A 72,089-nucleotide genomic window follows, 5' to 3' on the forward strand; every position below is an offset into this window, starting at 1 on the left:
CCGAACGGCGTGGCTACAAGTAGAGTATGCTACGTCGCCAATGATAATCTAGACATTTTAGAGTTACATTAGTTCTATAACTTTAAACTTGGGGACAGTCCATTGGATGCTACATTCAATTTCATTACAGTCAGAAACACGGGTATTACACACAAACTGTTGCTCATGGTAATGTCCATAATTATGAACCTGGTATCGCCTAAAGGAGTTGTCGTTGACTAATATGGGCAAGAAATCTTCGAAATTGGAGTGAATGGAGAGAAATAGGTCTACTACAAAAATCGACTTCGCAGAAGATTCTTCGAAGACGATTCATAAGAATCACACTGATCCTCCACCGACATCCTCCTGGATATCATGAAATTCGTACCATTTCTTCTATTTGAACTGCTCATTTACAAAAGAGTATACAAAAATTCAAGAAAATAGTTGATTTATCAATACTATTCTATTTATTTATGGAAATCTTTTATGAGTGAAGCAGTAATGGATATGGCAGGTTGCTGGGAGAAAAAGTGAAATTATTAAGAATGAAACTGAACAAAAAGTATAAAAATAACTATAAATTGATGCTTTCTTCCAGTTGAATATACTTCTTTCGGTTTATAGTTACTAAAGAGAAAATGAAATAGAAAAATAAGCTAGATAGAATATAAACTCATCAATCTAAATATGGTCTCCAAACATTTTGTTCTTCCTTAGTTTGATGAACCTCTTCATGATAATGATTAGTCTGTTTCTGTTTTTTAAAAGATAAATCAATTATTTGTTCATAAGCTTCAGTTTCCACTGGTTGATTTGTATCACAATAGTTTCGTTTAGATATTCGTTGTGACATTTGTAATAACTGTTTTGATTGTGTACAATTTATTGATTGTATATCTTCAACATCTTCAATACCACTGTCTAGAGACTGTGAATATGATGTAGTAACTACTGATTTAATATTTTTATTATTATCTGTTGAAGTTTTCAGTGTTTTCATTGAAATTAAAGGAGTTGAATGAAGTTTTGCATTGAAATACTGAAATGAATTATGGTTAGTCAATTGCGATGAAATATCATTAGGAATGGAAGTATTTAATGAATTACATTGTTTGTTCATATCATAATCATTAGAATTATCATTCGAATATATTTTCAAAGGATGATTATATGGAATATAATTGCTTAAATGAAATTTCTCGTTACTGTTATTATTCTCATCATTACTGATATTGTGTTTATTTTTTGATCCACTAGAATGATTTGTGATTAATTTATCGTAAAACTTATCACGAAGTTGATGTACACGTTCAAGTATATCTGAAGAAAACGAAAGGAAAACTATATGGAATATTACTCAAATAAACTTTTTTATTACATAACTGATTCATAGTAAAGTTAATTCATTCTTAAAATGCATTACATTTTGTGTCTAAATATGTCGATTGTGTTGGCACTTGTCATAAGTCATCTCCAGTAATTTAAAGTGTTATGGCCTTTGAAAAGCTACATCAATCTTTCTTTTCTATATAAAATCCTTCTTTTTAATATAGGGCACTCACATAACAACTCTTTAATTGGTCTTTTTGATAGGTCAGGTAAAAATGAACCTACAATCGGAAAACTTCATTTGCGTTTTTTTGCCAGTTAGTAGCTATTCGATACGTAACTCATAGTAATACCATATTGGTTGAACGTCTTTCAAATGATTAGCTATCGGCTTACTATTATTTGTGATATTTTAGCGTAGGTCAATGAGTACATTTTTGTACTCAACGTTTTTCTTCAACCGATCATTGGTCAATAGGCAAATAACTATTTTACAGAACAATTGATCTATCATAAGAAAGATATTTATAAAGATTGCTACCATTTTATTTCAGATATTTAAATCTCCAAAACATAAACACGTTTTTTACCACACACTTGTAGCCAAATCAAGTCTGAATATTGAGATTTTGATCATTATGTAGTGTATACTTTATACAGTCTACATAAAATTATTTCAGAATGCCTTAATCTAAGTTAATTCGAGAATCTTAATTTGAGCCTATTTTTATTTTCCATTCAACAACGACCTTTATTTTTCATTTTGATCAAAATGAAAGGTGAATATAGAACATAATTGGCGCCATTTCAAGTAAGGTCAATATCTCTGTATACCATACACATTATTTGATTAGTTATCAATACTTAACATATAAGAAAGTACTTAGATAAAGTTAAGCCATTGTCACACTTATTACACCGTTCTCCAACATAGAAAAAACTTCTTCCAATTTTCGTATCTTTTAATTGATGTGTAAAACAAGTTTACGCGGATTATAACTATCATGAATTACAAAGGAATATAGCCAGACGGAATGAAAAAAAGATCCAATGTTGTTTGTGGTTTGAAAAATATTCAGATTTTTATTAGTATTTCTTTATTTCTGTCTCGCCATCATACACATATGCACACATATATTAAGGTCTCTCTGTTTGACAAACCAACTGTTTTCAACTGCCTGATGAAAACAGACGTCTGGGAAATTGATATCTAATCAGTGAAACTGGACTTTATGAAGTACCCCCCCCTCTGCGTATACATACATTCATAAACCCAAGGTTAAGAATTAGATGGATCCATGCTCTTATATATAATTTTATCATTGTTCAATGAACTCTTCAAATGCCCTAGAGTAATGTTCATTTCAAACAAATGTCTAATACAACATGTTTCAACAATCATTTATAATATTAATAGTTGATCAATAATACACACGCATAAATAGTGTTATTGACATGATAACAGTAAAATCATCGGAAGTATATAAATCTTAATAAACTTATCAGTGTAATTAAAACTGCTATAAAATTGGATAAATTCCGTCGTTTTTTTCTAATGAAAAATAAAACTCATATTGTATATACAAAATTAAGCACAAATGTTTGCTCAATCAAACAATATAAAGGGATGGAATGATATTTATACTCTTTCCTTGGGTAGTTTCATTTCATTTCACTCATTTTAGTAATACTATTAAAGTTTGTACTTTATCTAAAATTAGTAGACAGTTGGGATAAAACACTAGTTGATTTGTTTTATATATTGAAATAATGTTGATAGAATATAACGATAATAAGTGAGAATTAATTGATTGAAATCTATTCACTTAGGGAAACAAATAATTAATCCCGATCGAAGCTGCTACCTTGACGCGGTGGTCGGGCTTGCCTATCGTGATGACCCAACCGAGCTATATTGGCTGGAACATATGTTCCTGCAGGTTCTACCATGCCAGGCAGGTCGATTGGTGAACGGTAAGACTAAAAGCAGCAACTCAAGGTCTGAGGGCGAAGTCGTACTGCTGACTGTAGAGGGGTGTGACAGCAGTAAGGTGTTTCCTTCAGACAACTAGCATCTGCAGCGATGCTGCCTTCCCACAAGGAGGGGTGGGGTTAGAAAAGGTCGACCCTAAAAATGCCACACCTCACCTTACCTCATGGATTTCCGTCTCCGGCGGTAAGGCCCTTTGAAGAACGGAGCTAACACGTCAAAAACCTTCCACAAAAAGGCCGTGCGCGACCGGCCTCAAGCAGTTGTCCCTTGGGCTCTGCGGTCACGCTCCCAGGTCGTCAAGACCAACACTAATCCAATTTCCTTTTCAGGTTCCTCAAGAAATACCCTTCCACGGTGTGGGCAGCCGGGAAGTGATATCAGCCCTCATACCCGTGACAGCACAAGAGACCAAGGTGGTCACATTCAAATCTTTCCTACACCTTCTAATACCTCTCTTATCTCCCCGACTAACCCTCCCCACGTCTCTTTATCACCTCGCACCGCTAGGGCAAACGATTCGAGTACGTGGAACGCCATTCCTGGTCTCCTGAAACCACGCTCTAAACTACACGTAGGAGCTTTTAACGTGCGAACACTTTGCCAAATAGGACAGCAGGCTTCCTTAGCTAAAACTTTAGAATCTCGCGCCATCGATGTGTGCTGCGTCTCCGAAACGCGCACACAGGATCCAAGTAGCGTCATTCATTTGACCTCACCATACCAAAATAAAGAACCGACTCGATTTACGCTTCGTGTATCTGGAAGCCCTGATTCTGCTTCCCGTGGCCTCGCCGGCGTAGGTATAGCATTGAGTCCTAGGGCAGAACTAGCTCTCTTAGAGTGGATCCCAGTAGACAGTCGTTTGCGCGCTGTCCGACTGAACGGAACAGTAAGAATCCGGAAAGATAGGGACACTCGTCGTTGCCTCTTCGTCGTCTCTGCCTATTCTCCCACTGACTGCAGCTCAGATGATGTAAAAGATGAATTTTACAGAAAGCTTTCCGACCTTCTCCGAAAAGCTAAGCGCTCGGGTGTAGTAATAGTGGCCGGTGACTTTAATGCTCAAGTAGGTAAACTAAGCGATAGGGAAAGACACCTAGGTGGATCTTATGGTGTCGTGGCTCAAAGAACAGATAATGGCGACCGTCTGTTGCAGCTATGCTCAGATAACCGCCTGTTCCTTGCAAATACTAACTTTAAGCATAAGGAAAAACATCTTTTAACATGGAGACCCCTAATTCGTCCCAACGTTGGACCCAAATAGATCACATCGCTATCAGCCACCGATGGAGGGGCTCGATAGAAGACTGTCGCTCATTCTGGAGCACATGCCTAGATTCAGATCATGCTCTAGTGCGAGCGCGTATTTGCTTGCGTCTTACTGGACGTAGGAAAGACGCTGCAAGGAAACCTCTTAGGGGCCTACTTAATGATAGTCAAGCTAAGAGTATATTTCAGGAACAACTAGGAAAACAGTTAGGCAGCCATGTATGTGATGCCCACCCCGAGGCAGCATGGAATGATATCCGAAAAGCTGTGGAAACAGCAGTGATATCTGCTAGTAAGGTAAACCAGAAGGTTAGGGAGCAACACTGGATCTCAGCAGCATCTATCTCACTGATAGATGCTCGGAAACTCATTCCACCTGGCTCTGAACATAATGAAGAGCGGAGTCAGCTTAAGCGCAAGCTGACAAGAAGCCTACGCAATGATCGCGAACAGTGGTGGGTGGCGAAAGCAAGAGAGATGGAAAAGGCAGCGGCAATAGGTAATAGCAGACAATTGTTCAGACTTGTTAAGGAAACCGGAATTAGGAACCCGACCGTTAGCGAAACAATCTCAGAGAAAGATGGACATATTATTCATTCTCAATCCAGGAGATTGGATCGATGGGCAGAACACTTTAGGGATCAGTTCAACTGGCCTTCAGCCACACTTCGGTTTCCCACGATCTCTAGTCAACCTGAATGGCAAGTTAATGTAGGTCCTCCGTCCCTTTACGAAGTTGAAAAAGCCATAGGAAATCTGAAGCGAGGGAGAGCAGCAGGCCCTGACAGGTTTACTCCTGAGATTTTTAAGGATGGTGGTCCAGTATTAGCAATGAGATTAACCGAGGTCTTAGGTAGGATTTGGGAACTGGACGTAATCCCATCTGACTGGTCTCAATCACTGATTGTGCCAGTCTATAAGAAAGGACAAAAGTCCTCTTGTGACAATCACAGAGGAATCAGTTTGACTAATATAGTGTCTAAAATATTAGCTTCAATAATACTTCGACGCCTAACTAAAGCTCGTGAAGAGCAGACTAGAGAAAATCAGGCTGGTTTTCGACCTGGACGTGGTTGTATAGACCAGATATTCACACTACGTCAGGTTCTAGAACACAGACACACATTCAGACGCCCCACAATGGTAGTATTTCTCGACCTTAAGGCGGCATTCGACTCTGTTGATCGTGAGGTTCTATGGCAGTGTTTGTCACTGAAAGGAGTACCAAAGAAGTACATTAACCTTATAAAGGCTCTCTACTCGAACACAACTGGTAGAGTGAGAGCTTATGGCGAACTGTCATCAGAATTGATTACCTCAAGTGGTGTTCGTCAGGGCTGTCCACTCTCCCCATTCTTGTTCAACTTTGTGGTCGACGTACTTTTAGAGATAACACTCTCCTCATCTAAATTTCCAGGGGTTGAACTTCTACCAGGAGATTCACTTGTTGACTTGGAATATGCAGATGACATAGTTTTATTTGGTGAAGACGCTGGCAAAATGCAGAGTCTTCTGACCACTCTAAGCAACAGTGCAAGCATGTTCGGGATGCGATTCTCTCCCTCGAAATGCAAAATGTTGCTTCAGGATTGGGTTATATCGACACCCGAACTAACGATAGGGAGTGAAGTAGTTGAGTGTGTCGACCGCTTCACTTATCGTGGAAGTCTCATCAGCCCTTGTGGTCTGGTGTGTGACGAAATCTCAGCACGGATACAGAAGGCTCGACTAGCTTTTGCCAGCTTGCGTCATCTGTGGCGTAGGCGAGATATCCGTCTATCAGCCAAAGGACGTGTTTACTGCGCAGCAGTTCGTCCCGTCCTACTTTATGGCAGTGAAACATGGCCGGTAAGAGTAGAGGATATTCGTAGGTTACTAGTATTCGATCATAGGTGTCTTCGAAACATTGCTCGTATATCATGGGACCATCGAGTAAGTAACACAGTTGTTAGGAAACGGGTACTAGGTAAGGATGGCAAATCAATTGATGAAATAGTGAAACTTGATCAGTTGAGATGGCTGGGACACGTGTTACGTATGCCCAACCACCGACTGCCTCGACGTGCGATGTTCAGTGGTATAGGAGTAGGTTGGAAGAAAGCTAGGGGCGGCCAAACCAAAACATGGCACAAGTCCATGAAGTCACTGACAAGTGGACTGAGTCATGTTGGTAGGTGTAGACTACCTGGTTGGGGACCGCGAGATGATAGCAACCGATGGTTAGAGACCCTGATTGACATGGCTCAAAATCGTTTGCAATGGCGCAGGTGCATCCACTCTCTGTGTTCTCCCAAATTCTAATCTTCTGAATTCTTCATGTCCCTTTTTTTCCTCTTTCCAAATTTATTTCACTGGATTATACTCTTTAAATTACATCTCCAAACCCTAATCTTCCCGATTACTGCTTATACTCTTATTACGTCTACCACTATGGGATTTGAATCGACAACTGTATCTCTGTGCTAATGTGGCGTGGCATCTCGAACTGATGTACGTACGTACGAAGTTCTACGTTGTTACTGACTGACTGACTGACAAATAATTAATTAGTATCAGTTTAGGGGTTTTGAAGATTGTTAAGTTTTTGATTGAAATCATGAGTCATTTGAAGGTAGACTACCATGGAAAACCTGGAATCACTGGACGGCCGTGACCAGTGTCTACCTCAGTACAATGGAAGATGGTCGCGCAATTTCGTGGATTGGTTGAGGTTAGACATTAACACCGTTGGATGCCGGCTCAGTGGCCTAGTTGGTTAAGCGCCTGGCGCGAGGATGACAGGTCCTGGGTTCAAGTCTCGCGGAGTGCGGGATCGTGGATGCGCACTGCTGGGGAGTCCCGTACAAGGACGAAAAAGCCGTCCAGTGCTTCAAGGTTTTCCATGGTGGTCTAGCTTCAATTTACTCATGATTTCAATCAAAAAATTAATTAGTACTTGTTAAATGATAAAAGATTTCACTAAAGAAATGAATAAACACTAATTGATCGAACAATTTAAATGATTAACCTTTATCTTTTGATGAAAAGAGCAATGCATTATGAGAACAAAGACAATTATTCATCAAAATAGTTAGTTTCACAAATTGATGTCATATACTTTTGAAATGATCTATTGAAAGGAATCTTTTAATAAATTTTAAAGTAATGTCATTTTTTTACTTTTAATACAATAATAATCTGAAATCTCAATGTTGACATAGTGATCAGTTATTGTGTATTAGAATATACAGATTTTGGTTAAGATAATGAATTTGTTACTTAACAACTAATTGTGAATTATGAGTTGTAGATAATATCATTTATGTCAATAAAGAATTGTGAAGTTTTTATTATGATGACCATTAAAACATAAAGAATTTTAATTAGATCTAACCAATAAATATCTTTAGAATAATTCATAAAACTAACAGAATCACTTAAAGCTACATGATCAATCTATTCAAATTTGTTGATAAAGTTCCATTAACTTTAAATAAACAAAAAACACAACACATTTCTATCAATTTAATCTTGGTCTCTTCTCAGACTGTTGTTCAGTATTATTGTGAATGATCAAGAAACAGAGTGAATTGATTAAGACTGATAGTTTTCAAGTTGTTAGACAGTTGATTTACATATAGTTTAGTCTAATTTTGAATGGCTCATTGTTAATGATTTAAATCGTCTGCGTTTTAACTGAAACAGTTTATTTTATAGTCAATGAATTGAGCAAAGATAATTCCTTTTTCTATTTCAACAACAAAACGAATAATTGAATTCAATCAAAGACAAGTTAATCAGCTACTTTAACAAAATAAAAATTTAAACAACTTTTATAGATCAGTATATATATTGCTAAAGAAACATTGCAATTCATACCTGGTTGTTCGTTGACGATAGCCACAACATTTTTAAAGACACTGTGACAAACATTCAGAATATCGGTTTTTTCAATTTTATGATATTCTGTTGGCTAATAGTTTGAAGAAATAGAAACAATAATACAATAATGATTTAATATGAATTAACCTGGTAAATAATCAATCATATCCATTTAAATCAAGTTCCAATATAACGATAACAATAATAAATATATGTAACTACTATTTTCATCGAGAAAATAGTGTGTTTAGAATTCGATAACAAAGATGTTGACTATAAGCAAAGATGGATAGTGGCTAGCGGTTGAATCCAGGATGCGCGTTCCATCCTATTTTGGACTTGTCAGTTGGATGTACCTGCATCTCAGAGTTGATGTTCGCTCTAGGACTCGAACCTAGCACAGTTCGCGTTATCCACTTAGCAGTCCTAAACATCAATAGGAAGTTTCAAGTAAATAATACCGATTGGATTTAAACGTATTGACTACTATTTAGTAAATGTTTAAATCTCTTGCTGAGAAATCTTAACCTGACATTAAGCAACTGTCTAACTTCCTCATAGTTACTTAAATGTTTTCCAACTATTGTCAATTTTTTTAATGAAAAATATATTCAAACCAAATAAATCTTTGAAAAAAAATATTCAAGTAGATATTGAAAATATTTCCATAAGTATATATGTTAATAATTGACTTGGATTGAAACAAGTTAATGATTGTAATCTTGACCGGCCATATGGATTCAACAAAGTGGGGCTCAATATTCAAAGAATATATAATTAAGTCCAATTTACTAATGAGAATATGTATGAGATAATAATTTCATGATATTCCGAAAGGGGTTTAGCGGATATTATAGTAATTTAACAGTTGAAATCATGAGTCAATTCAAACTAGACCACCATCGAAAACCTGAAAGCACTGGACAACCGTTTCACCCCATTATGGAAATCCTCAAAAGTGAGCATACACGATTCCGACTCGCGAGATTCAAACCCAGAACCTATCGGTCTCGCATATGAACAATTGACCTCTAGACCACGGAGTTGACCGGCATCCAACGGGGTTAATATCTAACTTCAACCAGCCCATGAAATTGATCGACATATCCATCATTGTCTTCAGTGAGTTACTATCTCATAACAGACTTGGTTGAACTCCACTGGTCACTGCTTCTCACTAGAACTCCAAGAAATAACATCTTCCAAAATAATTGTTTAGTATTAAACTTTAGAAATATACCAGATAAAATACTCAATGAACATTTTAAAATGAAAGCTTTTCTGTTTGTTAAAAAGAAAAAAATTAAGAAACGAATTTAATGTACAATGGTTCTAAGTACATACACTTTAAAAAAAAATAAAAAGTTTGACTGTAACAGCTACACTTTTCTACTTTGAAAAATGATGTTGATGTGTAAACATCAGGATACACTTGACTTTCACAATGAATCATTCATGTAACATCAAATACTTACAATTTCTTTCAGATTATAATCTGTATTGGTTGTTGATGGATTTGTGGTTGTTAAATGCTGAATTGTTACAAAAATAATAGATGCTACTTAAAAAGATCTCACTTGTAATGAATTCTAATATATAGATAAGTAGTATATTCGTTAAAATGTACAAATTGATAGTTAGGTTTTTGTGGATATTGAGAATTGGATACTAGATATTACTAGTTACCATTTAAATTAATGATCTAGATACTACGATTATTGTTATTATTTATTAAAATTCATGAATGACATATGAGACACTAACTTAGTGTCTCAATATAACTTGGATAATTATTATAGATAAACATCAGTAAAAAAAATGATGTATTTCCATATTATTGATCAGGTTATATATTCAACTTATGGTAACAACAATATTTTCACTAAAACTGATGCGTTAATCAATCTGTACATGTTTATTTATTTAATCAAGTTTTATAGTCAAACCTAGGTCATTTATACTGTATGTAAAATGTTTATTAGATATGATCAAACAAGTGCTCAATTTATACAGGATTATCATAAGGAGTGATTATAATAATAGGTCATCTAGACCATTCAGTATACTTTATATGGTTTTTAATTTATCTGCTATATATATATAGACAGATTAACCTCAAATTTAACTCATAAATCAATTAAAAATAAAAGGCATGAGGTCAGTTACATCGTCTTGTTATATTTGTTATAATGAAAATTAATACCTCCAATTACGCTCCTATAAAGTCTGAATTAAACATGTTCGTGAATGTAAAAATATCCCTCCCGGTATTAAATATATGACATTTATGTTTCGTTAAAAATATATCGATTCCTTAATAAATAGACTCGACTTTGATGATATATCTTAAATTATTTACAGTATATGAAGTAAAGTATATTACTGTTCATATTTGTAGTCAATAAAAACGAGCAGTTAAAAATTACCCGATGAATACTTAAGCCATTTACTATCAAACGATTATTTACTTTCCTTGTTTTAAAGAAAAAAAATTTTTTTTCTAATACCTTTGTTTATTTAACCTCACTGTCACCATGTATAACAGAAGTTTATTATCAGTATTATTACCACCCTGTAAAAATAAGTATACATATTTGCGATTGTACAGCTTTGAAAATGAATTCGCCAAAAAGAGAACTCTTCGCTGAACTAATCTTTCTTTCTTACTTAATGTCATAATGGGTGTATTCCGTTTATTAAAAAATTAGATTAACTAAAGATTCATGTTTTCTACATTAAACATACAGAATACTTTTCTTCACGAAGCTGTGCCAAAATCAGATTACATAATTTTAAATAAAATAGTCAATAGATCAGCTCTATGTGATTTTAATTATGGATTTGTATTTAAATATCACGATTTAAGGATATACATTTCTTGTTTGGTTGGTAAATATAACAGTCGATGAAAAGTCGTCTGATAAATGGCAAAAATTTATCAAAGTATTTGACTATTTGACTATAGATAGATAGATAGATAGATAGATAGATAGATAGATAGATAGATAGATAGATAGATAGATAGATAGATAGATAGATAGATAGATAGATAGATAGATAGATAGATAGATAGATAGATAGATAGATATAGATATGGATATAGATCTTGATATAGATCTTGATATAGATATAGATAGATATATAACCATAACACGTAAGTAATTTATTCTTTTTCAGCTCATACGAAACCAGTGATGTGAAACGCTTACACTTTTTCCAATATTTCGAACTCCATAACCACGGTAACACTAAAATGCTTATTCCTCATAGCAAATAATTTTATTAGATTACAGCAAAATTCAATGATGGAGAATTTCGTATAAAATAGTTGTAATTATAGATATATTAATATAATTTTTCTTAATACCATTGACTTTACTAGTAAGAATAGAATTCGAAATATATAACACTGGTTAGATATTCATACACATATTTCGATGATTAAATTGCATATTCACTTAAAGATATACATTGTTAGCACTAGTGATGTGTATTGAATATATATTATGGATACCCTTAGTGATAAGACTAATCACTTAAATATGGAATATATGGGATGTAGTTATCAGTGGAATTCTGGACATGTGTTTCATCCTATTTTGAAATCGTCAGCTTGATGTATTTGAGTTCCAGAGTTGATGTTCACTCCTGGACTGGAATCCAGTGTAGTTCACTTAAAACACCGTCTCATCATCCATGTACTTAAGTGCTGATAATACTTATGAATTCATGACAATATCAAGACAATTCGTATAGGATGCTCGTATCTCAAAGTAGATTGATCAGTTGCAGGTCTAAATATCAATAGGAAGGTTCAAACAACCAATACAAAATGAATATAAAATTGTGTTTTTCTTTAATTCAATTTCAAAGAATGACGTGATGTATTTTCTTCAACTCTCATTCAACAGGTCATTTAAATACAGATGAATATCAATCTTAGTAAGTTCATGATTGGAAGTAGTCAACAGTAAACCTCGACTACCTTCAACCACCATCTTATCTTAACATAGTGTACGCAATGTCGAGTCATCTAGACTAATGGCCACATTGCAATTTGATCGATAGGATATGATCTGTACTAAGAAGGACCTGACATACATGAAATTGATTACCATCCAGTGGTCAATCAATTATAAATCAATTTTAGTTCATAGCACAAATAAGAATTTTCATTACCCTATTTATTTTAGACTAATAAACCTAAAAAATCTAGACTATAAAATATTAAATGAACTGAGTAAAATACTCAAAATAAATTTAAAAAATTCTCATTATTTAAATAAAAAATTAGAATAAAAAAAACGACAACTAATAACTTACATCTTTACCAATTAAATTCATAGCTAAATTATGTAATGCATTCATTTTATCTGAGATACATGCACGTCTACGACGTTCCAGATTTTGTTTTTTCAACTAAAAAACAGATAAACAATATTAATGATAAAATTCTATTTTTGAAATTAATGTTTGATTTATAAAAGTCAGTCAGTTATGGATACAGTGATGATGAGTGCTGTTAGAGTTACGACGGCGGTTATCATTACCCGGTTGCCCAAACAGTGAAAGGGTTCTTCTGGAGGTACCTGTAAAGGAATTAGGGTTAGAAGTGGTCTTAGTGACCTGAAAGGGTGACCACAATGCCCAAGGTACAACTGTTTGAGGTCAATGGTAGTTATGATTTTATAAGTAAAAATTACTTAATTAGTTTATGTATCGTTTTGTAATGTACTAATTACATTATTGTATAAGATATTCATTTACAATTAATCTGTTTGTACTTAGTAGTCATCTTTTGATTCAATTCTCCTGTATTATTTTAGATTGAAACGATCTGTTAAGAAAGCATAAATTAATAGTAATAGTGATATAAGTTTAATAGTTGAGTTCATGTTTCAATTGAAGCTAGACCAGTATGAAAAGCCTGAAAGCACTGGACGGTCATTTCATCACACTATGAGACTCCTCAGTATTCAGCATCCACGATCCTGCACGCGGGATTCGAACACATTGCCTATCGACCTCGCGCGCGAGCACTCAACCTCTAGACCACTGAGACGACCAGCATCCGATGATACTAATATCTAACTCCAACGGCCGTCCACTGCTTCCAGGTTTTCCATGATGGTCCAGATTCAATTGACTCATGAATTCAGCTACTGAATTACTATAATATCCACAAAAACCTCTTCTGATAATAAATTTAACACTAAACCTAACCAAGTGGTTAGAAGAGGTTAATTATCATAATAATTTTACACAGTGATACATATTATATGTTTTCAACAAAAAAAACTAATATTCGTGGAAAAATAGAAATTAACTCAAATATCATGAATAGATTTTTTTTTGAAAATTCATCCAGTCATGAATTCACTCTTAAATCTGATCATTTAAAAAGATCCAGTCAATGATTTTGACAGATTCATCCTTAAATTTATTTCCCATCCCTAAAGCTCTAGCTTTAATCTAAAGAGTTATTAAGAAATAAATGAGTGTGCTGTTTATTCTGGGACAAATATCTGTCGATTTTCAAGTGTTATCCGATTCTCAATAGTTTTTTTAGACTGATGTTTAGTTTATAATAAAAATCAGTTTCGAATCATCGAGTTATCAAAAGTCAATTACTCAAGAGGGGAAGAATGTCTAAACTATCAATAATTACTACATCATAATCAATAGATAGGATAGTGTATTCTGATATTATATATTTAAACCTTATTAATTCAAGATTACTATATTCATGTCATTTTGATTACTTATATTACTACCTTTCGTAATTTAACTAATAATGTATTCTATAATCCTGCCACCTTACAGACCATCAGAGTTTTTTCATCCTAATCCATTCAATATAAATATTTCTTATATAAAAGAGACTGAAATTTAGTTAAGGTGTAAATACATTTCTATAAAATAAATGTCACTAATGTATACATAAATGTATCACCTACTCGTCTTGTTTGATCTCGATATTCCAGAGGTATTGTAGACTGTCGACCGTATTTTTTTGCTTTACATTTATCATTTACACTATGTGTTGATATTTGGCTAGGAGACAACATTGTTGTCTGACAATCATTCATATTCATTATGTGTTGAAAATAGTGAATAAGTAATATATATATAACTGCATTGTCCGTGTGAATCAACCCCGTGTCCAATTTAATATCCAATCAGAATAGACACGAGTGGATTCCTCTAAACGTGTAAATATGGTTTAATATGTTCACTTCTATTTTCATACCCTTTCATCAGTCTTAATTTTCTTTCCCAAAATCTCCAGCCAATAAGAAACCAATATCATAAATTTTATTTCAGGTGTACTCATTCCGTATACCTTTTTATTAATAAAAATAGTGAAGTATAATACCGAAGATAATAATCAGTGTCATTAGGTTAAAGTAAGTTCATATTTTGATGGTTTATATTTATTGATAAATATGCTTGTAAGCAAAAACATAAACAAAATAAAAGAGACTTTTTCAAAATTTGTTACATAACCAGCGAATATGACCAACTATGGATCACGAAAGAATTAAAATGACAAAAAAATACTCCATAATTAGACTCACTTTTGTTGATCCGAATTTGAATAGATACATTGAAGAATTTGTTACATTTACATTTTTTATTTTTTTATTTTGATGTGTTTTAGCTGACAAAATGCTGGAACGGTTATGTGGTATGACTGGGGAGAAACTGTTACTTGTTACAACTGAAGCTGTGGCTCGATTCCAGGGAGAAGATAAGAGTATAGATGAAGATTTATTTGTGCTCCGACCACTATTTACCAAGTACATGAAAATATAATCTGTTATATATGGTCAGTAGTTACATTTGAATATATTGAACAAAGCAAAAGCTGATATAAATTAATTAATAACTAAATCCATGTTTACAATTTACAACGTCAAAAGAATTTATTTCATTAATTAGCAATATAATAAATTACTGAGTTACACATTTGCTTCATCCTGACAATAAATAGAGTATTTCGTTGGGAATAAATTAAAGTTTAAAAATAGCTTAGTATATATAACATATGCTCACTAGAGCCTGGCATAAAGAGGTATTTCCTGGAGTTCTGGGGAGAATCAGTGACCAGTGGAGTCGAACCAAGTCTGTTATGAGATAGTAACTCACTGAAGACAATGATGGATATGTCGATCAATTTCATGGGCTGGTTGAAGTTAGATATTAACCCCGTTGGATGCCGGTCAACTCCGTGGTCTAGAGGTCAATTGTTCATATGCGAGACCGATAGGTTCTGGGTTTGAATCTCGCGAGTCGGAATCGTGTATGCTCACTTTTGAGGATTTCCATAATGGGGTGAAACGGTTGTCCAGTGCTTTCAGGTTTTCGATGGTGGTCTAGTTTGAATTGACTCATGATATCAACTATTAAAGTATAAATATTTTACAAATATGTCGAGAGAGTGTTCTTCACTGAAATTCAATGGTATTTTAAGAAACGAATTCCCAGTCTACTTTTATTACAAATATCGAATTAATAAATAAGCAAGTTAATTGAGAGACCATTTGGAACAAAATTGAGTAACAAGACTATATAACTAATCGAGACGATATCGTATTTCACACAAAGGCATTTAGAATAGATTCTTAGTAAACCAGAAGTTATTTGAATCGCGAAATCGATATAAATTCTTAAACGAATAAGCTTAAAAATTAGTGTTGGAATTTAGTTATTCATATAAATGAATTAATGTAATCATAATTAAACTTTTTATTCTTTTATGCCATCAGAAATACTCCAACGACTGTATGATTGTTATAACTTGTGACCTTGCGTCTCTATCAATATATGACATAATGATACCGCCAATTAGAGAATAGTGCTTTATAGACCAGACCAATGATTCATAAAATCCATATGAGCAGTCTAGAATCTTTATCGGTTCTTCTTCCTGCCTAACCCTGCCTGTTAAGTCTAGAGCACTAATCTCAGCCTCCACGATATGAATCATTTATTTCAAACATACTGGGTTTTTATATAAACCAAACAGACCATATCGTACTACAAAATAGAAAACAACATTTGTACAATATCTAACCATAAGTGGCTGTGAAGGTGGGAGACTCTAATTAATTGACTGGGCATAACTCTAGAACAGTGAAGCGTATAATAATAGTTTACGTGTCAAAATAAAGCTGATAATAAGCGGAAAATGAATAGGTATAGTTTAGCTATTTAACAATTATACAGTAGAAATATATGCATCGTATTGCTTCATAAATAGTTCTTAGGAGTTACCATTCATAATTCTCATCGGGATATAACACTGATTCATTCTTATAGGTTGTGGAATGATACAAAGAAATTCATCAATGTAAAATATTTTCAAATTACTTTTTTATTTTGTATTTTTCATTGTTATTTTTATGATTATCAGTTTCTAGCTTTTGTTTATTAAGTTAAATCTGATAAAAACAGAATAGTTCGTAACTAATTAAGTAATTAATTTAATGGTTGAATTTATGAGTCCATTGAAGCTAAATCACCATGGAAACCCTAGAGGCACTGAAAGGTCGTTTTGTAATAGTATGGAACTTCTCAGTAGTGCTCATCCACGATTCCGTTTACTACTTTTTCACACTTTGCAAATTAAATTATACTGTGCATAATAAAACAACACAATTTGTATGTTCATGTAATTAGCCAATAAATTTCAATGATTTTCAAATAGTGTAAAATATTGAATTGATATTTATTGGCTTTTGTATTTTCACCTGACAATTAAAAAATATTTTAACGGTGAAAATATTCATCTCAATAGCTTGTATCAATTACATTTTTATTTTTATAAATTGTAAATAGATGAATCTACAATACAGAATTGTTAACTGTTTGTCAAGAATAAAACTATAGAATAATATCACTGGTTGAAATCATGAGTCAATTGAAGTTAGACCACCATGGAAAACCTAGAATCACCTGCTCACTAGTGACTGACTTCAGGAGATACTCCTCGAGTTCTAGTGAGAAGTAGTGATCAGTGGAGTTCAACCAGGTCTGTTATGAGATATAAACTCACTGAAGACAATGGTGTACGGTGGCGCAACTTCGTGGGTTGGTTGAAGTTAGACATTAACACCGTTGGATGCCGGCTCAGTGGTCTAATGGTTAAGCGCTCGCACGCGAGAATGATAGGTCCTGGGTTCAAATCTCGCGGGGGGGGGCGTGGATGCGCACTGCTGAGGAGTCCCATACTAGGACGAAACGGCCATTCAGTGCTTCCAGGTTTTCCATGGTGGTCTAGCTTCAATTGATCCATGATTTCAACCAGTGAAATTTTTAAAAATCTCAACAAAACCCATTCTGATTATAGATTAATACTTTATTTTTAGTAATGTCACATAACAACGTCATATATATAAAAAACATTTGATAATAAAGCAAGTCATTCAATATTTGAATAGTGATTGGTTAACCACTTGCTTAATTTCAAGATAAATGATATTGTCTAACATCATTATAATTCTGAGTAGTATCGTGCTCACCATAAGAATTTTTCGTTTTGTCTTCGATTTAGGAGGAAATAATGGATTAAATGTGGTGGAATATTATAAATTAGTGTTCAGTATGGTGTTAATGAGATTTTTGAATTTCATCTAAGTCATGAACCGATCAATATTAGACCACCATTGAAAACATGGAAGCATTAGACTCCCGTTTCATCTTATTATGGGACTCTTCAGAAGTGCGCATGGATGATCTCATCCTCAGGACTCGACCCCACAGCCTTCGGTTTTACGCACGAACGCTTAACCTCGGGACTAATGAATCAGCAATGGTTATTTAGTAGGTTGATAGTGATAAACATGTTTATAGTGTTTATAAATTACATGCATCCCAATAAATCAAGTGACATAACTCCCATTCCTAAAAAAAAACAACTTATTTGGGGAAGTGAAGTAAAATTTCAGTCGTAAACTGAAAATCTGTTTGATAAAGGAGTTGCATAACCATAGGTTAGTTGTGTAATCTCTTTTTAAGTTGAACAAACGTTTGTATATAGCAAAAATATGTAACTTCTAATAGGTCAGGTGAAAGTTTTTATCGTACATTGTTTTGAATTATGTAAGTGATTTGTTTTTATGATAAGCTCTTTTCTAAATGATTACATAATATGGCAGTATATTTCTTGGACTAGTTTGATTTTAATATCGATGACGTAATAAGTCTATCTCCCTATCCATTTTCCTTTTTAATCGTATTCATCAAACTAAAAATATACCACCGAACTACTTTAATCATCGATCCTTTAAAGAAATTTGTAATCATTCACCAAGATAATGAAGTGATATAGTTCGGAAATAATTTAAAATTTTTGAAACAGATGGGTTGTTGGTGTTATGGCATATGAACAGGATGGTTTAATGCTTAAAATTTTATTGATCTTTAAGAAAAAACAATCAGATAACAGTTCATTTCTCTTTGATGATGATGTTATGAAGGGCAATGAAAGCCTCAAAGTCGAATCGACCAGCACAGAGACCAAAATAAATCCAATATCATCGTTCTGATGGATAAATATTTCTAATCATTTCAAAATATATGAACTTTAGCCAACAGTGGAATTCAGTAAACTTGTTTCGTTCTATTTGGTGCTCATCAGTTATATATACCTACATCACAGTGTTGATGTTAACATCCTGCAAGTATTCTTCACTTGAGTTTCTGACTCCTTTTGTTGACCAGTCTAACGACTCCCAAACAGAATGAAACGTGGGTCCTGGATTCGATTGTTTGCTACCATCAAACCTCATGTAGAATTTTATCGTTAAAATATTTTAAAATGATATTCTAGATAAAACTCAGTATATTTTTCAAACTTAATTACACTCATCACCTCATATCACACCAGTCTCAAATGAACATATTCTAAAATATGGATTTCGGTGTTTAACCGTGGGTTTAAACAACGCTCCGACCACGTTAAGGCACTTTAATCACTGCTTAATTTGCTGACCACTCTATTGTATTCTGACATTGAGACAGCCATTCACGATCTTCAAATGCAAGCTATAAACCCAGAGTCCCGTTACAGTTTGAATAAACGAATCGAACATGCGAAATGGCTGGGATATGTTGGCTGCCAATCCAGTACTTATTTCATAATTCGGAACTCTTCCTATGTTAAATGATAGCTTTTTGAGTTAACTTATATTTGTGGACCAGCGATTTCATGTATGAACTTCAGGAAGTTGACATTCAGATACAGACTAACAGGGATAATTATAGAATGAGTATCGGTTTAGGACATTACGAAAATTAAAATGATCTCTGATCATAAGGTGTTAATGATAAATGTGAACAACTGCACTTATCCAATTGATAAATTACTACTGTTATCAATGATAATTATATATGAAAGTGTTAGTTGTTTTAAAAAGTGCTACATTTAAGTATGTTGATTAAAGACATATCGATATTCTGTCTGTGCTGTTATCCTAACTTAGTATCGACGTTCAGGCTAAGATCTATTAAAAAGTTTTCATTTCTCTGATGATGGTTCATGAAGTGTACTGAGTTTAGTGATTTAATTATATTTTAGTTATCCTATATAAACTACTACTTAATCGTTTAAGTACTATGTTATTGACTGAAATATTTTAGCGACAATTTTATTAGGAATGTTTGAAAGACAAATTTTTCTATATGACAACAGTTTGGAGTGACAAAAATGTTTTAACTACACCGTGTTGTAATTAAAAATCAGATATGGTCCAAATTGTGGTGTTCTTATTGATTACATACTATAAATTACATTAATATGCAGAAACTCATCTTGATAATACCTGTCGTTACTTTATTTAATTAAACACATAAACATTGGTACAAGGAGGCACCAAACATATATGCGTCACATAAATCATTCGATGTACGTGAGGGATGGGATACTGCTCGGGTGCTCAAACCGAAGTAGGTGGTTTTCTTAGAGGGCCACACCCTGAGCCTTTGACCTAAGCGTCTGATCCACAAGGTAGTGGAGCAACGTCAGGAGATGTAGTCCCTTGGTAGCTGGTGGCCAACAATAGGTTCATACGCCATTTTTTTCCTTGGGACCCTGGAGCCCATGTGCACCATTGGTTTGGAATCAGGGTTTCCCAACTCTCCTAGGTGGACTCTCCGTATCCATCAACCCAGTTGAAGCGCCGGAAATTCTCTTTTCGTCCTCTCAATTTCGTAAACAACAGTAGTGCCTTGAGAAGTCAGTGAGTAGGACTTCCCTGACAGTGGTTGTATGCACGTGGCCATGTGAGAGCATTTGGAGAGGGAGAGCTGACTCTCTCCACTCTTGGCAGTACCAGGGCATTTGAGATAAATTCGGTGAAAAACTATCCATCAGTGTCAAAACAACTGAAATAATTTTAGAATATTTTTCTATCTTAAGTTAAGGAGTTTCTGTTTTTGATTTGTCTAAGACCAATCAAAATATAATAAGTTTATTACTTCTGTAGAACTGATAATTTTGTGTATATATTTTTTTGGTGCTTTTCTTTAAGGATTATACTGACACTAGTCAGAAGAGAATTAGTTATCTTTTGTTTAAAATTCATAGTCATTATTATTTAGATCGGTAAGGTATCTTTTTATCAAAATAATAATTTGTTAGAATATAATTTCATTATTTTCAGGCCTTACATTATAAGAATAATAAATATCTATAGCTATTACTCTGAATTCCCCAACGCAACTTATTCTAATCTTTAGTCATTAATGTAACCCATAGTCAATGCGATTTCCAACTAGTTTTATTTAGAAACGTATCAAGTAAATGATAAGACTTGTTAGAAAATTGTTCGTTGCAAAAGAATGTAGAGTGTGGTATACCGTAGTCTTCAAAGCTGTCATAGTTAGTTGAAGATCCATTTTAAGTTCAACACACAAAATAATGACAAGAAATTGAAGAAAACAAATCTCATTTACTAATTAATTTTTATAGAGCTGAAGTTGTCTTTGGAGGTTCATTAAAAATTATAAGCAGATAATGTTCCATAATAGATTAGTGAAAACATCTATCATTCGTTATACTGTATTTCAAAAAGGAACCAGTTAGAAAACTTGCTGAACTGTTAAAATATTTACTGACAGTTATATTCTTTACGATAAGACTAATATCGTTCTTTAAGACATAGTGTTTAATAATGTTAGCAAAAATCAACAACAAAGAGGAAATTTTGGTCACCTTATGTTACACATACTTGTCGGATCAGTTAGATTGAGAGGAAGGTGAGAAACACATCCCGAATCATTGATATTACCTTTAATAACGACAATGAAAGATGTGCTTTTAAATCCCTGTGGGGAGGATTAGCTCTTTTAATAATACCCATTAAGCTTATTAATGTGTACCGACTAACAAAAACTTAATTCTAGGGCTTCTTAAAATATAATTTTTAACAACTAAACATTAAAGAAAGTAGAAATAGACCTCTATATCATTTTATAAGAAAATTAGTATTATGTAGAACCAAACATAGAACCGAACATCTCAATCACCTAATATTATGTGAACACTAAACATTTTAAAGATTGTAGATAACACTGTAATTACGTTACATATTCCACTAACTAAAAGAACTTGTTAAAAAAAGATGTTAATCTTTAAGTTACATTACTCTTAAATTATGAAGTTCGTTATTATCTCAGAATTATCATTTAAATATAATTGAATGTCATTGTAGAACTTACAAGGATAATTTAACATTTCTGTCTTATTCTTATCTGTTTCGAAATGTTTAATTTTATATTTTTCTAATTTTTTTAAAGTCGTAACATTATCAGTATCAATTAAATAATAAATAAGTAGATTTCTAAGTGTGATTATGAAATCTGATCGCCAAGTTTGAAAATGATCAATCATAACAATTAGTGACTTATGTTTTATTTTCAAGGCTATCAGACGAAATTGTATGGACTAAAAAATACTCGTGTCTCTACCTTAATACATGTGTATAGGCAACTAAAACACTCAGTGTCATTCCTACTACTGATCATTTAAAGTCAACACTGTACAATTTAATTTTATAATATCAGAAGGGGTTTGGTGGATATTATAGTAATTTTAATAGTTGAAATAATAAGTCAATTCAAACTAGACCACCATGGAAAACCTGGAAGCACTAGATGGGCGTTTCATCCTACTGTGGGACTCCTCAGCAGTGAGCATCCACGATCCCGCCTCGCGAGATTAGACTGAGATGTCAGCTCATTGGTCTAGAGGTTAAGTGCTCGCACGCGAGGCTGGTAGGTCCTGGGTTCGAAGTTAATTATTTAAAATTTAATGAAAACTTTATGAGTTCTTATCGAACCAATAAACATTTGTGAATAGAACAATGGATGAAAAGATAGGGAATAAGTAATAACTTGTTTTTCCACCATATGTATTATTAGACTGAGCAAGGTGAAACATTCTACTTCTTAAAATTATACGCTGGTTACCCCTCATGGAGCATGGGCTCCCGACTAAAGGTCACCAGTCAACTCTGTCTTCGGCTGTCTCACCCAGTTGTTACTAAGTGCTGTTCGTTCGTTTGATGTCTGCCTTCGATTCACAGGTCAATGTGTCCTTTAGTCTGCCTCTTTTCATTTAACCCTGAGGATTCAAAGTTAGGGCTTGGCTTGTAGTACAATTTGATGATTTCCGCAATGTGTATCCTATCCATCTCCAAAATCTCTTCCTAACTTCATCTTCAACTGGTTTGTTCTCTGCCACAGTGGGTTAGTGCTGATGGTCTCTGGTTGGTAGATCTGGAATATCTTGAGTAGACAGCCATTTATCAATACTTGTACTTTTTATGACTGGTTGTAGAAGTGTAGTGAACAAGAACACAAGTGGGGATAATTGAATGTATTTGAATACAAAATTGCAGAACATCTTAGTAAAATCTGAGAACCATACAGTAAATTCGTCATTTGTATAATGTCAGTCAATTTTCCCAAACTTGACTGTCCCTTCGTTTACAGACCAATCATTCTCTGTTCTCATTCCCTTTACTTCGATCTTCTTAACCTTCCGCCGCCAGGTATTTCACTATGGATTGATGATACATAATACTTACATCTGTCAACAGCAGTAGCACACACCAAACTACCCCTTGATTCCTACCGCTACTTGGATGATCCTCCCAATCTCCCATATCGTTCGAACATTCCATTTCCCTATCTTAATTGTTGTTCTAGTTGTTAGAAAGAATATTGGTCTCGTGACTTCCGAGTAATCATGGCTTTCATCATTTGTCATAACTCGAAATCAAGACCCCTCAACTTGTGAGGTAGAGTTTAAATGACATTTTCTGGTTGTCTTTTTTGAGCAACATTCTTTTCTACGGGATTGGGCTGCTAGTCCCATATCCAAAGCTCTTCTTTTATGTGGGCTTGGGACCAACAGTAACCCTAGAAGAGTTCCAAGGAGAGTTTGAAAAAAGTAACGATCAGTAATTAATTTAAACTGAAAATTATTAAATTGTTCGAACTGTTACTGATCTCATTACTTGTGTTCGTTTTTGTTTTAACAGGAGGATTTATATATTTTTTGTTTGGTTATAACTAACAATGAAAATTTTCTTATATCTTCGAAGTCGGTATCTGATACCACATTTCTAATAGACGACTCTCTATCTGTACGAATTAAGTAAACATAACAGTTCAAAGTTTCACCTTTGTATCGCCACATAAATCTTTGGGATCTGAAGTTCAGTATTCTAATATTGCTTTAGGTCTTCATTATCTGAAGTTATAGTTTTGTGAATGCAAAGTAGGGCTGACAGCGTTACCAATTCGTGTTTTTTTCTTCATTGATATTTTCCCCATTATTAATTTCTGAAACTGTTTGCCGGACAATGCTAAAATATCTATTTATAGATTATTGACAGATGTGTCGACATCAGGAACCAAATTTTCTGATCATGAGATTAAGTCTTAGTTTTTCTTAACCCAATAATGTATGCAAAATAGCTCTGATTTACTTACTAGGAGAGTTTATAATAGAAAAATACTAATATACCGAAGAGAAGATTAACGGAAATTGTTGGTAGTGTTAAGTATTTCCAGTCGGAAGTTTAAAATAATAATAATAACAATAAGTGCTTTTAATGTAAGCTGGTAGGGACTTTGAACCAGACATAGAGGGTTGTAATAGTTTATATGTGTCATAGCCTCATCTTAGTTGGAATTTAGCACATATAAAGGTCGCTTTTGACATTCGGTGACCTAGATTTAATACCAATTGGGACTCGTAGGTAGGGTGTATCTGCAATCCTGAGGGAATTGATGCTCCCCGAGGAATCCGACCTAGCGCTATTTAGCTTTGGTTTGAGATGCTGCCACTGAGCTATTCGAGTCAAGATTGACCTCTTATAGGACTGAGATATTTATAGTTGCCTAACAGTTGAGTAGTGGCCAGCGTCATGTTTATCTAGTTCTTAAGGATGATCAGCTTCGATCGGTCAAGTTGTAATATTCCCATTAACTCAGTTTAAATGCATCAAACGACAAGATGATTAGCTGAAATCTTGAAGCAAAATACTGTTATTTTTCAGTATCGGCTACATTGGAGTGATATTAGGACATCATTTAACACAGGGTTGGGTAAAACATTTACAATTAAGTGACTTGGAATTCATAAAATGTAAAAGACATGCGAACAACTAATGAGTCAAAAGAAAGCTTACCATTTCAATGACATGAAAGCAATATAAAAGCAACTATTTGATGGATAACCACTAAAAAAATGCATTGCTGATTTGTAAAAGAAAAACTGCAAGAATGTTATACTTCCTTTTATGAATAAAATAATTAATTGTTCAAGTGAATTTATAAACTTTCTGTACGATTTAAAGGATGAAATTTCGCATCATCAAGTGACAGATATTAGTTAGTGAACTATTGTTTACTCATTATGTAATCACTTGTTTCTGGCCCTTCGAATTGTTTTCACAATCAATATTGTAGAATTTTCTTTCACATAAGGTATATATTTACAATATTCATTCTATTAAATTTATTTACAACCTTGCTATATTATACTAATGTGTCTTCAATATAGCTTCCAATCATACACTTTCATGTAAGTAATTTAAACCCATTATGTAATTATGATTTTGAATATCACAGGTTGTAAGCAGCTGACGAGAACCTACGAAATAAAATGAATTCATGCTATTCTGCTAAAACATTTGTTGTTGCTTTTTTCTCAAAACTATTGAACATTAAGATGTAATGAATAAATTAACTAAAGAAGTAAAAGAAAAATGTCCAGTTGATTTAATCACGTTTAGAAAAGTAACAAAATTTGAGTATTAGAATAAATTAAATTATCTTTTATCTGGGGGGTTTTAGTTCAAAAATCTCAGCAGAAAACATTATTTAGAACAAAAGATAATGCCTTATCTAGAATAACTGACTGAGGCAACAGATGATGTAAACGGTCACGTGGAATATGATAGACAATGTTGAGAAACTGTATTCAGTTAAATGGTGCTTTTTTCCTTAGCTACTTTTTAACTACTCAATATTCAAATCGGCAGCATTTGTTTTTTTGCACGTTGCAGATACACCATTGGTAATTAATTACTGGCAATTATTATGAGAAATATTATAATAATTGGAAGTATTCGAATTATTGCACTAACTAGGAATTCCCGAAATAGTGCAATTTACTGTAAGTAGTACTAGATGAGTATAAATGAACGTATTGTATTTGGGATTCGAAATCAGCGGGTCATAGAGTGCAGGAGAATCATTAGTTCGTATTAATATCATAAATATGTTCGGCTGTTGATATTAATTACTATATGTACAAATAAATAACAAAATCGAGAGTGTTTTATTTTGCTTAACTTGATCATATTTTATACTCGAAATTATTTGATTAATATTAGAAGTTCAAAAAATTAATTCCATTGATTGATAAGCTTTGGTAAAATCAGAACAATCAACAGTGGAATGAAGGAAATTTAAAGCATTTACTATACTGTAAATCTTTTATATAAGCGTTCATTTCATAAATAAGATATTTTATGAATGTAGTTATATGAGAAATGTGCATAAAATAATCCAGCTTACAAATAAAAATATTCATAAATACTTCCCATAGTCAATTTACGTGGGGTCAGTATATGTGAGGGTTTATAATAGAATCAGCCTCAAGTAATTTATAAAAATTGTTGTTAATAGAGTGCATGAAATGATATCACTTGCCTCAATTTCGAATCGTCAACTAAATCCTCCGGTCAAATGACCAGTGTAATTTTTGATCTCTTGTTAATTACGGAATTACATCATGTCGTTTAGCAAAACGAAATACATAGTAGTTTGATATGTCATTACCATGATAACGATTTATCTTAGTATTTCCTAGTGATTTTTCAAAGTAAATGATATATCGAGGACTTTCCAAGTAAGTTAATAACGGTAAATTATAGCACAACGCGATTCTAATTTTTGCCATATTGCAAACGACTGAAAAACTTTATGACAAAGGTGAGTAAAAGTCTATTGGAATAATTTGACCAAATAAAACGATAACTACCAAGCTCTTATATCTCTTGAGACAGATACAATATGATTACAGAAATATAGATTAACCGAAGCAGGGATTCTTCTACTTATAATCTGCCAATGTGGTTCAGATTTATAACATAAACTCCTGAAATCGGATCTAGTAACGTAGAGACTAATGCTTTTGCTACCAAATGCAATCCTTAAAAGGCTGATAAATACTGACTACTGAGAACTACTTAAAATAGCTACACAGTATTTCATTATTTCGTAGTTATTGACTTGTTTTAGAAACCATTTTCATTTCTTAATAAACATTTCCTCACATTTGACAATATTGTTTGGTTATTATTCCTCAGATATGCTTTCAGTCTAATATATATATATATATATATATATATATATATATATATAGTGCAGGAGAGTTAATTGATCATAGTGACTACTTTATATTTTATTGGTCAAATAATGAGAACACATTAATTGTCTTCCGTGATTTTACACCTCTCATTTAGTTAAAGTATCAGAGCTTAGAACCAAGTTGTTTTGTATGTAACTTTCACACGAAGTAGGCGTCGTCCAGAATGACAATGAAAACTTTGCAATAAAGCCATCTAGGTCAGATGACATAATACCACAAAAAACATTCACCAGAACTGAAAATCTCCATTATCCCATAATCACGTATATGTTCCAACATTAGTGATTCATAAATTCTGCCTAGACTTTTGCGAAAGGAAATGCCAAATAGTATCCTCAGCTCTATAAAAATTAACTAGTAAACGATTTTTTCTGCAATTCCTTGTCATTATTTAGGTTCTCTTCATTTCGCTTCTCTAAATAATTTGTACCTTATAATATATCTAGGTTACCTTAATAATTAAAACATCGACCTCCGTGAACCCCTTGGATTTCCAGGCCTTGCCTCAGAAGTGCGGTTACGACGACGGAGCCTCCAGTACAGTACGACGATTAACGTCACCTACACACAGGGATAAGACTACAGTTGGAAATCACTAGACGTGACACTAGTAAAATATCATGAAGAATAGGGACTCAGTTGGAATATTCATAACCCTATAGAAAATGATGTCTGGATTTTTATTTTCAAGTTCCAACTGGATGTCAAGTGATTACAAAAACCACGTAAGTCGAGCTCATTCCTGTTAGATTGTTACATGAGGGTTTACGTCTTACCTTTTGCATTAAAACTATCAGTAATCGGAAGCAATCATAAAGGTCTAATTCTCAAAATTGTGCCAATTACTTTTTCAGGAGTGATTCATTATGGTCAAGTTAGTTACGTCCTTCCCCACCAAAGAATTGAGGACTTGATGTTCATGGTCTATTCCAGTGGATAACGAGAAATTATCAACTGTTCCAGTCATCTGGTGTCAAAGTAGAAGGCTGTCTCATTTTTATACACAATGTCTTCACTAACTGTCCACTTTTCGAGCTATGTGATTCATAAATGCGAAAATAATCCCATTCTAGTTAACACTGGCACATTATTTGTACATCTTGCAATCATCACAGACTACCGTTGAAGATAACTGTATACACTTCGGCAGTTTACAGATAATTTCCTCTTATTCCTTAACGCGTTTGAAAGAATGTCTCACACCACGTTAGTTTGTAGGATTTCCGTGACTCGCCCCCAAATACCCTGGTACGGCTGAGAGTGGGGAGAGTCCGCTCTCCCTCTCCAAATGCTCTCACATGGTCACGCGTATAAAGCCCCTGCCAGGGAAGTCCTACTTACTGCCTTCTCGTGGCGGGGGTGTTGTTTACGAAAATGAGAGGACGAAAAGTGAATGTCCGGCGCTTTAACCGGATCCCAAATCAATGGTGCACATGGGCTCCAGTATCCTACGGGAACAAATGGCGTATGAACCAATTGTTGGTCACCGGCTTCCATGGGACTGCATCACCTTACGATGCTCTACTGCATTGTGGATCAGACCTCCAGGCCGAAGGTTCGGGGAGTGCCCCCCTAAAAAACCACCTGCTTCGGTTTGGGCACCCGGGCAGTATCACAGCCCTCACACATATCGAATGAGATTTGTATGGCGCATATGCATTTGGTGCCTCCTTGTACCAATATCTGTGTTTCCGTGACTCATTGGCTGATCTAAACTTCCTCCTCAAGGTTAGTGGAAGTGTTTGTTGATGTACTTACACCAGACTACCTGTGAATTAGAAACTCTGATGTGGTTAGGCTTTTGTAACTAGTTTTTACGTGTAGTGAATTTGGTTGAACAGCTGTCAGTTATAAACAATGTACGACTGGCAAAAATATGCTTCGGCCTAATTCTGCATACTCTACATCAGTACAGTAACAGGACTCTACAAACATGAAAAGCAATGGAGCCAGAACAAGAGCAGTGGTATTGAGAAGTCGAATATAGGAGATACAGTTCTAAAGATTAATGAACGCATTTACGTCGCTGAGATCAATTTTGGGCCGTAACCCGTGGTCATCAACCAAAAATTAAGACTGTACAGCAAACGCCAAGTGGTAAACCAGTACATCCCAACATATCAAACGTCTATAATTAATAAATCCATTGGTTGGTGCATTCTAGACCTCCTCTAGACCCCCTAACGCAGATGTATGCACATATTCGAACCCAAGAGTAGCTGGGGTCAAACAATATACCCCAGGAGGAATCTCTTTCTAACCCTCTATAGTAATAACAATTAACAATAATGGGGTCCATCTATGTCTACTGTTAAGACTGAGTGGATGGTTGTGTACTTGTGATTTAGACTTAGTAGAGAAACATACAGATTGCGGCGATGATCCCAACGCTATTTTCGGTGGTATTTTGATTGATATAATTGTTCCGAGGAACTATTAATGCTCTCAGTTAAGTGGTTTGAAACCAGAAATTCTGTCGTAACCACAGTCTGGTAGTTAATACATCTATCACTGTATTAAGGTTGACATCCAACAAGATAAACAATGTCTATTCTTATACCAGAAGTTACTGCTGACCAAGAGACAAGTTAGTTTTAGTGAGGACAGTAGTCATTATCTGTTCATGTAAGCAAAATTGTAGGGATAACGTCTGCTTGAACCAACCTCTACTTAAATGTTAAAGTTGCACAAAAGCACACTGTTATATTGTAAAATTGTCGTTAAGAAAATGTTGACCGTTGGAAGTCCCTTTATGATAATCAGACAATGTAACCGAAAACGGTTATTTCTATGTAGACCCCTTGAGCTGATGTGACTAGTGAAAGCATGAGATAACTTGTACAAATGAGTGCACTATGTACTTGAATTTGTAACGTATTTTACGTGGGAATCTGGATGCTAATCACAATGGTCCGTTTGGTATTTTTATGAACTCACTACAGCAGAACCTACGTTTAAGTAAACCTCAAACAACTTGGAGATGGGTCCCACAATACAATATTGAGGACCTAGGTTTAGTTAGCAACAACAGCAAGGCGAACTTGACAGGACTTCAACGGTCATGTGCAAAAGGTAGACAGCCACCACTTAAAGGTAACTCAGGGATTACAGCAGATACGTTGTATGCAGTCTCATCAAACTATTGACGTCAGTTCATGGAGCTACACTGGAAGGAGAATAGTCCCTGGGATAACAAATGATTTGAAATTATCGTATTATCAATGACCAAGGAAACAATTAAAAATCGATAGGATAGTTAGGGTTCTCATGCATATCTTCTCATGAGAAGCTATGCATGAAAAGATACTGGGAATTATAACCTTAAGTAGATACATTTGACTAATTCTCAACATCACCAGGTAGTCTTTACCTACCAACGTGGTCTGGGTCACATTCGATGCACATCTTGGTTTCTTATCATTATCAAAGCTACTCCTACCCCAGACAAAATTGCGTGTCGAAGTAGGTGATTAGGGATATGCAACACACACACCAACAACGAAGATTCACAACTTCATTACAAAATTGCTATCTTTTTCTAGCACATTGTCCGACTTATATTGCTAAACAGGTTGTTCCACGATATGTAAAATGCTCTAAAGACATGTGGTTAAATGCCTGTAGTCTACTTTTATGGACTGGTTCACAGCCATAGAGAGCGGATTGCTGCTCAAATTACATGCCCTCCGGTTGGAAAATAGATACTAGGGGGAATAGACTTGTCTAATCGCGAGAATTACCAGTCACAGATGAAAAATGAATAGGTACTTTTGACCAGCATATAGACTGATAATTTGGGTCGAAAGTTGGCTTTTGCTAAATACATCTAAAAATAGGATATGTGAACAACCGTATTACGTATGTCAGTCAGTCAGCTACGTATGTGGGAGGTCACTACACTGTAAACACTCCGAATTTAAGACGGAAATATATGCCATTTCGGCAAATGCATTTTGGTAGGATGATCACACATAATCACCTTATAATATTTGGAAATAGTAGAAGTTACTCAAGGATAAACGAAATGAAAGCTTGACATATGAGCAACTGAAAAAAACGAACGCAAGAAAATGTACAGATGATATTTTCGTGCAAGAGATACACAGCATCTGAAGAAGTGGTAACTCTTTAGAATGACCACAAAATTGAAATGTTAACATGCAGTTAAAACCCATGCAGCTTGACTTCCTCAGGAGTGACTATGTTCATCTCACATAAAAAGGATTTCAGATTATCTCTCTGATCACCTTGGAACTGTAACACCTCTCCATACTCTTCATGTTCAACTACTGTACCGTTGCACGCAAAATGTTTCTTGCAGTACTTCAAGATTTTTCGCTTGTCAAATTTCTCAGGGATCCCTTGGACAGTAGTAAGCGTTTTGCGGCCATTTCGTTGCTGTATTCGAATATGAACAATCCTGCCTTCAACATTGGATTCTCCTTCTTCAGCAAAAGGGTCTTAACACATAATGTGATAAGTACGTTGTATAACCTACCATACGTCTGGAGGTTTTGAAAAGACATCAGTAGCGCACTAAAACACGTCGAGCGCCCTCGGTAATCGGACCACATAAACAAAACAATGAGCTATACAATAAGGCTTCAAACTGTATGCTGCTAGAACTAAAAAGCCACAAGACACGTGAAAATAGCAGTTTCAAGGGGCACAGTGGTGTAACTTCGTAAAGCAACTGATTAAATGGTTATAGATGAAATGGAAATAAATAAATTACCAAAATAAATAGCTCTGTACGTCTTCGACATTGGATGCGGACAACATTAGTTTTAATGGACTCACCTAGCAGTAGGCACTCGGTCATGAATCCGCACCAGATCACAAGTGCGAACGTCGTGCTCAACATCCCCTGCAATCTCTGGCCAGATTACATCAGACGATTCTCGAGGGTGAATTTATCCGCAACGCAACCATGTTAAATTAATGTATCGCCCAGTGTAATAACGGTCATCTGTGCGTTTAAGTAACCACAGATTTTGTCATTTCATAATGTATTTTTAGTTAACTAACTAGATTATGTTGTTAATTTTGCTCTGTTTTTAATTTTTATTCTCCACGTCCGACTGAGTTACACTGTACGTTCATTGCACGCTGGAATGATATCTCAAGTCATAGTTAGTTTAATCACATAGTTTATTGTTTCCAGATAAACCGTCAGTGCATTATGTTACTGAAGAAAGGTTTGTTGTACTGTAGACTATGTTTTTATGAACAACTGACTGTTGTCTTCAGTAAGAAAGCAATATATCTGTATCCTTCGTCTTCTGTTAGGTAAGTTCAAATTGCCTATATTTCGTGTTTTGGTTTTATCGGTTGAATTATGTTCATTTTACTCCGTTTAGCAACATGCCTGTGCAAATGGAACAATAATTATGACACTTGCTTAGTTTAGTATTCTTGGTTGCCGTTATAATTTAGATTAGTCGATAGAATTATAGTATACTTAAGTATAGTGCTTGAAGCTTGTAACGAAACGGATCAGTTAAGTAATTAGAGCTGCCTGTTTTTAAGTGAGTATACTGATTCAAATCAGTCTAATTAAAAATAGGGAAAAACGTGCCTTTGATGCTGTTGCTGTCATATATTTTAAGATAGCTTTAAGTACGTTTGGTTTTTATTTGTAGACAGTACGTCCAATACTGTTCATGTTTCAAGACCACTGTCATTAAACAATTTCCCCAGCAATAACATCGGTAGCAGGATAACTAAGTGTCTGAGCTTTTATTTGCCTGCAGAAGAGTGGTATACAGTCTTAGAAGATGAATGTTCTGTGTCTCAATTAAATGAAGCTGGCTGTGGACAAATGTTAAGAATCTTTTTGACAAATGGAACTTTTAGTTTATCAGACACTAACTCTACTTGTATGTCTTCCTGTTAAACTAGATGCAGATGCATGGGAATACTTAAATGAGAGCAAAACAATAAAAGCATTGTGATACGGTACTAAGTCCATGTTATGCTTTGCACAAGTAATAGTAACTAACCTGATCTAATATTCATGAACTCAGGGTAAGTCACAACTTCATAAATTCTTTGCTAATAAACATGTAATTTGGTTATTTATCTATTCCACATTTCTGACTAAATTCATTACTATTTTCTCATTTAGAATGCAACAGGAGTGAGCCTTCACAGATCCTAAGAACTGTTTCACCCTTAGAACTATGACCCTATGAAACTGTTTACGGAAGACCCAACTAACAACAGATTATAAAAAGGATGCTGGATGTCCATTTTAGTCTCACAACCACTTTCAGTACCTTTTGAGTTACTTCTTTTACCCTTTCGTCTGGAAAAAAACAACAAAGACTGCAGTTTAACATTACCAGTGCAACTTTTAAACAGGGACTTCTTTTAAACCTTTGTTTGATATTCGATTCTTAATGAAAGTTCCTGAATAAATTTTTAAATCTAATGCTACTTTGTTTTATATACTTAATCGTTGCAAGAAACTTGTGATATACGAGCCTCTCAGCATCTAGTTCATATGTAGTAAATTTAAGTGATTTAGTACATATCTTCGTCCTTTTCTTGGGAAACCTACAGACTCGGGTCTTCTCATAACTTATTCTAACCACCATGAGTTGTCACGGCAGCTGATGGATGTACACGCGTTACCTATCCTAACCGTATCTGCGTCTAGTCTTATAGTTCCCTATTCAAATGCCATATGATAGGCAAGCAATGCTGCATATTGCAATTTTATTTTTCAGAAGTAAGATATAACGGTTAGAATTGTAGTAAAATGGCAGTATACAGCAGATGCACATGGTACATGTCTTCATCGATTAACTGAAATAGAGAATATGGATATTAGCTTAACGGGCTTATTTAGAAAGACTATTGTCTACTTTGAACTTACTGTGTGAGAAAGTTATACTGGAACTACGAATAATGTAGGAATCTAGTCTCCCAGGGCGTACGAAGCACTCAAACTGGAAGACAGTTGTTTAAAAATAATTCGAATATGAAGGTGAAAATTTGCAGGTACTTTTCATTGTAAGGGTGAACATATTAGATACCGGATGACATCATACCGTAAAAAAACACAAATTTGCGAGTGGTGAAATATGATCTATAAAAAAGTGAGCTAAATAACATTTAATTACCTTTTTACTCCCTGATTATGACCCTTCGGCTTCCTTTTATGGTCAAAACAGCAAACATACACTACACACTGATAGCAGATTTCCGGCTTTTCAATGCTAAGCTTGCTTTAACGCACGACATAATGAGTACAACCCATCTATTACTGCTATATGACATATTTTTCATAACAAAACCTCTGCAATAGATTGGTAGCATCTGACTTCATCTATGGTTATCGGAAGTCTGTGTCCTTTCGAAAACAATACTGATATCCCCTACTGCTGGACACTCAGTATTAGTTTGACTCGTTGGTGGGATAGTGTTGTCCATAATACTGAGGAAAATTGAGAACCGGAGATTGTTTCCTTTCATTTTGCCGATAACATCATAAAGGACAGTTAAGAACGAACATGCAGACAGTTAGTCACAGGCGGCAGCAACAATTATTTTTAGCTAAAGAACGAGCTTCGACTTTGGATATCTAGGAAACAAGTCAAAACAAAACCGATAAGACTAGCTAGCTTGGCTGAAGAAATACATTGACTTCAGTAGCAGCAGTCAAAACCCAGAAAACAAAGCAAAATGAGGAAACATTTTGCTCCAACATGCAGAGTATTAGATTAACTTCTGCATTTTAGCACACTGAAACAATAAATTCTGTAGCTACACAAAAGAAATAGCTGAAAAAAGCATAGAACGAAGAAAGCCGACCTCCATCGCTTACAAAGATAGAGGATATAATAATTCCCGCCTCATTCTGATTGGTTGCTAAGCTGAAGGCCACATTTATGAAATTGAGTTGCGTTTAATAGCAGCCATTCTCGATATATTGATAGCCTATCAAATATATCTTCGAACCTGCTCGCCTCTGTCTTTTGATTTCACTTGGTTGGTATGATTCATAGTAGAAGGTGTTACTGGTTAAAGCGTTGTCAAACTCCAAATACCTGTGACATCTTCACTTTCTACATATTTATAGGTGGTACTAGTAGCGTCCCAGCCCCGCTCACTAGAGGAAGAGGTCTAAGTTTGGAATTGGGAAGTATATTCCGCAAAAGCCAGAAAACGAATAATAAGAACAGACACAAATTCATTCGTATATATACAACACAAAACCGTCCCTGGGGAGTTACAAAATAGTATACTAGAAGGCACGACGGACCAATGGCATTTAAGATTCCCCCAAGTGGGAAATATGACATGAAGGTGAAAAGAGCGCCTTTGGTGCGAAAACAAAGAAATTCAAATTTTCCAGATAAAACTATAAAATTAGGTCCTTTTCCAAGTGAATTCTGGCGATCTAACGTCCCCAACAAAGGCACACAGAAGGCGTTATCATAAAGGGGAGGCCAGATGTAACTGGTTAAATACCCGTGGTATTACTGAACCGAACCAAGAGTTCAACTGGCCCCAATAAGGACCGAGCTTTGTGGAATAAGTTTAAACATGAGTGGGTCGCAACAACGAACTGGTCAGTAAACATAGGGTCGTCAGTTGAAGAAAATGGTCCGTATTCAAGGGGACGCATAGCTTAAGTAAGTTCTCATTTATTTTATGCTTAGTACTACGTAGAACAAATAACTGTGAATAGCACAGATCCATTTATTATGAGTCCGTAAACACTTGTAGAGCGTTAATAAGTAAGAATGGACTTTCATTTGAGAAGCGATTGGTTAGGGATTGTGAAAATAGTCCAAAAAGACTAGTTTTGCTTATAAAGAGGCAAACTCAGAGAAGTGATGGGATCTCATCACTTACGATACATGAAAATTCGTTGATATTTACAAGAAAAGATGTTGCAAAAGATGAAGTTTTATCAGAATATCTCAGCAAAATGTTTTCTGCCGACGATGGTGAGAGATCAGCACTTAATTATAATGGCGCTTTGTCGATGGACCTTGTGTCTATTGAGGGAGAAAATGTCTTACTATTACTTCGTGATATCGAACCAGATGAGTTCAGGAGTCCTGACGATATTCACCCTAGGATAATGAAAGGACTAGCGGACGTAATTGTTGGACCTTTGGCAATAGTGTTTGTTTGGCAGTTCCGGTTTCCAAAGAGCGGAGTAGAGACTTAGCAACCATCGACCCGTTAGTCTAGCCAGTGTAGTTTTCAAAACAACAGAAAAGGTTATTTGGATGGCTATCCTAAATAATATGGAAGGGAATAATCTCTAAGACAGGGAACATGGTGTTTAAGAATGGGTCTTTCATGCTTGACAGACGTCATCATAAGGGGAGATTGGGATTGAAGCGGAAGATAGTAATATTTTGGCAGATGTAACTTTCATAGATCTAAGTAAAGCCTCTGACAAGGCCTCGCACCTGGGTCTTAAATCAAAACTGGGATGTTTTTGAATCCATTATGAAATCATAAACTGGATAAGTGACTTTCTTAATGATTGGAAGCAACGGGCACAGGTGAATGGAACACTGTAAGTGTGATGCTCTGTGAAAAGTCGAGTTCCTCAAGATACAAGCCTTGGTCCTCTTTCCTCTTTACTTTATGTAAATGACTTAATAATTGTAGTAGTTATCCGTCCTACTTTTTGCAGATGACATAAAATTTTAGGCATCCATACACAGTATGTCATACAGAATAATATTACAGGATGACTCAAACCCCCAGATTGAACGGATGTGTAGGTGATCACTAGAACTGAACTCTAACAAGAGTACGGTGAGGCAAATAAACAACTGCGAAGACTCACTACACAGTTTGTGGAGTTGTGTTAACCAAAATAATGGACTTTAGTGATCTAAGAGTCGCAACAAGTAAAGACCTTGAAACTGCTGGCAACTGCAATGTTACTTCTGATAAATGCTTCAGGATCTCATGGGCCATTCGTAAATCATTTTATTATATGGACGAAGAAATATTTAGGGTATTATACATGACTTTAGTGAGGCCGCAGTTGGAGTATGGTATCTAAAAGGCGATTCCTTGCTTCGAATGTGAAGCGAATATGTAGAAACGAGTCTAAGAGCAAGCAACCAAAACGGCGAAAAGTCTCGCTGGCCCACCTTATGAAGACAGACTGAGACGCCTCAACCTATTCCCATTGTCCTACCGCGGGTTACATGATGATCAAATACTGGTTAACCGTACACTGGACAACGATCTTGGTATTAGTAAGCCTCATTTTCTTCCTCCAATCTCTCACTGATTATCTGAGAGCACATTCTAAGGAAGTTCACAAACCGAGGTCAAATCGTTTACGTCTGGAGTTCCGCTTCTCTCACTGAGCAGTAAATTACTGGAAATTTTCACTAGAACACATAATATCGGCAGCTGATGATGCATTAAAAGTGAGGTCAGATCTTCGCAGCATCATGAATTGCGAGGATTAATAGGGATCGATTAACCTTCCATCCTAATTACTGAAGACTGAAATGTTGAACGTATTGCTTATAGGCGCGCAAGCGTTTCAGGGTCGAAAACGGGTGTTAATTTCTCTAGGGACCCAAGGAAGTAGTTATTATATCAGTTTTCCTTCAAATCTGGAAGTGTTGGGAGGTGGGGTAAGCATTGTTGAGGTTTAGGGAGTCTTGAATAACTGGTTCGATTACAATGAAAGGCCAGTTGTTATTGTTCGATATCTTGGTATACCAAGATATCGATCTAATTATAATTAGATCTAATGATCACTATACTAATATGCATATCCTAAATTGACCTCAGATTTGCTTTGTGTTTATATTATCAAGGACTTACATTAGTTTTAATATGCCGCACTTCGGTATGTATTCTTTCATCCGAATGCTCAGGTATCCCTGAGCAAGTTATCGATAACTTACCGATCGGTAAGTTTTTTTGTAATAAGTTTTATGGGACGATCAAAATTTCGGGTGATTAAACGCTTGTGTAACTAGGCCAGTCATTATGTAAAACGTAGAGCTAACTGCAGGGAAAACGCGGAGTTATTTAACAATTAGTGTTACTTCAGATCTCCACCTTTTTAATCCAAGATCAAGGATTATATTGAGTAGGAAATATTTATATTTTCTTGACTTTTCAGTTAGCCTACTATGTCCTGTAAGCTATTTTGTCTATTCCAAGGGAAAAGTGTATTGAGTTGAAGGTTTTCTGGCATCCTGAGTACTACATTGAAGTCTGGTGAAACTGTAATTAATGGACGACATTTGAGCAACGCTAAAAAGTCCTTGAGGATGTCCACGTACATACTACGGCTAAATCAGGATTATAAACCAGTATGAGGAGTTAAGATTAATATTTACAGTTGATAGTTAGGGTTAGGAATTAGATCTCAAGTTTTAATCACTTACTGACATCAGCTATAATGCCAAAACTCTATTTAACCAAATGGATGAATTTGCGCCAAAATTCGAAACATGTTATCCTAAATCTGGTTCGTCCATAAATTATTCTCTCACCTGAAGTCTTATAGTTTTTGATATAGCGACTTAATTTTCGAACTAATTCATTCCTCATTAATATCGTCACGGGAATCACACATAGCAGTTCTCTAAATACGTGTCGGGAGTTTCCAGTTTACTTTGTAACAGTTTTTGGCTTACACACTTTTCATACTTTAGATCTTACCAGTGCCGTACATGTTAGTATTTTTTGTAAAAGTGCCTTTAGAGGCTCATAGCGTCATACTACTTGTAAATTCAACAAAACGGTGGAGGTTCATAGCATTTTAGCTGTATCTTACATCAAGTCCTTAGTCGTTGTGAGTACAAACTAAATGCTGAGCTAATCGCCAATTTCGAAGAAACATGTACTACTGCCTGTCATTTATTAATTGCCTAGACGATTAAAGGAACTTTTTGTTGTCTACCAAATGATAACTTCTTTAATCACTGAGACATCACAAATATAACGTTCAGCCTTTGGTAGGTTTTCGTCTAGCCTAAAGGTACCTGGGGGAGTGTGAAGAGCATTATATGAGGTTATTTGGAAGAGAAAAGAGTAGTCGGCAACTCAGTAAGCACATAGAATGCACTTACATTTAATAACGAAGGCAATAGACAACAATAAAAAACAACACGAGGGTGAGATTAAGGCAATCTGGTAATCGAAGCTAAGAGTTGATAGTTTACGGTTCCAAACACTACACATATTCTTATCAAATTAGTCAGACAGTCGATATAAACAAAATCATCTAAATGTACGTTCGGAATTAATTAAAGCAAGAGGCATGCTCTGTCAAGCGTTCTTGGGCAGTGTTATTATTCTGCTTAAAGTGGACATTTTGGTCAGCTCAGGCCTTTGGATAGAATATGAAACTTATATTTGTAATTTGACTTGTGATAGCTGAGTTCACCATAATTTCGGGTCCTCTGTTTAGAGTGGTCCTATTTATTCGTACTAGATTAGTTTTATTCGAGGAGCAACTTGTAGTCGTAATTTCGTTAAATTACAGTATTAATAACCTAATATGCAACCAGCTGTTGTCTTGTGATATCTGTTATATCACAGATTACATGTGTAATATAAACTGTTCAACGGCCTCAGTCAAATCAACTTTCGAGTAAACTCATTCCGATACCTTAGTAGTCGATTGACCCGTCATGTTATGATGCATGCTAAATAATATCCTGAAGTTTTCTACATATACAGTAGCTGGTTGGTTTTCATTGCCTTATTAAAAGTAATAACATTAAACAATTTAACAGGTTCGCCATTTTATAGTCAGTAAAATATGTGCATATAATCAAACATAGATACATTAAAAATATTTCAAAAAAAACTACAAGTGGATAAACCAGGCAAATAAAGATAATTAAATGCTGAATTACATTTACACCGGTGAGAGTTTGTAATTAAATACTGATATTAAGCGTTCTTAAGAGTTTGTGTCCTAATTGTAGAGGGTTGTAATTCCTTTTTATTCCTATTCATTTTAGCACTAGAAATGACGGATGTAGTAGAAGCTCGAAGATGTTTTGGATGTCGTGTTATTTTCGAGACAGATGACGAATTTTGGCATCATATATTAAATGTGGATTGTAGTAGCTCGATAAGCTCACCGAGTTTGGGGAAAGATGTATCCTTACCTTGTTCAAGCCAAGACGATAATAGACCATTGAAAAGTACACCGTCAGATGATTTATGTTTTTGTAGTTTGTGTGACAAGTGGTTTGTATCAAAGGCACAGTTCCATGAACATTTTTCTTCTGTAGAACATGAGCAGAAATCCAAGTTGGCTGCCAAAGTTCGTTTTAGTTCCGATGTCAATACAGGTAGCGAGAATGTTCAGTCACACTTGTTTTGCGATACTTGTCAAATAAGTTTGTCGTCTGCTCAGGCCAAAGAGGCTCATCTTGCTGGTAAGAAGCATAATAAGATGTGTAATCGTCAATCGAGCTCCGTAAACACACAAGGGGATTCGCATGTTACTCTCAAAAAGGGGCACACAAACAATCAAGAAGTTTTAGAAAGGTTGGTGGGTGATTACGGTCAGTTATCGTCAACGAGTTCTGACAACTCTCATTCATCTGATAAAAATACCAGTCATGTCGTTCCTCAGTTTCGTACTGACGACGAGAACGATATTATACGTTTACTGCGTCGACTCTGTTTGACCCAAATACTATCACTTTTATTGAGTGTAAGTGAGGATTCATCGGTACACGTAGAAGGCAGTTGTAACAAGGTACAGTCGAAATATTCTTTGAAAGAGAAAGATCTACTTGAATTGACGAGAACAGTATGTAAAGAAGAATTACGCGCTATACTCCCACAGTCTTTACAACACATCATTTCTCAGACAAAAAACGCAGGTGACTAAATTTGCTGTAGGTTATTCTTATTGATGTTAATTTCATTACAATCGTTCATCTTATCCATAATTTTTACAAAGAAAGAAGTACTTGCTTTCTAGGAAATATATTTTCTCTACCATTTTTTAGAATCTTCTGTTTTTCCATCAAATTCAGAAATTATTTTTATTTGTATTTAAAGTATTTCGGATTTAAATTAATCGAATTCTACGTTCACTTCTTGTTACTAATTATTTATTTCCATTTTTATCTTTCATATTCTTGTTTCAAGTATTGGGTTTGCGATCAGTTGACTCGACAGCGTTTTTGTGGAAATGAAAATGAGGAGACATAGTTTAGGGATGAGGGCTACCTGTTGATATATGGTAATTGTATTTTCTGCAGTTGTTCACGATATAAGGACTCATTTTGAAAATCCTTAAGTGCTTGGTGATCAGATTTTCTCTGTAACTGTAAGTTAGAGACTCATAATAAGTTAAATGCATTTCAACTTTGCTTGGCGGGACTGCTTTCATGTGCGATGATAAAATGCATATGGGATTACAAACGAAAGGGATAGGAACGGTTATTTCTCGTCCTCATCCTATGGTATTTAAACATTGGAATTAAAAGTAAAGTTTAATGAATTTTAAAACACTCAATGTGATAGATGAAGACTGTCTGTGTATTCAGTCATGATTCAGAAAGAGTTATGACATATTAATGTACTGTAAATAGATACCTTGTTTAGTATAAATTCGTGTAAATTTTTATAAAGCGTTTGGAGTGAAAAAATTGATGTATTCAAGTCAATGGATATCAACAATTTAAAAATACACTATAAAATGGTTCAAAGTTGATTGCATACAGACTATCTCAGAAACCTAGTAATGAGTAGGGAATATGCAAATTTATTAAACTGAAATATCATTAGTTACTTTGGTTTCGTGCAATTATGACATCTTGTGATTACGGATTTAATGATCCTTACTGAAGGTCAGCCAGTTTGGGGAGTTGTCACAAGCGATTTATTAATATATACACCCTGAATTTCTGTTCAGTGTATTTATTTTACATAACTAGTCTGATTGATCCCTATTGTATTTTTAATCGCATTTTAGAGTACATCAATGTTTTCATGTGGCTTTATTTTTTAACTAGTTTGAAAGGAAATTTCAGTAATTTGACAGGTTTGACAAGATTTCGCTAACTTACATGACGTGTATTACAATCTGAATTATCTAGTATATTAAAGGACTATTAAATGCCTAGTAGTTTGCTAAAAAGTGCTGTGTCGAAAATAAGGTTTGGTTGAATAACAGTACGCACCTAGACTAAAGATTTTGATCGAAACTTTTTTCTCTGTCGTGCTAAATTAAACCAAGGAAATATCCGAGAAAAATGTGAGTTCTTGAACTTACTGCTAATCAGACTAATAGGATATGGTGTATGATAAGTCAGTAACTAAACATCAATTTACCCAGTGTGGATTTTTATAGCGTTGATCTACATAATAGGACATGGTACTAGGTACTTCTGAGATTGTAGGAAAACGCATTGTGAACCTGGGGAAGGGTCATATCAGTTAACGATCATGATCACCATAGGACTTGATATGAGTGCATGCCAGTTCAAGTTGAGCGAACTCCAGTAAGAAATCTTTCATTTCTTGGTGCTTTCCAGAACAACAGTTAATGACTTGATCCTCTATCCTGATCATTCTGTTCCTAAGTTATCCCCAACTATTCCCCTATCGGATAGTATTGTATATTAAAGTAAACAATAGTATATTTACAGATTGGTGTACTATGTTGAGAATCGCAACCTCAATAATAGATTTGCTATCTCTGCCTAGCACTCTACACTGAACTTCAGGTTTGCTCCCTCAGTATTTCCACCATAAGCGGACGGTGCTGTAAAGGCATAGTTGAATACTTAAAACCTACTCGTGTATTCTACTCTCATAGGTCATATTTTGTCATCGTAAAGCAATGCGACAGTGTTGCTTGGTATTTCTACCTCCTGATTAGATGAACACCACGCCGACGTGGGCGGTGCGACTTAATAGAAAACAAGCGGGAGGGTTGTATATTTGCCAAATTTTTACCAGTCACAGACTGATTAGGGCTGGTGAGACTTCTAGTACGGATGTACAAATCAATAGGAACGACGCGCTGATATGTGAAACGCAGATATATGGTGAACTGCCATTGATTCTAAATAAATCCAAATAGTACGGAAGCGTCTCAACTGTCATAGATATAATACTATCAATACAAATACAGTGAGAATAATGAGTTAATGACCCTCAATTACAACAAAAGCTGAAGAATAGCCAAGCCAAACAATTTTTTTAGTTCTAAATAATATAAAGAAATAAAACCGATCCCGATAAGTCTAGAACTTCGACAAAACACAATAAAGAACTCTAATTCGAAATACATGGTATGATATTGTATTATTATGATAAGTTTGAACACAATATAAAATATTTAGCTGTACAGTAGGTGCATTAGTCGTTCGCCACAAAAACAACTTGAGCAAGTGTTCCTTATAGTCTGAAGACAGGACTAAGTTTCATGATTATTGGGGTCGTTCGTAGAAAGAGTAACCAGTCAAAACGGTAAGAAGCAAACATTCATAATAATGTCAATGACTCGTGGGGAAATATGTCAATTACAAGTAAGAAAGGTGAGTCACTGTTTTGGAAGACGTTGGTTTATATAATACACAATACAAGTATACTAACAATACAGTGTGGAATATCTTATAACTAATACACTTGAGGGTACTACCTAGCTCAGTGAACACAAACCCACCAATAAAATTGGCTGTTAACTCCCTTGGAGTGAATGCAGACGCATCTATCAATTTGCATTTTCGAGCTTTTGCGTCATTGTATTAACGATGGATCGGCTAAGATTTCATGGCTTTCTTGCTTTTTTTTACAGACCTTTATAATTACTAGAAACAATTACATTGAACGCAGGGTATAATGTTATGGGTATAATGAAGGCTTTTTAGTAAATATTCATGCTCAACAATAAGTTGTATTTTCTCAAATATCGTGGCAGTTTTATTCATTGGTTGGTTATTATCTTTGATACTAACGTTCCACGTGATTGAACTTCACCGTTCATATCTGGCTTCAACTAATATCCTCGGCCGATGCCAATATTACTTATCATACAAAAATAGTACGTCCATTTTTAGTTTTTGGAATCGATCGTAAGATGTTAGACTACTAAATCAGTTTGTATTACGGTTAATTATACATATAACTCCTTGGTAATTTTAGGTGGTGTTTTTTGTCAACTATATTTACCGTATGCTAATTAAGTAAAACTGGAGCACCCAGATAAACAGAAGCTGGCATAATATGAGGGTAGCAGAGATTCATGAAACAAAATGCTGGACTTCTGTCATGGATTCTTGCTATATACATTATTTTTATACTCGATGACTAAGGACAAATAAATCAAGTAACAACTAGAACACAAATGTTACTGAATATATACTCAAGTAATTGAATTAACCAGCGTGATAGGACTAAGTGGGCACACGTAAACCTAAGTAATAGTAGTATTAGAATAACACCAGAATTAGACCTTTTTGTAATTGGATTGGATTAATATTGACACCGACAATAGGATATCCAACAATTGCATCGTAGTAAAATAGATTAAGAATTGCATTAGGTTGGTTCGATCTATATTGTATTGGAATGGAGTCAAACTGTCCATAGTATCAATTAATCAGCGTGTCTTAAGTATTTATACATCAATATAACAGTGGAATATGATTAACAGATTGATAGATTGGTAGATGGGTGACCAAACAGGAATATTCGAACGATTCACATAAAAGGCATTCGAATTAATCAGACAACTGAGCACAAGTTAATCAACAGAACAGAATTAATGCATTCGAGGCACATGCCCAATCAGATATCTTATTCCAAAACGGGTAAACAATTATTCCTATTCAAAGTGTCTGTTGAAAACCAAACTTCTAAAAATGAATGATGATATGAAGTGTTCTTTTCGTAATATAATTAGCATTACTAGGATATACCTATTTGTAACAGTCTGCCACGTATTAGACTGTAGCGGTAAATAAATCCCTAAAATAAATAGCCCTGTAAGTTTTCGACATTGGATGCTGACCATATGTTTTAGTGGACTCATATAGCTGAAGGCGCTCGGTTATGCATCCGCACCAGATCACGTGTGGTAACGCTGTGCTCAACATCTACCGCAATCGCTAGCCAGATTAGATCAGAGAATTCCGATATATTGGTAATCGCCAAATACACTCTTCCGATCTCCTGGACTCTGTCTTTTGATTTCTCTGGGTGGGAACGAAATATATTAGGTGTTACTGGTAAAAGCGTTGTCAAACACTGAATACCTGTGTCATCTTCATTGATGAGCCCGATGTGATCTGGTACACCTAATTGCAACTGTGAGTCTGTTCCTTTTTGAAATTTCTATATATCATTGCCTTATTTTTTATTTTTTAAACATTGTGATTTTTTTCGTGTTTTTTCTTGGATATATATATATTTTCCCCTCGTTCATTATCGTACTTCATACTTCATCATGACTGAACAGACACCTAAAGTACTCAAGCTTAAGACTTTGTCCCCGCCTTCGTTTCAACTGATGCCTTTCCGGCCCGACGACATCGAAGCCTGGTTTTGCTACGCAGGAGCCGACTTCTCCGAGCACGGCGTGATCGACACACGTGCACAATTCCTCGCAGTAGTCAAGGCACTACCGCGCGAATTCAACAGGTACGTAACACCTAGTATGTTTACTAGTGATGTTTCTGAACCTTACGAAACCTTGAAACGTTCGATTCATAAAAGAGGAGACCTAACCGATCGACAAAGGTTAGATCAACTCTTCAATAACATCGACCTGCAACATGGTTCTGCGACAGACATGTTGCAACGGATGAGAGAGGTTATAGGCCCAAGAACTTTCGACGAAGGTCTATTCAAACAACTCTTCTTGTCAAAACTTCCCCAACAGGTGCAAGCAGTTCTGGTCTCGTTCCAGAACAACGCCTTAGACGAGCTAGCTGCATCTGCCGACCGCATTCTAGAAATTACGAAACCTACTACCGAGGTATTTTCAGTCAAAGAAAAGCCTCACACGACTCAGAATGATATAACCGAGTTATGTCACACACTCACGCGTTATCTTAGTCTTCGTACCGACCGTAAGAGATCGCGCACCCTACGTAGAAGCATTTCTCGTAAGCGATCTGTCTCTAAACCACGAGAGACAGATAACCCCGACTGGTGCTGGTATCATAACCAGTATGGAAAGTTTTCCAGAAATTGCAGAAAACCCTGCAGTTTTCCCAACACGAAACCGACTGATTCGAAAAGCAATTCGGGAAACTTCCAAGCCGGCACGCGTTAACGGCAACCGTAGCCGGCGAACAAAGCCGTCTGTTATTCGTCACAGATGTGACAACGAGAGTTCGCTACCTCGTCGACACTGGCGCAGAAGTTAGCGTCCTCCCAGCAAATCCTAACGACCGACTACACGAATCGACCCTAAACTTACAGGCGGCAAACGGAAAACCGATCGCTACGTATGGCAAAAGGTACGTTTACCTTAACGTGGGTTTACGCAAACCCATTCACTGGATCTTCGTTGTTGCTGATGTTTCTATGCCAATCATTGGTATGGACCTTCTACAACACAATAATCTGATCATCGACACGCAAACGGAGGCTAGTAGACGGAAACACTAATTTGTCCGTTTGCGTAACTTCTTTTACTGGTTGTAGAGTATCCCCAGTCACAGTTAAACATATGATAGACCCACTCTATCAACCACTACTCGATAAGTACCCTGGGATACAACAAACGCAACCGAGATTACCGTGTGTAACCAGCAATGTTACACATCACATCACGACTACAGGACCACCTGTATTTTCTAAAGCACGACGACTAGCTCCCGAAAAGCTAAGGTTAGCGAAAAACGAATTCGACCATATGATAGACTTAGGAATCATACGACCGTCAAGTAGCCCATATGCATCTCCGTTGCACATGGTCCCTAAAAAGGACAGCAACGATTGGCGTCCAACTGGCGACTATCGGCGATTGAACGCGAAAACCATTTCCGATCGTTACCCGTTGCCTCACATTCACGATTTGACAGCTACCTTGAAAGGTACAACTGTCTTTTCGAAAATCGACTTGGTTAAAGCATATAACCAAATCCCTATGGCTACTGACGACATACCGAAAACAGCTATCATAACTCCCTTCGGACTCTATGAATTTTTGCGAATGCCTTTCGGTCTAAGAAATGCTGCTCAAACATTCCAAAGATTCATAGACGACGTTTTTCGAGGTCTCAACTTCGTACACGCGTATGTTGACGACTGTCTAATAGCAAGTCCGGACAGAGAAACACATCTCAAGCATCTGGATCTTGTTTTCGAACGACTACAAAAACATGGCATTACTGTAAACGTTCAGAAATGCCAAATTGGAACCGACTCATTAGACTTTCTGGGACACACTATCGATGCTCAAGGTATCCGACCCCTTAGAACCAAAGTGGCGGCCATTCTGGATTACCCAGAACCGACCACCGTCAAGCAATTACGAACGTTTAACGGCCTCGTAAGTTTCTATAGACGTTTCATACCGAAATGCGCGTTACTCATGAAACCTCTAACCGACCAACTTCGTGGAAACGCGAAATCGATTAATTTGGACGACACCGCACGAAAAGCGTTCTCCACAGTTAAGGAACTAATCGCTAAAGCAACAATGCTCGCACATCAGGACACCGAAGCGCCCATTAGTATCGCAGTAGACGCATCGGACTCGGCAATCGGTGGCGTCTTACAACAATGGGTTAACAACTGGCAACCATTAGCATTTTTCTCTAGACGGTCGCTAGACACCGAATCGAGGTACAGCACATTCGGTAGGGAACTCCTAGCTATGTATTGTGCTGTACGACATTCTCAACACTACATCGAAGGCCGTGAATTCACTCTTCTCACTGATCATAAACCGCCCACCTTCTCTCTATGCTCTCCTTCTGACAAGTACTCACCTCGTGAGTCTCGACAACTGAACTACATTTCGCAGTTTACTTCAGATATTCAACATATTTCTGGAGCAAACAATGTAGTTGCAGACGCCTTATCTCGCATAACTTCCTTGAACAGTTTCCAAGGAATCGCCCTTTTTAAACTCGCCGAGCTTCAAAAAGAAGACATTGATCTTCAGCACGAGTTATCGTCCACAACCCTTGAACTACGCATCAAACAGATGGGAACAGGTAAGGAAACCATACTTTGAGACACATCTACAGGTAGGGATCGCACAATCGTGCCGAAACATTATCGACGCAATGTCTTCAATACATTGCACAAACTTTCTCATCCAGGTGTCCGTGCAACCATCAACCTTATAGCAGAACGGTTTTGCTGGCCTGGAATGAATAAAGACATGAGCGAGTGGGCACGCTCCTGTGTAAGCTGCCAAAAATCTAAGGTTATAAGACAATAAATGTCCCTTACACTCATCTGAAACTCCCGATGCTCGTTTCGACCATGTTCATCTGGATTTGGTAGGACCTTTACCAGATTCAAATGGATACTCTTACCTCTTAACCTGCGTAGACCGTTTCACTCGATGGCCAGAAGCAGTACCTATCAAGGACATCACTGCTGAAACAGTGGTCCGCACATTCGTCGAACGATGGGTAGCAAACTTCGGCTGCCCTTCAACCATCACTACAGATCGCGGACGTCAGTTTGAATCTGATCTTTTCCGTCGTCTGACCACACTTTTAGGAACCACTCGCTTCCGAACGACTGCCTACCACCCACAAGCAAACGGGTCGGTAGAACGTTTTCACCGACAACTAAAAGCTTCACTATCAGCTGCAAACGTTTCACAGTGGACGGACGCTCTTCCACTCGTCTTACTAGGTATCCGCAATGCAGTGAAAGCTGGCATTGGATACACTGCGTCTCAACTCGTTTATGGAACGACACTTCGACTTCCAGGAGAATTCGTGGATCCTTCGTCCTGTTCAATGAACATGGATTTAACCTCCTACACGAACAGGCTTACAAACGCAATGCGTTCAGTTAAACCTGCTTCCACTCGACCACAATCAACCGATGTTTTGGTTCAACCTGACTTACGATATAGTACACACGTTTTCGTTCGTCGAGACTCGCATCGACGACCATTCGAATCAGCATACGAAGGGCCCTTCAAAGTTCTTCAGCGTGAATCCACGTACTATATAGTCGATAAGAACGGAACAAACGATAGCATCAGCATCGATTGCTTAAAAGCAGCGTATTTAAAAAGAAATCCTATTCACGTCGATTTTCCTTCGGTACAATCGCACAACACGACTCCTACACTCATAATTCCTAAACCGACAACCAACATTAGCGATGATACTCCGAATGTATCTGAAAATAAACCTAAAACGACGCGTTCTGGAAGAAGAGTAAGATTTCCAGAACATTTAAACGACTACTGCACGTAAGGCACTACTCGACATTTTATATTATCTCGATTTTTCTTTTTACGATATATAATATTATAAAAACAATTTTAATATGCCTATATATTTATATTTTTATTTAAAAAAAACAAAATATAAAAAAATATTTTTTTAACGCTATTACGTGTGCTTGAGTTTATTTTCCATTTTTTTCGCCGACATTGTGTTTTTACGCACATACGAGTGTATTTTGACATGCACTTACACTTTCTTTTTTCTTTTCCAGGACGGCTGGAAAAGAACGATGCAGTTTACGAGGAGTCAAAATTTTCGTTGTAATGACGATGGGATTTACATGTCATTCAGAAATGAGTACGTAACACAGTGAGAGGTATTAATGTATATATGAAGGCAGTTGGCTTAATCTGTACTCAAGCATCATAAGCGAATGTTCGAATACACTAATTTCAGGACAAGAATACATCCTAGAACTGCCGGTTTAATTACGGATGGTAGTGGATCTCAAACGATAAGAGGCGGCGGCTGATCATTTCGGGATGGTCTTTGCCTAGGGGCCTCTCCTGAAAGGACTAGGCTATAAACGTAAATAAATCCCCAAAATAAAAAGTTCTGTAAGTCTTCGACACTGGATGCTGACAACATTAGTTTTAATGGACTCACCTAGCAGAAGGCACTCGGTCATGCATCCGCACCAGGTCACGAGTGGAAACGCCGTGCTCAACAACCCCTGCAACCACTAGCCAGATTAGATCAGACGATTCTCGATATATTGATAGCCTATCAAATATATCTTCGAACCTGCTCGCCTCTGTCTGTTGATTTCACTTGGTCGGTATGATACATAGTAGAAGGTGTTACTGGTTAAAGCGTTGTCAAACTCCGAATACCTGTGGCAAATCTATGTGCGGTAAACAAATTGGTTACCGTACAAATATATAATCAGTGTTCTAGAAAATCCCGATCTGGAAATTATAAAAAACTCTGAAAATGTAATTGACCATATATCAACTGAAGTGTTGAAAAACTTTAGTGTATGCAGAATGTCATTGCGTATAATATACCCGATAGTGCGAACGTGAAGATTGCTAAAAATACTCTACTACAAGAATGTGGATTGTCGCAATCTTGGTGCGTAACAAGAAGGTTACGTAAAGCACACACTAAAGCCTCCTGTCCCATTCTATTTCAATTTGGTAGTAGCACTGAAGCTAATCACCTCCTCAATAGTCAGTCATTACTGAGGCGTATTCCAACATTGAAAGAGATTAGAATCGTTCATGACAGGACTGCTATCCAGCGTCGAATCTGCAAGGGAACACAAACTGATCAACCCAGCCTACGTAGCCGCAGCAGCTACAGGTCTTGTCACTGTACTAATTCTAAAACACCATACACTGCCCCTCCAAAAAGCGGAGGCACGTCCAGTGCTGCTATTATTCCTAAGAACAAGACCGCACGCAAAGCAGCCCAAGCACTGAGCTACCCCAAAATGCCAGTCCACTTATGCCTCAATAGTGTCCAAGTATTGCCCTAGCGGCCCCGATAAAAAGCCTTAAAATGATTTTCCCAGGAATTGAGCTAACAGCTACAGACGCTCAGACACCGCTGTACGAAATAATACCAAACTCTCTGTAAAAATCCACCAGTACTCCGGCACCCCTAACCTAAAACATGCACCATTTCATAGCAATAGAATGCCCTACAACAAACCTAGTGAACCGGCAGTATCCCTCATCCTAATGTGAAACGAAACTCGACAAGGACCACACCTATACGTGATACCCATAAGTCATATAGTGCGAACCTTGTAAGCTCCATGAACCAGCACTCAACTATGCACAACAAAACACCTCTCTTGGCAAAAATGACAGGCATCCCTTCATTCCTTAACAGAAACATACAACCTCCCCAACTTCCCACAATAGGACTAAAATTGCCCATCGCACACGAGGAATCCATAAAGTTGGTCTACTTGGGAACCCACCTACTGATTCTAGATACTATCTAAGTCAAGCCGCTCTATACAACTCGTTACTCCCCCCTAACTCCAAATATGCACCATCTCATCCTTTTATATCCCTCTCCCCCCAACAGTGCTGCTATGGGGTCTCCAAATGTTGAGGGCGACAATCTCACTATTCTGAGACCATCTATGTACTCCGATTTAATGGGGAGTGGCACATCCTTCTCAACTTCCATAACCGTCTCTAGTCTTAAAAACTCCTTGACTGAACCTCTTGATTACTCCCCGAACACACTACCCAACCATTCAACTCTATCTTTCACTCTTAAACACCCTTCTTTCACCAAAACAACATCCGACTACCCTTCTCGCAATAACCCTATTGGTAATAAACTAAACGCTCATCAATATGGAGTTAACGCTCCCAATTCTTCCTTTTCTCATGACAAAACAGACGGTCTACTGGGTTTAGATCATGCCTCTCTAGTAGACAAACAGTCACCGTACCTAACACTTATGTCAATCAACGCTCGATCTGTACGAAGTAAGATGACTAATCCATGCACCCTATTACTTTTAAACAACCCCTCACTTGTTTTGATAACGGAAAGTTGGCTGTCCTCCGATACCACAGACACATCTACAAATAGACACCTTTGAGCTCTTCCGCTGTAATCGGGTCACTAAGAAGGGTGGTGGTTGCCTTGTTTGTGTATCGAAAAATTTGAGAGCGGAAATCTATAGCGACCATGTCCTCAGCAAACTTCCTGATTCCAAATGGCTTACTGTGCACACTCATGAGTGTGAAATACTAATCGGGTGCATATACCGAGCTCCAAACATTCCTAGTTCAACTGACACTGTTATAAGTGAGTCATTGGCTCAGGCTGCATCGCTTGACTTCACTTACAAAATTGTATGTGGTGGTTTCAACCTTCCCACCATCAAGCGGACGACATATTCCGGCCCATTGCGCTTTGAAGGCATACTTAGGTCCTTAGACATACACGGTTGGCAACAACACGTTCACCTGCCTACACGAAATCACAACTTTCTTGACTTGATAGTCTGTCATAATGTCACACCAACATCAATGGTGGTTGGCGGAAAGTTTCATAACAGAGATCATAAAATAGTCCTCTACACCCTTCCGACTCTCGCCATGTGCAACAAATTAAAGACATTAAATAAGTGTTTCCAATATAGGGACTATGCAAACGCTGGTTGATAAAACTTTCGATTTCTAACAGAGCACTCTGACTGGAGCAGTTTCTTTACTAATGATAACCTCTTAGAAACATTAGAAATATTCAATATCACCACCAAATCTGCACTAGGCACTACTATACTCTCTAAAATTGCTTTTAAAACAATTACCCCCTATATAAATCAAAAGACTAGGTCTAAACTGCGAAAACTGAAAAAGACGTACTATATATTAAAAGATTTCAGTGTTCTGCACCAGATATACTCCGTACTTGACGGAGTACGAAGTCAACACAACAAGCATGAACAGGTAGAGGAACGTACTGCGCTCACTGCTGCATCTAGAGCCCAAACCATATTTCGTCTCCTTGCAAAACTTATAAGAAAGAACGCAGAACACAACATTCACTCCTTACTGCACGATGGAGTGACGTGTAATGTCCAAACCGTCATATGTGAACTATTAAGTGAATGGTTTTCCCACAACGGGAAAACATCTCATGCTCCAGATATAGACATTAAGTTCATCGGCAAAAATTATCTTAGTATCATAAACTTCGACATTAGGAGTATACATACCACCATTAAAACCCCTAAGCCAAATGCGAGTTCTAGTGCCGATGACATCCCTTCAATCCTTTATAAAATGTCAGGGCCAGACATACAGACGCTACTACTCAAAATATACACATTATCTTTAGAGACAGGTACATATCCGGAAACCTGGAAGGTAATGTATGTTCTTCCCAAACACAAATCCGAACCGAGGAACCTGGTCGAAAACTACAGACCTATAAATATCACTCCAGTCATATCACGCATAATGGAAAAAGTGATACAAAATCAACTATATAATCACCTACTTAAGGAAGATCTAATAGACCAGTCACAACATGGCTTCATTAGAACAAGGTCCTGTAATACATGTCTGATAGACTTCTTTAACGAGGTTACTCGCATACGTGACCAGAAGAAACTCGTTGTTATACTATACTTCGATATTAAGAAAGCCTTTGTTAGAGTACCTCATAATCTTCTAATCAACAGACTTAAGTCGTTTGGAATTATAAATCTCCTTTTGCAATGGAACAAGTCTTTTCTTACAAACAGATACCAAATAACCAAGATTAACTCTACAGCATCTACACCTCGACCAATAACCAGTGGTGTTGTGCAGGGTAGTGTCTTGGGTCCATTGCTTTTTATAATCTACATCAACATTATATGCAACTGCTTTAGCACAGGTAAGACCTACATCTATGCCGATGACTTAAAAGTCATCTATAAAACTGACATTTGCGATTTACGTAGTACTGTGGAGATGGGTCTGACAAGCTTATTTTGTAAATAGTTTTTAATATTATTGGTATTTATTTTGTCAATTTCTCACTACATGTACATTTATCATTAAATGATTGTACCTGTTGTTTTAGAAAATGACCTTGAACACTTTTTCCGTTGTGATACTACATAGCGTGACATATCGTTGCTGGTTAACAAATACACTGCTTCTCACACATCCCTCGTTTTATTTTCATTCGAGATTGAATTAACTGAGATCTAAAACAAATATTATTTACATTCATAGACTGCGAGAGCGAATACACCATACCTTTCTTTGGATTACACCATTGAGGAGTTCATCGATACGTTTGGAATTACCAAGCATCTATAATTGTGGATTTATTGTACCAGATTAAAGCCGAACACGCATCATTTTGGGTGAACTTAAGTAAAGTTCCATTTTTATTGTATTTGTAACATTTAACTGATATATATTAATATTACTATTGCTTTTTATTAACTTTGTCGATACTTTTTGCGTTTATATATCGTCTGGTCCACCCCAATTATTTGGTGAGCCTCGTGTTTATCCTAACTGTTATATTGTTTATCGTTTCATACAATTTAATGGTTTATTTTTCTCGTAATGTCCTCTCCCACTAAACTCATTGATATGGATTCGCCTCCAGTAACAACTTTTGTCTCATTGTCAAACTCTACTGAAAATAATTTTAGTTCAGTTAATACTATCTCAGAATTCAGACTCCCAACATATGGAGCTAATAACCCAATAGTGTGGTTTGCGCAATTTGAAGCTTTGTTCATGGTTAGAGGCATACGATCTCAGGCATCAAAGTATGCATATGTAGTCGGCGCGCTTTCTATTGAGATTGTCGCTGAAGTCGGGGGTTTAATCGATCACGTGCCAGAATCTGAACCATATGATAAGATAAAAGCAGCAGTAATTCAACGTACATCGGTCTCAGATGAGAAAAGGCTACAACAATTGCTAACGTCTTACGACTTGGGAGATAAGAGACCCTCTCAACTTCTCCGCCACATGAAACAACTCGCCGGTCCATACAAACTAGACGAAGTCCTCCTAAAGCAAATGTGCTTTCAAAGATTACCACACGGCGTTAGGCAAATTCTCAGTGTTTCAGGGAAATCCGTCGCCCTTGATGACTTAGCCGACATGGCGGATAAAATGATGGGAGTCTACCATGATGGTCACTGTGTGAACTCATTGCAACCACCTGGACCAGCAGATATTAGCTGTTTAGCCTCCTTTCAAAAGCAGTTAACGCAATTAACGAGCCAGCTGGCGTCACTGCAATCGACCATAGCAACCATCCAAGCTGGACAATCGAGATCCCCCTCCAAACGAAGATCTTTTTCCAGACAACGGTCTCGGTCACCGAAGCGAACATCTGAAGTTTGTTGGTATCACCAAAAATACGGCACCAAAGCACGGCGTTGTACACGACCATGCACATTTACTTCAACTGACACGGTGAATAAGGGAAACGACCCGGCCAGACGGTGATGGCGGCGCCTGTTTCTGACCACTATCCAAGCCGTCTTTTTCATATCAGGGATTGAATTTCTGGCTCACATTTTTTAGTCGATACCGGAGCCGAAATCAGCATCTTCCCACTACATCTCTCTCGACGACGGCACTCTGAGTGTTCTAAATTATCTCTCGTCGCGGCCAACAACACTGTCATTAAAACTTATGGAGAACAGTCATTAATCTTAGACCTTGGTCTCCGCAGAAGATTCACATGGGTGTTTATCGTAGCCCAAGTCAAACAACCTATTCTCGGAGCCGACTTCCTCAGTGCTTACAACCTATTAGTAGATGTGGGCAACAAGAAATTAATTGACAAGAACACGAATTTACAGGTCATCGGTACAATCACCTTCAACTACGAAATGTATGGAATTCGGATGATAAAACCTATGAACAACATCTTCACCGACATTTTGTCGAAATTCGAGTGCATCACCAGGGTGGATTACCGAAACGAATGTACCACCCACCATGTACAACATCACATTACTACCACAGGCCCTCCAATACGCGCCCGGCCAAGAAGACTACCACCACATAAGCTAACAATTGCTAAGCGAGAATTCGAGCACATGATGCAACTAGGCATCATTAGGCAGTCTAGCAGCCCATGGGCTTCCCCACTACACATGGTCCCGAAAAAGGATCAAGATTGGCGCCCCTGTGGAGACTACCGCCGTTTAAACAACCTGAATATTCCGGATCGATACCCCATTCCCCACTTACACGAATTTTCTTTGAATCTACATGGAAAACGGATCTTTTCGAAGTTAGATCTAGTCCGAGCATACCATCAAATACCGATGGCACCTGAGGATATCGAGAAAACAGCTGTAATCACACCTTTTGGCTTGTTTGAATTCTTGAGGATGCCTTTCGGACTAAAAAACGCCGCTCAAACCTTTCAGAGATTTATGGACGAAGTAATTAGACGTTTGGATTTTGTGTTTGTCTATATCGACGATATTTTAATCGCTAGTTCTTCCACTGAAGAACATGTTCAGCACTTACACACGCTTTTTTAACGTTTCAAAAGTTATGGTGTTGTTGTAACAGCTCAGGTTGGTTGGTTAAGAGTTGACCCCAAACAACCAAGCTTATGCCAAAACAGTATTGTTCAAGTATTCATTTACTTCCTTATTTTTTATAAGCGTTATATTCCCTATTATCTTGAATGTTGAGAGCCTTTGTTTGTCTGAACAGATAATCCCACGCTCCACTGTGACTGCGCGAAGATCGAAATAAAGACATATTCACTACTTCTCTGGTTTCTTCTATCAATAGCACGAGGGTTACCTTAAGGCACGAAATTGGTGAGCCCTTTTTGAACACAAATTTAACCTCATTTCTGTTATTAACATTTTTTTACTTAATCGTAAAAGTAGACCTGATTATCCGTAAACTAATTTGAGTATATAACTAGTTTATTCCGTATTATCTTAAGTTATTCGTGTTATAGTAACCACTTTTTGTGCTAATTTTATTGCTATATTTGTCACATACCTCATGTCAGACTCAATAGAAACCCATAATCTGGAGGATTTGTCACCAGTGGAGATAGACACTGTTATGACTACGAAATTCCGACTTCCAGAATTTGATCGTAGTGATCCTGAGTTGTGGCTTGCTCAACTAGAGCATTATTTCACGAGACACAATATCAAATCTGAAGGGATTCGCTATAGAGACTTGTGTTCTATCCTTCCTCCTTCAGTTGCCAAAGAAGTCCGTGACTTGATCTTAGATCCACCATCACCACAACCATACACCATCTTAAGACGAGAGATAATGAACCGTTTATCATTATCAGATAGTCAAAGAATCCAAAGACTTTTTCAAGGTGAAACACTAGGTGATCGGTCGCCGTCACAATTTTTACGTCACCTCCAAGTCTTAGTGGGTGATAACACAGTGGGTGAAGCAGTCCTAAAACAAGGATGGATACAAGCTCTCCCATGCTACGTCCAACACTGTTTGGATGCACAGGATCCTGAAACCTCATTATCTCATTTAGCGCGTATAGCCGACAGAATAATGGAAAGAGGTCCTCCAACTGGATCAGGCACAATAAATCACACACAAAAAGTAGAATCAGCAAAAGACCCCGTCATAGAAGGACTCATTGCGAGTGTTAAGAGTCTCACTGAGGCTGTCACCAGAATGCAAATGGGTCATAGAAACAGGAGCAGGTCACCACAACGACCACGATCCAAGTCACAAAACAGGTCACAAATGTCCAGACAATCTGGGCAGTTTTGTTGGTACCACTGGAAGTTTGGTGTCAACTCAACCAAGTGCATGCAACCATGCGCCTGGCCTAAGCATAATTCTAAGACAGTGGGAAACGAGTAACCCCTCCCCAGGTCGCGACGACTGAGGAGGGGCGCCTAAACAGTCGCTTGTTTTATGTTAGAGACAGAAACTCGGGCTTGAATTTCTTGGTGGATACTGGCGCTGCTCTTAGCATCATCCCTCAACATAAAACTGAAATTAGTCGAGAAACATCATCAATTACACTTCAAGCTGCAAATAAAACTAAAATCGCGACATTTGGGCAGAAAACATTAACCCTAGATTTGGGGTTCAGGAGGCAATTCCCTTGGGTTTTCACGGTAGCCGACTTAGATCTGGCAATATTGGGGATGGACTTTCTAGAGAGATACGAATTTCTAGTTGACACCAAGAAACGGCGACTAACACTAAAAGAAACTTCGTATTACACAAAAGGCAAAGGAAGTCACATCAGCTCTCTTAACTTGATTCAAACTCCCCCAGTAACAACAGCGAAATTCCAAGATATACTCGCGGAATTTCCAAACTTAACTAAACCAAACCCACAGCCTTCTAAAGACAAACTAAAAGTGAGTCACACTATCAAAACCGAAGGTGCACCGGTGTTTGCAAAACCCAGGAGACTAGCACCAGATAAGCTCAAAATCGCTAGGGCCGAGTTTGATTATATGCTACAATTGGGTATTATCCGTCCCTCTGATAGTCAATGGGCATCCCCTCTGCATATGGTCCCAAAGAAGAATGAAGGTGACTGGCGACCGTGCGGGGATTACAGAGCCCTAAACCGTCAAACCGTACCAGATAGGTACCCAATACCTCATATCCAAGATTTCACCAACGGTTTACAGGGTATGAACATATTCACTAAAATTGACTTAGTCAGGGCATATCACAATATCCCGGTGGCTGATGAAGATATTCCCAAGACAGCTATTACTACACCCTTTGGCTTATTCGAGTTTGTACGCATGCCATTCGGCCTGAGAAATGCGGCACAGACATTTCAAAGATTCATAGATAACCTACTTCGAGATATGCCATTTGCGCAGGGGTATATAGACGACTTGTTAATTGCCAGCCCCGATTTGCAATCACACGAACAGCATGTACAAGCAGTGTTGAAAAGACTGGATGAACATGGAATAAACATACATCAAAGTAAGTGTGTTTTCGGTGTTCAAACTCTAGAATTTCTCGGTCACACAATAAGCCCAGAAGGGATTAAACCTATAAAAAAAGAAGTGGATACTATCAAACAATACCCCGTACCTAGTTCTCTAACACAACTGAGAAGTTTTCTAGGCCTAATTAACTTTTATCGCAGATTCATACCAGGTTGTGCACAATTAATGCAACCTTTGACAGATTCACTTAAAGGAAAACCAAAAGAATTCAAACTGTCTTCTGACGCCATCGAAGCTATTAAACAGCTTAAAGATAAACTGGCTCAAGCAACTACGTTGATATATCCGAATTCTCTTTCCCCACTTGCTTTGATGGTGGATGCTTCAGATAAAGCAGTAGGCGGTACCCTTAACCAACTGGTTAAAAACGCCTGGAAACCAATTGCTTTCTTCTCGAAAAGACTCGCTCCAGCCGAAACAAGGTATTCTACCTTCGGGCGAGAACTTCTTGCAATCTACCTGACCATTAAACACTTCCGACACATGTTAGAAGGTAGGGAATTTATAGTCTTTACGGATCATAAACCACTGACGAATGCATTAAAAGCGAGAGCCGATAAATACTCACCTCGAGAAGTCCGACACCTTGACTATATATCACAGTTCACAAGCGATATCCGTCATGTCAAAGGTCAGGACAATCAGGCGGCAGATGCTTTATCCAGACTAGAAATGAACGTGCTACAGCAGTCTACAGTAAACTTCGAGACGTTAAGACACGAACAAGAGCAGGACCTAGAATTGCAAAACCTACTTAAAACAAACAATTCAAGTCTTAATTTAAAACAATTCCCATCACCTATCGATGGTATTCTAATTTATTGTGACACGACCAAGGCAATGCCGCGACCTTTCGTTCCCAAAAATATGCGAAAGTTGATATATAATAACTTTCATTCTTTGTCTCATCCTGGCGCGAAAGCTTCAACAAAACTAATCAATGCCAGATATATATGGCCGAATTTACAGAAGGATGTACACAAATGGGTTAGAGAGTGTTCAGCATGTCAACAATCAAAGATTAATCGTCACACAAATTCACCCATAGGTGTTTTCTCGCAACCAGATGCACGTTTTGCCCATGTGCATATCGACTTGGTAGGTCCTTTACCACGTTCAAACGGTTTCAATTATCTTTTTACATGCATAGATCGATTTACCAGATTCCCTATAGCCATCCCGATAGCGGACATCACAGCGGAAACAGTAGCCAAAGTTTTCATGCAGAACTGGGTAACCATTTTTGGTACACCCATAACAATAACGACGGATAGAGGAGCGCAATTCGAATCCGAACTATTTAATAACTTGGCTAAACTTCTAGGCTCCAATAGGATACGCTGCACTGCATATCATCCTCAGGCTAATGGGATGGTAGAACGTTTTCACCGTCAGCTAAAAACCGCCCTTATATCTCACTCAAACCCCAATCAGTGGACAGAATTCCTACCATTAGTTATGTTGGGAATACGAACATCTGTCAAAACTGACGCACAGTGTTCAGCTGCGGAACTGGTTTTCGGAACAACTCTGAGACTACCAGGTGAATTTATTAACCCTAATACTAACAGTCAAAAACTTAATTTAGAAAATTATGTAGATCAACTACGGGACCACATGTCTAAAATTAAGCCGATTAATACTCGTGAACAATCGCGTGCCGTATATGTACCTAAAGACCTAAGCAATTGCACGCACGTCTGGATAAGATGTGACAAAATAAAAGCACCACTTAGCCCTCCATTTGAAGGTCCTTTCAAAGTCGTCTCAAGAAAATCTAAATATTTCGTGATAGAAAAACATGGAAACATCGACACAGTAAGTATTGATAGGCTAAAGCCGGCTTATCTAGATCATGAACCACCATACGTGTTGTTAGATCGTTTAACTGACAAATCCATTACGGAATCAAAATGTAAAGATGATGAATCTTTACAAATGACTAAAACGGTTCGCTGGGCACATCCGATCAGTCAGTCAAGGATGTTGACAGTTTCGGCTGCAGGATAAAATCTAACCACGTAGCTAATCAGACCCTGCATCTACTTAAAAATAACTTTTCTCCTCATTCCGCCTCACCTACAACTCCCCAGACCTTTTGCCTTTGATATATAAGTGTTATGTTAATTTTTTTTTAAATACTGGACACATAAGCTAGGTATTCCGAAACGATGGCTGCGGATTTTAATCAAACTCATACAACTAACACTGGCAAATACAACGAATTCAAAAAGCAACCCAGGCGAGTTTTATAATTTCTTTTTCTGGTTAATTAACTATGTTGGCTGTACTTCTTATATATCTATATACATTTTTCACGTAGACTGGCTATACATATATACCATATGAACTAATTCTAAAAGTTTTCGGTCGAAGATGTGTTTAGTAGCTTGATACGCTTAATACTACTATTAATAAGTGGTTTTCTAGACAAAACATTTTGGATTAAACCATGGTCAAATACTTATTAAAGTTCTCATCATTTTTTTCCATGTTTAGGAAACTTACATAATGACTTAACCAGTTTTCCTACAGCATGCTTTTTAGTGTGATCATATAACCCATCATTATTGGCAATATTCAAATTTTTTTTTTTAAATTTCTGACATTTAAGAATCAATAACCGTGAAGATATAGTACAGTGCGATACTGTAAGGTTACTATGTTAGCCGCATTGATTCCACATACCTAATTTTAAACACAACTTATAAGGGAACTGTTAAGTAATCACAACATTGAACTTATATGAATATCACAGCTATGCTAACGTTAAACCAATTATTATTAGTGGTCCATACAAAATCCTGGAACTTAACACTAGCATTATAAAACAAAAATGTTATGTCAATAACTTATATATATATATACCTTTTTTTTCTCGTTGGTTTAATTATAACGTAAACTGGAAATCTACCACACTTGTAGTTTTTTTTTTCTATAGCATTATTATTAATAAAAACAAAGAACTTGTACTATTCTAATTGGTGGTCTGACGACATTATCATTTGCGCGAATTATCAGTTAATGCAGTCGAGCGAATCTCTTGCAAACTGAAAACAACATTGTCGTCTCTATCCCAACACTGACAGCCTTTTTCACTGGTATCGTTGACATGACACTCCTGGTTTCTTATGTTCTTTTCGATATTTTTCTGTGTTGGTGAATGGGGCACATGATAGTTACATGGATCGCGCATCTTTTGGGCCATCCTATTTTGCCCAGCTTTATCTTACTTGAGTAGCATTACAGAATGGGATTAAGGTTATGATATGCAGTGCTTGTGCTCATGAACCCACAATCCAGGTTTATAAATTCTTTTCCATATATTTTGTGATGTCGACAGTATTTTCGTCGGCTTCAAGGTGTCCCTACTGGTCAACGGACATCAAGTGATGAATAAAGACCAGATGGGTAGTCACAAACGTTCAAACCCTGCTTCCCGTGTGTCTCACATAGTACAGAATCACCACGGAATTTTTATAAAATTGGACCGTATAAAAGAAATGCAGTAGATTTTTACCTAGAATTTCACCCATTCAGGCACTCATTGTTGCTGCTGTTAACGCTAATCTAGGAACACTTAAAAGTTTCATTGCTAAAAAACTAGCCTTACTATAGAATATAACGTTGCACGACTGTTGGCGCTCAAGGACATTTCGCGGGTATACAACCAGGCCATAACGTGTTTCGGAGTTATCACAAAACAAATGTAATCCAGTAGATCGGTCTTTCTTCTTGTCCGCATTTTAATGCTTCTGGGTACGTCGATTTGCTCGCGTTGTATCATTAACCTAACCCACTTGTTCCGCGATAACACAACACAAGCACTCAAAGACTCTTCCCAGCTAATATTAGACCTACAAATATTCTGTAAGAGTTGTTTGGAAAGGTGTGCGTCAGAGCGATTTGACCCAATGGGTCAAACAGAAATAAAATGTCGTATGATGTTCATCTCGTTGTCAGAGGTTTATCATCTGAATCTAATTGAATCTTAAAACCGTCGTGTCCTGTGTCCAATTCAATCCCAAAGGTTTAGTGGGTTAATCTACAAGCCGAAGAAATATATACGATTTTTTTCATGCTATCAGAGTGCGTTAAAATTTCCCCACCAGTTTCGAGCTACAAACTTCCTCAATTTAAAACTTCCTTCAGCCGTCAGTTCATTCAGTTGTATCACTAATATTTCCGACTATTATTAATCTGGAAATGATACTGGACAGTCGTCCATGCAATAGTTGTGCAGTATCGATTCCACTGCGTTTCTGTCAAAGCAAATTGCGAATTTTGAGACGTTTTCACCGGTGCAATATTTGCACAGAAAGACGAAGATATTACACCGAAGGAGGTTGATGTCATCTGGTATTCATAGTCATCCGCTGGTCACAAAACCAAATGCATTGCCCCACGACCAGGGTTCAAAACCTTTACTTGCAGTAATATCTTTCCTGAATACACAAATACGGCGACCTGTTTTTGTGAAAGCATAACGGATTATCAACTAAATCTGCCGTATCTGCGTCACTCAAATAACTATTAGCTGCCCTGGTGACTCAATCTAATACAATTTTCATATTCTCTGCTTTTCTATGGCTACGAAAAATTACTGTAAATTAATAGCTTGTGGTCACTTTGGTGTGTATGTGCAATGAATGAGTGAAACATTTACATGCATTCACCCTCTGAGACAACACTTCCATGGTGATGAGCATCCTTCGTTCTACCTATAGAATAGAGTAGATTAGTAGAGAAACGCACATAGCTTTTCAACATTCAACAAGGTGCCTATACAAAAAAGAGAAGTGAATGAGTACTTGAGCTTTGATATACTGAAATTACTAAGATTTTTGAGGCCAACTCTTGACCAATCAACCTAAGTTATTACGACACTTCTTCCCGTTTCCTTACCTAAGGAAACGGGAAGAAGTGTCGTAATAACTTAGGTTGATTGGTCAAGAGTTGGCCTCAAAATCTTAGTAATTTCAGTATATCAAAGCTCAAGTACTCATTCACTTCTTTTTGTATAGGCACCTTGTTGAATGTTGAAAAGCTATGTGCGTTTCTCTACTAATCTACTCTATTCTATAGGTAGAACGAAGGATGCTCATCACCATGGAAGTGTTGTCTCAGAGGGTGAATGCATGTAAATGTTTCACTCATTCATTGCACATACACACCAAAGTGACCACAAGCTATTAATTTACAGTAATTTTTCGTAGCCATAGAAAAGCAGAGAATATGAAAATTGTATTAGATTGAGTCACCAGGGCAGCTAATAGTTATTTGAGTGACGCAGATACGGCAGATTTAGTTGATAATCCGTTATGCTTTCACAAAAAACAGGTCGCCGTATTTGTGTATTCAGGAAAGATATTACTGCAAGTAAAGGTTTTGAACCCTGGTCGTGGGGCAATGCATTTGGTTTTGTGACCAGCGGATGACTATGAATACCAGATGACATCAACCTCCTTCGGTGTAATATCTTCGTCTTTCTGTGCAAATATTGCACCGGTGAAAACGTCTCAAAATTCGCAATTTGCTTTGACAGAAACGCAGTGGAATCGATACTGCACAACTATTGCATGGACGACTGTCCAGTATCATTTCCAGATTAATAATAGTCGGAAATATTAGTGATACAACTGAATGAACTGACGGCTGAAGGAAGTTTTAAATTGAGGAAGTTTGTAGCTCGAAACTGGTGGGGAAATTTTAACGCACTCTGATAGCATGAAAAATCGTATATATTTCTTCGGCTTGTAGATTAACCCACTAAACCTTTGGGATTGAATTGGACACAGGACACGACGGTTTTAAGATTCAATTAGATTCAGATGATAAACCTCTGACAACGAGATGAACATCATACGACATTTTATTTCTGTTTGACCCATTGGGTCAAATCGCTCTGACGCACACCTTTCCAAACAACTCTTACAGAATATTTGTAGGTCTAATATTAGCTGGGAAGAGTCTTTGAGTGCTTGTGTTGTGTTATCGCGGAACAAGTGGGTTAGGTTAATGATACAACGCGAGCAAATCGACGTACCCAGAAGCATTAAAATGCGGACAAGAAGAAAGACCGATCTACTGGATTACATTTGTTTTGTGATAACTCCGAAACACGTTATGGCCTGGTTGTATACCCGCGAAATGTCCTTGAGCGCCAACAGTCGTGCAACGTTATATTCTATAGTAAGGCTAGTTTTTTAGCAATGAAACTTTTAAGTGTTCCTAGATTAGCGTTAACAGCAGCAACAATGAGTGCCTGAATGGGTGAAATTCTAGGTAAAAATCTACTGCATTTCTTTTATACGGTCCAATTTTATAAAAATTCCGTGGTGATTCTGTACTATGTGAGACACACGGGAAGCAGGGTTTGAACGTTTGTGACTACCCATCTGGTCTTTATTCATCACTTGATGTCCGTTGACCAGTAGGGACACCTTGAAGCCGACGAAAATACTGTCGACATCACAAAATATATGGAAAAGAATTTATAAACCTGGATTGTGGGTTCATGAGCACAAGCACTGCATATCATAACCTTAATCCCATTCTGTAATGCTACTCAAGTAAGATAAAGCTGGGCAAAATAGGATGGCCCAAAAGATGCGCGATCCATGTAACTATCATGTGCCCCATTCACCAACACAGAAAAATATCGAAAAGAACATAAGAAACCAGGAGTGTCATGTCAACGATACCAGTGAAAAAGGCTGTCAGTGTTGGGATAGAGACGACAATGTTGTTTTCAGTTTGCAAGAGATTCGCTCGACTGCATTAACTGATAATTCGCGCAAATGATAATGTCGTCAGACCACCAATTGAACTGGGCAAGTTTTAAATCGTCGAGTAGTTGAACAGCTGATTGATATACCGAAACCATCTGTTAGATAACAGCCACTAGGAAACAATACTTCATAAAATAAAGTACGACATCGAAGTAGAATCACTACAATAGTTCGGATGTGTTACAATGTCAAGTCTAAATAACATCGTTCTTACGTATACTGACAGTTGCACTGAACGTTCGTTTAGGCATTATTAGCGTAACAGTTGGATGTGTGAATAAAAACATATACGAAAACTATGGTTGGGTTCGTGGAGAATTTTCGAGGACGTTTAGATATTTTCCAAACCCGTATCGCATGTAAATAAACCGAAAATAGAATTAAAATGACTGTCGTGTAATAAGGAAATCGAGCCATGATTTACCGTGTGAATTAATAGCAAATACAAGGGGTATAATAAACATTAATTAAAATGGTAACCACCAATGTAACTAAGGTTTAGAGGATCCAGGTAACGTGGCCATTTCGTAAAAGGCTGATACAAAGAGCTTATTACCTAGCGTTAAGTGACATATTAAGTACGACAACATGTGTACTTGGGACATGGACTAAGCGTGCTCGTGTACATGCAATATGTTTTACCACAGTATGTCGACTAACGAGTCATGGATGTACATGATTTCGACTAAAACTTGACGGCAGTGACAGAATATATGACTAGTTTACGTGAAAGCAACTACGAAATGTTATCACGCATCATAAATATGGTACGAAATAATCTAATGAAATTATGAAACTCGCCTGGGTTACTCTTGCCTCTAAGTAATGAAGATATGAAGTAGGCAGTAGTTTGAATCTGGATTATGTACGAGGTACTGTTGATTAAATTTTTCGATTAACACAGCATTGTAGACTGACGAACAGTCCAAACGAGATCTAAGATCACAGGAAATTTATAGCATTCGTATCCTCTGTTTGGCCATGGAACTCAGCAATTGGAAATTAGGCAGGCAGTGGTAAAAAAAAGCAAAACATTCTAGTGGATAGTGGTTAAGCATAAAGATGAATTTATAGTCGATAGTTAATCTTGTCTTATTTATACCAGTGGATAAGTTACAAACAGACGTGCGTCCGTGTTGCCTTGTGGCTACACCTACTAGTGGTTGATATTTTAACAGACATATTACACCGGAGCATTTACATGCTGCTAATGCTTGTTAAAGAACCACGATAGCCGATTGTAATCGTAGTTGATTGATTAGTTCTATCGATTGAACTAAGTATCTAAGTTTAAATGATAATCGACATTGACATGAAGCAACGAAAGTTCACAGTGATAGATTAACATAGGCGATGATAAAAATGAAAAAGAATAAGTACAGAATGCAATAATAAAGATCATAGTGATAGGTTGCGTTACTCGAAGTCTTGCTCACCAGTGTAGATCACCAACGTAGACGATCTATGTCGAAAATGATTGCAGGCCTACTCGAGTTAGACGTGAATGGTGTGACAAACTAGCTAATATCAAAGTCACACCTCGTGGTCAGCGCTTTACGTGGACTACCCCACTGACGTATCAAGGTACTATAGATGCTTTGAAGACTGTACAACATAGAGGACGTTATTACAGAAATATATTAGTTAAAGTAGATACAAGCGAAAGTGAAACCACTGCCGCATGGGCCAGTCCATGGCATACGATTAAATGATGAGCGTTGGTTGGAGCGTATCCAACAGCGAGCTACGAAATCAGTTCGAGGACTCAAATCTAAGCCTTACGAAGAACGCCTCCGTTCACTAGACCTTTACCCACTAGAATATAGGCGTCTTAGAGGTGATTTATTAATGGCTTATAGTATTCTTAACACTTCTGGACATCCTCTTAAACACCTACTTAAGCTTAGTTCGAATAATAACCTAAGGGGTAACACCCAGAAACTGGAAACACAACATAGCAAGACGGAATGTAGACACAACTTCTACTCCTTAAGAGTTGTCAAAAGCTGGAATTCGCTGCCGGCCGAGCTAGTCCAAGCGACTTCTCAGGAGTCCTTCAAGAGGCAACTTGACCTATTCTTAAGGACCAAGAACAGCATCACATTATGATTTACCAATTTCTTTTCCTTTTTTATTGTTAACATACCTAGGCTCCTGCCTGGAGGATTTGGTGATCCCCTGCTACTAGACACGGAAGCCTGTTAAGCGAAAGCTTCTTCTATTCCGTCCACAACCATTTGAACCATTTGAACCATTTGACCTTGAGGAGGATCGATGATTTGCTCGATATTCAATGACTCAACTGCAGGATGATTTGGCTATGGCTTAGTGACAATTCGCTGGCCCTACAACCTAAACGGTAGTTATCTGACAGCCGATGAAATAAATGCAGTTAAACGCAATGTATTAGTCATAGTGCAAAAAGAAGTGCACTGGAAAGTTATGTAAGAGCTTAAAGACAATTGTGATGGTGCGAACAATGATAAAAATACAAAGCTTTCTTCTATGCTAATTGAAGGATTACTTTGTGTCGACGGAAGATTAAACTCCTTAAACTACTCACTCTCAAGTGTTTCGTGATCTTATTCCACATATCACTTTGTAACAGATCTGATCATCTGACTCTAGCACAACATAAAAAATCACACCATTACTTTACGAGTGTTATCCACCATATACAGAAATTATTGGATTGTTAAGGGAAATTGATAGTCTAGATAGGTGTTATGAAAACGCGCGAAGTATAGACGGGTGAAAGCCATATTGGGTCGTCAAATGTTGGCACTATTTCCTAAGTGCAAAGTAAAGGAAGGCTGGTTCTGTTACTCACTTGGGATCAACCATTTTGGGTCGCCAATGATTCGTCTGGAAAGAAGTGTGGAAACGAGGTGTGAGTGAGTATTCGCGTGTCCATGAAATTGTGATGGGTAAGGGTGGGATTCGTGATTAAGGATAGGAGTCGGAAAGGATGAAGAGAAGCAAAAAATGCTTAATATCTTCTGGCGTCTGTTGATGAAGGATTGCGTTCCGTTACTGCAGGCGAGACAGAAATTGCGTCGCAAGCATAAATTCATGAAGAAAGGGGGTTTACCAACAATAAAAGATCATACTGCTACAAATGATGCGGGTTGTATCTTGATTAGTTACTCAATTAGGTCGATGTGCTGTGGGACACATGGGTAATATAAATAAGGGATAAACTTCTATACATCAGAATATCAATGTTGTTAAGACTATAATGTTTAATATGAGAGTCAGTGCGCTTTGTAAGGGTCGCTTGGCGACAAGCGATTAGTGGCCGAGAGTGAACAGAATTGAAGTCCTGAGCATTCATTCGAAGATGAAAACTTTAACGTGTTAATTTTCGCCCCTTGATGGTGACCTTGTAACAGTATAGTTTGGTTGATTAATAGTTGACCTCAAACAACCAAGCATATGCCAAAACAGTAAAGTTCAAGTATTCATTCACTTCCTTATTTTGCATAGGCCTTACATTTCCTATTATCTTACATTGAATGTTGAGAGGCTTTGTTTGTCTGAACAAATAATCCCACGCTATACTGCTACTGCGCGAAGATCGAAATAAAGACCTATTCACTAATTGTCTGGTTTCTTCTATCAATAGCACGAAGGTTACCTTAAGGCACGAAAACCTAAAATAATGATATATTTCTCGAGGTGCAGGTACACGACATGTTTAAAGACATGATCTACATATTACAACATTCGTTGGCTTACTGTATGCTTCTCAAGTGAGGTCGTTAAATAAATATAAATAATAACAATGAGTAAGAGTTCATTCGTGCAGATGACTTGGAGCGTTAATGATTTGGTTTATGCTTTAATATTACATTGAGTACAGTTTTCAAAATACTTTCCAAAATGGCATCGCGTCCACGTTACACACCAGATCCAATCTCGGCGTAATTGGTTTGATAATAATAATATATTTCTGCATGTGCAGGTACACACCGTTTTTACAGGCATGATCTATAAATTACAACATTTGTTGGCTCACAAAATGTTTCCCAACTTATTAAGTTTATAGTTGTTATGAAGTGAAATCGTAGAGCGCATGCTGTAAACTATGACCTTGAGAGGACGCGTACGTCAAGTTTGTTCCAAACGTCAGACGTTTCATAGCTGTGCTCTCAGAGCAAGATTCTGAAGAAGAAAAAAAGAGAAACAGAAGAGCAGCAAGGCACCTGGATATGAACGCCAAACGTTGCTTAACATTGTGCAGTAGAACGGACAGAGGTATAATAAATTAGGATAAATTCATATTATGTCTTGTTAGAGTGAAATGAAGTCAGAGGCTCCATATTAGAGAATGTACTAATAAAGAACAATGAGTTGTGATGTTTAACAAGTTGGAGTAAGCTCACATGAAGGAAGGGGAGTCAAGGTTGGTACAAGGGAAGCGGTTTATTGGAAGGGTGTGTATATAGAGGGTGAAGTGTTAAGAATACTAATGACTATATCTTTTGTTGTCTAATTTTTTTAACTTTTTTTGTTTGTCCGATGCCAGCCACACAATCCTAGTGTAAAAGTCCGAGTTAGCGTGTTATAGGTTGTCCTAGTAGAATAGCTAATCCAGTATCAAATTGGAAACATGAGTCTAAATGGTGAGCGTAGGAAGACAATCTATATCACAGATTGATTGACTTATTCTCAATTATAAAGAGCCTGATACATACAAAATGTTCTGTCCCCACAAACACGGGTGGATTGAAGTTATCGCCCTCACCATCAATGCTTTCTGGTCAGTAACTCCACCCTCCCTCCTTTTGTGATGTTAGGCTCATTTAGGCTTATTTTTGTATATACGTCATACCTCACACAATCCTCTGTTTCACAACCTGTTGGAAAGCACTATTTCTATAAGCACCATTTTACAAGCTTATCAGACAGTTACAAGCTATGGACTGTGTGTGAAGCATCGATGCAGTGCCTCTGTTGACTATAGTATAAAGTATAGTTTGCCAATCAGAGTATAAGCGTTAAGAAGGGTATATTGTAGGATAGTTGTTTATTTAAGCAGGCGGAAAAAGTATAGAAGTATATGAGTTGTGGATAAGGGAACGAGTGGAGAAATTATATTAATTGCTAGTCAACATAGTGTGCAGAAGAGTAAAAAGTTAATACAGGACAAACAGGAAGAAACTCACAGTAACTTGGTGCTGATGTTATTTTCTGTCATCCTAGCCAGTTGATGGGTAACAGGCTCCATAGATGCAAGACCACTGGTAATAGGCAGTCGATTGTGCGGTCCTTTTGACTTTTTAGGGTAGTAGTGAGTTTCCCTTATCGACCGAGTTTAGTTTAACAGTATCGATAGGTCCAGTGAGTTACCTGTCTACTTCAAGTGAAGAAATAGGGTGGAAAAAGTAATTAATACAACTGCAAAGTAGGAAAGATAAGGCAAACTGAACTTGAAGTCCATTTTGGTCTAGACATGGAGAGAGCCTATGATGTCTGAGTGGGGCGCAGATGTGTTCGTACGTGCAACATCAGCGCAAGTGAGGGCTTGATCAAGCAGTTTTACAAACGTATGTAATTCATCTGCCATGAGAGTTTCGGAGGGAAGACTGTTCCATATTATTGCATACTTGGTGAGGAAGAAGTTTTCCCGAGTTTTTGATCTGTATTTCTCAATTTTGACCGTAGATACTTTGTTTCGCTTAACAGGCTTCCGTGTCTAGTAGCAGGGGATCATCAATACATCCAGGCAGGAACCTATGTGTATTAACTTTAATAAATTAAAAAAAGGAAATTGGTGACTCATAATAAAATGTTACCCTGAGTCCTTAAGAATAGGTCAAGTTTCCTCTTAAAGGACTCCTGGGAAGTGGAACTTCAAATCAAAGGTGACGATGTCACAGGATCAATCAATATGAGACTAAAAACTGCACTGACAAGAACTTATCCTGCAGCAAAATTGATTGTCCTGTCCAAAACAACATGCTCTTTGACACAATCAAAGGTCGGCAGGCATCCCTTTCATGTTACCACCAACTGTGTATACAATTTTACA

General features: G+C 36.9%; 2 protein-coding genes across 2 annotated transcripts; one reads left to right on the forward strand and one right to left on the reverse strand.

Moving 5' to 3' along the window:
- Positions 1-415: 415 nt before the first annotated feature.
- MS3_00001548 (uncharacterized protein) lies at positions 416-15,035 on the reverse strand. Its single transcript, XM_051209017.1, has 5 exons — positions 15,016-15,035; positions 14,395-14,780; positions 12,761-12,856; positions 8,435-8,528; positions 416-1,305 (listed from the first exon to the last, which is right to left on the reverse strand). The coding sequence occupies exons 2-5, from the start codon at positions 14,530-14,532 to the stop codon at positions 662-664; spliced, it is 972 nt and encodes a 323-aa protein (XP_051074435.1). The 5' UTR covers positions 14,533-14,780; positions 15,016-15,035; the 3' UTR covers positions 416-661.
- A 22,867-nt stretch (positions 15,036-37,902) lies between these two features.
- MS3_00001549 (uncharacterized protein) lies at positions 37,903-42,367 on the forward strand. Its single transcript, XM_012940406.3, has 2 exons — positions 37,903-38,020; positions 40,373-42,367. Exon 2 carries the CDS (start codon positions 40,381-40,383, stop codon positions 41,254-41,256), a length of 876 nt encoding a protein of 291 aa, XP_012795860.1. The 5' UTR covers positions 37,903-38,020; positions 40,373-40,380; the 3' UTR covers positions 41,257-42,367.
- Positions 42,368-72,089: the final 29,722 nt, after the last annotated feature.

This window comes from Schistosoma haematobium, chromosome 1, assembly GCF_000699445.3.
Source record: "Schistosoma haematobium chromosome 1, whole genome shotgun sequence".
In the NCBI taxonomy this organism is placed as follows: domain Eukaryota; kingdom Metazoa; phylum Platyhelminthes; class Trematoda; order Strigeidida; family Schistosomatidae; genus Schistosoma; species Schistosoma haematobium.

What these genes read in the sequence shown, in the direction of transcription:
- MS3_00001549 (XM_012940406.3), top strand. Translation starts at nt 40,381, where the DNA reads ATGACGGATGTAGTAGAAGCTCGAAGATGTTTTGGATGTCGTGTTATT.
- MS3_00001548 (XM_051209017.1), bottom strand. Translation starts at nt 14,532, where the DNA reads ATGAATATGAATGATTGTCAGACAACAATGTTGTCTCCTAGCCAAATA. An exon ending in TGAATTTAATTGGTAAAGAT is followed by an intron (nt 8,529 to 12,760) that starts GTAAGTTATTAG and finishes TCAAACTATTAG; the next exon opens with CCAACAGAATATCATAAAAT. An exon ending in TATCGTCAACGAACAACCAG is followed by an intron (nt 1,306 to 8,434) that starts GTATGAATTGCA and finishes CGTTTTCTTCAG; the next exon opens with ATATACTTGAACGTGTACAT.